Genomic DNA, 70,232 nt, shown 5'->3' with positions numbered 1-70,232 from the left:
TCCACGCCATTCTGGGGCGACCATGTTACGCGAAGTTCATGGCCATACCCAATTACACATACCTGAAGCTGAAGATGCCGGGCCCCCGTGGGGTCATCACCATCGGCACCTCCTTCCAGCGCGCTTACGAGTGCGAGGTCGAATGCTGCGGACACGCATCCGCGGTCATCGCGTCCGAAGAGCTCGCCACCCTCAGGGAGGAGGTCACTGAAGGGACACCCGACGCAAAGAAGTCGTCCGGATCGTTCGAATCAGCAGAGGGTTCCAGGGACGTCCTCTTGGATCCCAGTAGCTCCGAGGGCAAAAAAGTCCGAATCGGGACCGCGCTCTCCTCCGCATAGGAAAGCGCGCTCGTCGACTTCCTCCGCGCCAACAAGGACATCTTTGCGTGGAAACCCTCGGATATGCCGGGCATCCCGAGGGAGGTCGCCGAGCATACCCTCCAGATCCTCCCGGGCTCCAAGCCGGTGAAACAACGCCTGCGCCGCTTCGACGAGGAGAAACGCAGAGCCATCGGCGAGGAGATAGCCAAACTACTGACCGCAGGATTCATTAAGGAAGTATACCACCCAGAGTGGTTAGCAAATCCTGTTCTTGTCCGAAAAAAGAGTGGGAAATGGAGAATGTGTGTTGATTATACTGGTCTCAACAAAGCGTGTCCAAAGGATCCATTTCCTTTGCCCCGAATAGACCAAATAGTCGATTCCACCTCGGGGTGCGAAACCCTCTGTTTCCTCGACGCATACTCAGGCTACCATCAGATCGCGATGAAAGAGTCCGACCAACTCGCGACATCTTTTATCACGCCCTTCGGATCATTCTGCTACGTTTCAATGCCGTTTGGTTTGAAAAACGCTGGGGCAACATACCAGCGCTGTATGCTTAGTTGCTTCGGAGATCTCATCGGGCGAACCGTTGAGGCCTATGTCGACGACATCGTAGTCAAATCCAAGCGGGCTGACCACCTTGTCGCCGACCTTGAGCGTACCTTTGCGAAACTCCGGGCGAACGGCATCAAGCTCAATCCCGAAAAATGTGTTTTCGGGGTCCCGAGGGGCATGTTGCTTGGCTTTATCGTCTCCGAGCGTGGCATCGAAGCCAACCCAGAGAAGATATCAGCCATCACGAGGATGGGCCCGATCCAAAACATAAAGGGGGTTCAGAGGATCACCGGGTGCCTTGCCGCTCTCAGTCGATTCATTTCACGCCTCGGCGAACGAGGACTCCCCCTTTATCGACTCCTGAAGAAAACTGACCGCTTCGAGTGGACAGCCGAGGCTCAGGAAGCACTTGACATGGTTAAACAATTTTTAACCAAGCCGCCGGTCCTAATTCCTCCATGCGATGGAGAATCTCTCCTACTATATATATCGGCCACCACCCAAGTGGTTAGCTCCGCCTTGATAGTAGAGCGAGAAGAAGAGGGGCACGCCTTCAAGGTGCAGCACCCTGTATATTTCATCAGCGAGGTGTTATCCGACTCCAAAACCCGCTACTCCCAGATCCAGAAACTCCTCTACACCGTCCTCATCACCAAGAGGAAGCTACGCCACTACTTCGAATCACACCCCGTGACAGTAGTGACGTCGTTCCCCCTCGGCGAGGTCGTTCGTAGCCACGACGCTACGGGAAGAACCGCAAAGTGGGCACTCGAGCTGATGGATCAGGGCATTTCTTATGTGCCCCGAACGGCGATCAAATCTCAGGCACTGGCTGATTTCATCGCGGAGTGGACCGAGGTCCAGATGCCACCAGCAGCCGTCGATCAAGAGTACTGGATAATGTACTTCGACGGATCGCTGATGAAGAAGGGCGCCGGAGCAGGACTAGTCTTTGTATCCCCCCTCGGGGTCCACATGAGGTACATGGTTCGGCTTCATTTTCCCTCATCAAACAATACTGCAGAATACGAAGCACTCATCAACGGCCTACGAATCGCCATCGAGTTGGGCATCCGACGCCTTGACGTCAGGGGCGACTCTCAGCTGGTCGTCAACCAGGTCATGAAAGAGTCGGGCTGCCACGACACCAAGATGGAGGCATATTGTCAAGAGGTCCGACGTCTGGAGGACAAATTCGACGGCCTCGAACTCAATCATATCCCCAGGCGCCTCAACGAAGCGGCCGATACACTCGCAAAAGCAGCGTCCAGCCGAGAGCCAGTTCCAACAGGCGTCTTCGCCAGTGACCAACACAAACCCTCGGTACGCTACACGGGGTCGGAACAAGCCGACGATGGCCCTTCTGCTCCGACCCCCAAGGCCGATCCGCCAACTGATCCTCCCGGCCCCGAGGTCATGGAACTTGAAGAAGACCCAGCAATGGAGTCCAATCCTCCCGATGACTGGAGAACGCTTTACATCGACTATCTCCTTCACGACGCACTACCAACCGACAAGACAGAAGCCCGACGGCTCGCGCGACGCGCCAAATCCTTCGTTTTTGTAGAGGGCGAACTCTACAAACGAAGTCACATCGGAATTCTGCAACTTTGCATCCCTGGCGAACAGGGAAAACTCCTTCTGAGCGACATCCACGGTGGGGCATGCGGTCACCATGCCGCACCAAGAACCTTGGTGGGGAAGGCGTTCCGACAGGGTTTCTATTGGCCCACCGCAGTGGCCGATGCCGAGCAAATTGTACGCACCTGCGAAGGGTGCCAATACTACGCTCGGCAAACACACCTCCCGGCCCAAGCTCTCCAGATGATCCCCATCACATGGCCCTTCGCGGTCTGGGGGCTTGACCTGGTTGGGCCACTTAAAAAGGCGCCCGGGGGCTTTACCCACTTGCTTGTCACCATAGACAAGTTCACAAAATGGATTGAAGCTCGACCGATATCCACAATCAAATCCGAACAAGCTGTGCTGTTCTTTCTCGACATCATCCATCGCTTTGGAGTACCGAACTCCATCATCACAGACAACGGCACGCAGTTCACCGGTAGGAAATTCGTTCGTTTCTGTGATGAACAACACATCCGAATCGATTGGGCAGCCGTCGCGCACCCCCGAACGAACGGCCAGGTCGAGCGCGCGAACGGCATGCTTCTTCAAGGCCTCAAACCCAGAATTTTCAACCGGTTGAACAAGTTCGGCGGCACGTTGGCTCGCTGAGCTCCCGGCTGTGCTCTGGAGCCTAAGGACGACTCCCAGCCGGGCCACCGGCTACACACCCTTCTTCATGATCTACGGTTCCGAAGCCGTTCTCCCGACGGACCTTGACTATGGAGCACCAAGAATAAGAGCATATGACGAACAGGGAGCCGAGGCATCTCACCAAGACGCCATGGACCAGCTGGACGAAGCCCGCGACATCGCCCTCCTCCGTTCAGCTAACTACCAGCAAGCGTTACGGCGGTACCACAGCCGACAGGTGCGGGGTCGAGCCTTCAACGTCGGAGACCTCGTCCTCCGTCTTGTGCAGAGCAACAAGGATCGCCACAAACTCTCCCCGCCCTGGGAAGGGCCCTACATCGTCGCGGAAATACTTCGCCCAGGCGCCTACCGGTTGAAAACCATTAAAGGCGAGGTCTTCACCAACGCCTGGAACATTGAGCAGCTACGTCGTTTCTATCCTTAAAATAAGCTTACACTTTTCCTTATCAGTTTTTGTCTTAACAGAGCCCCATTCCTTAGTGACTACCGACCCCTGCAAATCGCGAGGGGTCAGGCCTCACTCGGGGGCTGGCATGTGATCGTAACATATGTCATGTGTAATACAAGTATTACGCTTGTAAAAAATCCCGTGTTATACTTGCAAACATTGTCTAAAGTTTTCCATTCGCCTCGTGAATAAGTCTCGAGGGCTAAGATCTTGGGAACCAATTCTGAATACAACTGGTAGGACTGCGAGACACCCACGCCCCAGCGGCTGCAACCTCTTTGCTCACCAGTTCAATCAGAATTAGTTTGCCCACGTTCCTAGCTTCCTATGACTTAGACCATGAAAAGAGCTGGAAAGCGCTAAAATGACTTGCCACATGCGAAGGGTGTAATCTTATTCATTTTTTGCACGAATTCACTACTTACAAAGCGATGTCAGTACCAAAAAGGAACAATAATACTCTGAAGACTGTTTACTCGGGGGCTTCCCCACAACGTTATTTCATTACAGTCTTGGCTCAGCTCTACCACAAGTGCCGCTGCGATCGCCGCGCCACGCTCTCCATCGGCGACGTCGAGGGCATGTACACGGGCCAGTTTGTCCACTGCGGCCGCCGTGCCACGCTCTCCATCGGCGACGTCGAGGGCATGTACACGGGCCAGCTCGTCTACCACGGGCGCCGCACCACGCTCTCCATCGGCGACATCTTCGCTGGATTCTCGAAGGCGCCACCATCTATGACGCCCCCGCCGGAGCGTCCGGGGTCTACGCCATCGTCGTCAGGCGCAACCCCGGCAGCAACACCTCCGCCGGAGCGTCCGGGGATTACGCCATCGTCGTCAGGCGCGACCCCGGCAGCAACGCCACCGTAATGGCATCTGGGGACTACGCCATCGTCCCCAGCCATAACCCTGACAACGGCGCATGGGCAGGAAACGCCTCCCGCCAAGGAAGGAGCGCAGCGAACGACGGCGCAGTCAACGACGTGCGACGCCCACCGACGCCTTTTCTCCTTCAGCAGCAGCGACTCCTCACCAAGGGCCGCGCGCACCATCTCATCTACGTTGGATAACCTCCGGCTCGACATCACGCACCAGAATCACGAGCAAGTTTGTAAGTCCTCTATTTCTCTCTCTGGCATTACTCTTCCACACTCAGGAACCACCGCGACGCACGGACGCGTTTGGCGAAAAGGAAGAAGAAGGAGAGATAGCGGCTCGGAGGCAGAAGGGGAGGTGGGATGAGAACTCCTCTCCCCCTCCCTATTTAAGGAGGAGGCGCAGTAACTCAGGAAAGGCGAAAGGTCGGACGAAAAACCCTCTCCCTTCCCCTTTTTTAATACGCAATCAATGCTGATTGATATCTGAGGGGACGCGCCGGAAGTAACGGGACGAGCCCCGGTCTACGAAGCGTCCCTCTTTGATCAGACTGAACACTGCCTGGGCATGGCCCGCCACTGACCCGCTTTGGACGCGGCGATTAAGGCGCCCACATAGGCAGACAATTTTTTTTCGCCTCCCCATGCAGGACCACGGACGACTCAATGACGGGACCATTCAGATCTTCTGGGTCGACCGTTCGGCCCGGAAGACACGACGAACGAACGACCAAAGAAAGATAAGCCTCTCAGCTTTCATATTTTATGCGTTAAAATTTGTTCGCAAGATTCCGACCCCGTCAAATAGCAGGGGCGCGAACATCACTCGGGGGCTGTCGAGGATGACTACCAATCCAGACATCCTCTTCATCCGACCCCTCCGTACGCTTGAAACTAAGGGCGCGACATTCAGGCACAAAGCTTTGAGTAAAACTGGGCGAACTAGCAAACCCTACGCCCCGATAGCTACGATGTTTCTGTTCACCAGAAAAATCATGCTCAAACACCTCTCGCGTCTCTAGTTCCGACGTCCGCCTTTCTCAAAGAAGGAATCGGAGGGGTCCGCCTACAGCTGTCAGATTGCCCAAGTTAATCGAACGGCTCGGATCGTCACCGAGACACAAAAAAATGGGCAATTCTTACGCAGGTTTTTCCAACCTCGTCACAAACGTCAGGACCCGAACCCATCTGGTAGGAGCTTTTCCGCCACTCATACCACCAAGGTAACGTCACCGCCTTTATTTTCAATTAAATCTTGCATTCAAAACATTTCATATGCAAAAAATTGCATCCCAATGATTCGTGTCGCACCACGAACCGGCTGTCGCCTTATCCGATATAGGCAACAACAGGCTGAGGTTCGAAGGTCGGCCCGCGAAGGGCTCGAGGCCGCCTCACGCCGAACAGAGCCAGGGAGAAATAACCGAGACGAGCCTCAGCGGCCCTGCCCGACCCCGCTCAGAAGCAAACCGGGACGTCTCGACCTTTTCTCGTTCGATTCTAACCTCGAGCCAAACCCACAGAATCTCCATCGAGGAGAGGCCATCGGGCCCCCTGAGCTTATCGAACGACTCAGGCATCTGCCGGGAGGCGGGTTAAGAAGTTGTGGAGTGCCACCAGAGGGCTCTGCCGACCCCATCAGCAAATGATGGACCCGGATTCCGCACGAACGTACCCGTTAGCGAGCTCGTTGAGCACGGTACTCAAGCCGTCGAGGCAAGTGTCGTTCACTCAGCCCCTCCGATTGCGAAAACCGAGGACGGGGTAACACGCAAATAACGGCCGACCCCTATCAGACCCTGACAAGGCTCGGGGGCTCGGGCCAAACAATGCAGGGACAAAGGCCCTACCTTGCCGAGCCCATAGAGTCCCCAGTTGGGATTTCTGTTGGAAGACAGGGCGGGGATTATTGCGATGACGTCCATTGTCACCAAAACCACGATTCCGGTCTCCAGTAACACCCGACCCCAGGCAGGTGCGGGGGTCGGACCTTACTCGGGGGCTGTTAAGGTACGGCTACCTCCTCAATCTCCTCACATTATAATCAGCGGCATAGTTCAGGGGAACATATTGGTAAGACCGTAAAAAATCAAATCGCAAAAAATCAAACAAAACGAAATTAAGACGCAAAAGCGCGAAAGGCGTCCAGACTCGAAAATACCGACACTTGTCCACATATTACATATAAGCTGTTCTCAAAATTGTTCGACTAATTACTCCCGCGAAGGGAGAACCATTTCTTTCAGACTGTCTGCCAGGTTCTTCGCAAGAGGAGCGACCATCTTCTCCATTTCCTCCAGCTCTTCATCCTCGTAGGTGGACGGAAAGCCTTCGCTCATCACCCTCAGGTTTATTTCCTTCTCATAATGGGCGTGGGCGACGGTGAAGGCCTGGGTAATCCCGGCGTGAAAGGCACTCTCCTCAAGTTGGCCCACCCGAGCCGTGATACCTCCGACACGAGCCGCGAGCGGGCTGGTCTCCACCGGCTCCGTCACACTCAGGGCGTTAAGGACCACCCCGACCGCAGTTTGTAGAAGATCATGCTCATCGCTCTCCGCCTGAAGGGCCCTGCGCGTATAGGCAGCCTCTTTCTCCAGCTTGGTGGCGGCGTTCTCGGCACTCAACTTTCCTTTCACCGCGTCATCAAGCTCCGCCCGGAGAGAGCGGATCACCTCGACGTCCTCGTCCACCCTCTGCTGGAGGGCTGTGGCCCTACTCTCGGCCTTCTGCCGGAGGTCCCGCTCCATCTCCAGCTCCTTCAGGATTTCGCCGGCCTTCTCATTGGCCGCGGCATTCCTCTGCAGCAGCTCGTCTCGCTCTTTTGTGAGTTTGGCAATCTCCTCTCCATCCAGTTTAGACCTCGCCGACAGGTCCTCGAACATCCCGTGCGCCTCCTCCGCATCTTGACGTGCCTGAGCCTCCCGCTCCTGGACGATGGCAAGCTGGGCGGCCATGTTTGCTCGCAGCCGGGCCTCCTCGGAGAGGCGATCCCGCTCCGCCTTCTGCTCGCGGAGGAATTGGGATTTTTTCCGGCTACGAGCAACAAGAATCTGAAGAAGAAGACTGATATCAGAAATGCGAGAACCCACAAACACACGAAGAAAGAAAAAAGAAAAGTCCAGAAAATACCTGAGAGGTAGGGATAACGATCTCACGGAGGGCTCCTCTGGCCTGGTCCAGGGCGTTCAGCATGGTCGAAATCCCGATGTCAAGACCTTCTCGCTCCATACTCTCGGAATGATCATCGAGCGAGAAAAGAGCCGACGTCGGGTCCTGAGCAGCCATCCACTGAAGCGGCGGCTCCCCCCGCGCAGGGGAGCGGCTTCCTCCCGACAAAGGGGCCGGTGGTGGCTCCCTCCTGACCCTGTGCGGCACCACCGCCGTACTCAAGGACCCTCCGGCCGGACCCTCCTCCGTCTGGACCACTTCGGGCGCCACGGGCGGATCCACATGGGCACCTGGCGGCGCGGATTGCACCACGCTCTCGGGTGCCACCCCGACCACGCCCAGCTGATCCTGGCTCGGCGCAGTCACGATCACCGGCGGCACACGGTCCTCGGCCGGCTCTTCCACGCCCGCCACGAAAGAAGCCGCTCGTTCAATAGCCTCCGCGGGCGTGGGAGCCGCCGTGGACGCCGTCGGTTCGGCCAACGCGGCCCCTACATCGGCACCATCCCTGCCCGAAACAGGGGTGACTCCAGGCGACGCCGTCTGTCCCGCTTGAAGGGCGAGACTCTTCTTGGGCGCCAGCCCCAGGGGGTGACCCGTCCGCAGGAACCTACACAAAGGTAATAACCGATTAAGTCAAAATAAAAATGGAAAAAAGGTGAACACAGAGGAGTCAGGAGCTTACGTTGATGTCCTCGGCCGGCGGAAGCGTTTTGGGGACGGATCCCCAGATCCCTGTCCTGACTCGTCCGGACGGGACCGTTTCTTGCCTGCCCCCTGCTCTGGGGCAGGAGGGTTCATCTCGTCGGGCGCAGCGCCGGAGTCACTCCCCTCTATCGTCTCGTCGGGCGCGGCGCCGGAGCCGTCCCCCTCCCTCATCTCGCGGGGTGTAGCACCAGAGCTGCTCCCCTCCATCACCTCGCAGGGCGCGGCATCAGAGCCGGGCGCGGCCCCGGTACTACCCTCTTCCACGATCGCCTCAGGGTCGGCGGCAGCAGGCCCAGCGCCCCCCGTCCACCGATCTTCGGCTGGCACGCCGTGCGAAGCGGCGGACTCGCCGGCCTCCACCGATCTCATTGATTCACTTCCCTCTGCGTGAAAAGCAAAGGGCCCCTGCACGGATGGGTGGCCACTTGTCAGCGTTTCCTCATCCTCCAGGACGCCCCAATCCACGTCGACGGCTACCTCGTCGTCGCCATCGTCATCATCATCATCATCGTCATCCTCACTACTCACGTCCTCTCCCCGATCCCGTGCCTCCTGCTTCAGTCGTTTCGCCTTCTTCATCTCCTCCTTTGCCTTCTTGTCCCGCTCGGCCGCGAGTCGATTCGCCGCCGCCACAGCCCTGTCCTTCGGCAGCGGAGCCGGACTATCCTTGAAGACTAGCCCCCTCGGCTAGCCCCAACATCACAAAAGCAAGTATTAAAAAGGGAGATTCAGGAGAAAGAAAAGAGCGCAGGGGAGGAGGGCTTACGAATTCGAAGAACCCAGGCTCCGGCCGCATTGGAGGATGCCCGGGCACCGGATACACGATGTCGAGGACCATGCCGGCAGAATCCTTCGTCGGCTCCGTCGCCTCCTTGACACGCTGCGCCACTTCCGAATAAGGGAGCGCCTCGTCAACGAGCACCGTTCCCTCGAACGACATCCCTGGCATCATCCGATGCAGGGGAAGCACGCGCGCCATCAGTGGCGCCACCCTCCTCGCGTGGTAAGCACCGATAATCCCCGACCCCTTTACACCCCGACCCTTCAGAGCATGGAGGGCGGAGAGAAGGTCGGAGATGTGCTTCTTGTCTTTAGTCTGGACGCCCCAGCCCCATGACGCCGGAGCATCCGCAATAAGACGTCCGGTGTACTTCGGCAGGGGGGCACTCGCATCATCCCTAACATAAAACCATTGCGAATGCCATCCCTTGTTGGATGTGGCCAGACGCATGTACGGGTAGCCCTTCGATCGGGTATGGCGCAGGTGAATGCTGGCACATCCCATCGGTGCGTCCACTTCTTTCCCCCCAATCTTCCTCTTCGACAGACTAACGCTAAAGAAATGCCGCCACAGATCAAAATGGGGATCGATCCCCAGGAAACCCTCGCACAGGGCAACAAACGCTGCCATATGCTGTATCCCATTGGGAGTTAGATGCTGCAGCTCTACCTCATAGTAATCTAATAGCCCCCGAAGGAATCTATGCGCGGGTACCCCGAAACCCCGCTCATGGAAGAGGGCAAAAGAGACGACATACCCTTCAGGCGGCACCGGCTCGCCCTCGTCGCCAGGAAGCAACCACTCCTGGACGGCGGATTGTGGGCGGAGAAGGCCACGGCGAACGAGGCCCTCCAGACACCGGGAAGAGATGCTTGATCTGCCCCACAACTCCATTGAGGCAGTAGGGGGGAAGGGCAGGCGCGAGCTTAACGGCGGCTGGAACACGAACGCAGGCCGGTCGACGGCGGCGATGCGGGCGTGAGGAGCTGGGAAGATTGGCGGCGGATGTCTCAGAACGCAAAGGAAGGGGAGCGAAATACGGAACCCTAGGGGCGAACCCCGCGGTTTTTATAGGGGGCGATGGACACGAGAAAGGCAACCGTCCGCCTCGATCTCCGGGCCTGCCACGCGCGCCCCCGCGTCGCGTCGCGGGACACGCGCCCGCAGTCCCTATCTCCTTATCCCAAAAATCTCGGCGGACGGTTCGCCTTCCCCAAACAAATCCGGACTCTCTACCACCAGGGAAACGCAGGCCACAAAGGCCTGTTCCTTTCTCTTTGGCCCACCTAGAGCCCAGAAACTCGCCGGCCGGCCCAACTAAGAAGGAATCCGCGAACAAACCGCCATCGAGGGCAGAAGCGCCAGTTGGGATAGCTCCGAATCAGTCCCTAGCGAACGGGACGCCATGACCCACTCGAAGAAACACCCAGTTGATGCAAAACTAAGTCCTTCAGCCTTACCCACGAAGGGGCCGATACAACCCCCCGGGCGACTCTACTCAAGTCACCCTGGGGGCTCGGGGGCTACACCCATCGGGTGCGCTCGCGCGCACCCTCCGGCAATTTAGCTTCGGCAAAATCAAAAAACACCCTCCAGGCGGTTCTGCCCGAATCACCTAGAGTCTCGGGGGCTACTGTCGGGGACCTAATACCGGGGTACCCCAGAAGGTGGAACCGATAACCACCGAACGTAAAAAGCTTCTGGACGATGGGTGCCATGTCATCCTTTGTTCGAATGACAGAAGTTCGATTCCGCCTCGCCCGACACCCTTGGGACGGGCTCGGTCTCGCCCGAGGACCGAGGGATAATCTCCGTCCCGCCCGACGCCTTGAGGACGGGCTCGGTCTCGCCCGAGGGCTGAGGGATGAGTTCTGTCTCGCCCGATCCCGAAGGGGTGGGGTCAGCCTCACCCGACGCCTTTATGCGATAACCCTGCCTCGCCCCAAAGGCTCAAGGCTAATCACCGTCTCGCCCGACGCCTATAGGGCGGGCTCGGTCTCACCCGAGGGCTAAGGGATAGATTCCGCCTCGCCCGATCCCGGAGGGATAGGGTTAGTCTCGCCCAAGAAATAGGGACTAGCCTCCGTCTCATCCGACGGCCCAGAACGAACCTCGCCCTGATCGATATCTGTCCCTCATAACGATGGGTACAGGACGAGACAAGACGTTTGGGTCAACCATGGCTCCAACGACCATACCCTGCACCCTGACAAGAAAAGAACTGCCAGGGAACGACAGGACTGACGCTTTAGACCCTTCCGGGCGCCGCAGAGCCCAAAAGGCATTACAGGCGCGTGCGCCTCACTCTGTAGAGTTGTAGGCGCCGCCTTCAGCTCTGGGACGCGGAACCCAACGAAGATATACGACAACCGCTACACTCCAAGAACGGATTTGCTATCTCCACGAACGACGGATACTCCATCACCGCGCTGTGGACCCGAGGAAGCGGGGGAGGCCCTCTTCCCGACCCCTCAGGTCCTCCAAGTCAGAGAGCCTTGGCCACGGCGCTACACCGGACCCCGACCCCGAATTCTCCCAACAGGAATCATGGAAACCAGAAGGCGTGTGGAGCAAGGCTGGGGGAGGCCCCCTAAGTCAAAACCACGGTACTACAGCCCATACCCTGGGGGCAGCATGCTGTGACTGATCTGACATCTTACAGAGATATTGACGACATCTTAAAACACTTATCTTCCTTCACACTCATGAGGAGGAAGGACCGGACCAGGTAGACATGAGCCACAAGGTAAGTAGAGTACGCATCCTAGAGCTCTCACCCTTGTAAAGCCAGCCCCTTCATCTATAAAAGGGGAGGCATATCCTCCATCAAACGGACGGCAAAAAATAGGACCGAACAATAGAACGCACTTACACACATTCAAGCAGCTACGAAGCTCTTGACCACCTCTCAGCCCTTCGATTAAGGGACTTGGGACAAGTCCCTCTCTCGGCAGTTTGTATCCCTTACTACAGATCGAACACGGTGCTAATAACACAAGCAGCAACAAACTGGACGTAGGGACGTTCCGCCCGAACCAGTATAAATTCTGTGTCCTTTAGCACACCATCCGAGCCTAACGCGCATTACTATAAATTTACTTGCCGGTGCTTGTACGAAACACCGACAATATCCTTTGGAGTCAGGAAATTATTCCCACTAGTTAGGTAAGTCCTGCGAGTACATTGTGTACTCAGGGTTTATTTACCCCTATTGCAGGTGTAGCTTGAGGAGTGACTGTTGTGTGGAGGATTCTTCTAATGGGCATAGATGGATCCTTGTATCTTATCGTTAGATGTTTATTTCAATTCCACTGTTTAAATTCCGCACTCCTGAACTTGGTATTGTAATAATGTATTTCCGAGAGCTCTTGTTGTATGAAATAGACTAAGTATTGTAAACTCATTCTCATTATTAGATTCTGTGTGTAAAACGTGGATTGTTCGAGTTCTCTCTTGGGGTGTGCTCGACGGAATTGTCCGATGTAGCCAACTTTCGGGGTGCTTAGAGTCTAGCGAAAGATGAGAGCCTCCAAAGGTGTGTTATTTCAGGCGGTTCTGCCACACCTGAACATGTCTAGGACTTCTAAGTTGATGTCCACCAGTCAGAGTCCTATGGCAGCATGGGCTAGTTTATCGCTTTCGTTTTATATTGTTGTTGAGCAAGACTATGTGACAATAATGTAATGTAATGAATTATCGATGTAATAAAGTATTTTACTTTGATATTATGCAATTTGTTATTATATGTGTGTTTGGACATCCTGGGCACACATATGTTTTGTTATTCAAAACTAGGTGCGGCATTGAGCACCTTGGGGATGTGTTGCGCTTGAGTTGTGCTTGACTTTGACCCTCTATCTCTCTTATGCGTGTTGAGTTTGCATTCGATAGTGGGAGAGCGATCACTAGTGCATTGTGGTGTGAGATTGCAAGTATTGGCACTAGGTGATCGAGTTGTAAGCTGGTGGTGCTTGTTACTCTTGAAGGTTACCACCTCCTAGACGGCTTGGTGGTGTGGTCTCCATCATGAAGCCCCATAAGAAGCTTGTGTGGTGCTTCCAGAGAAGTGTTTTTGAGGGGTGTTGTGCTCGTCTCGCGAGAGACGCGAAGAGCAACTCTAATTGAGCGAGACGTGAAGAGCGTCAAGTGGTCCTGCCGGGTCGAGTGCTAGAGCTCGTGGTGAGCACTCCACGTGGGAGAGTGTGACTTGAGGGTCACCACTAGCAAGAGGGCGGTGGCAACCTTGAGCTTGTCTCACGGGGATTAAGTGGTTGGCAAGCCACCGAACCTCGGGATATAAATCATTGTGTCATTATCTTCCCATTGGCTTGCGATCTCCATACACAACCTTGTATTTACTTGTTCATATATTGTGCTTGTGTTGCTGCTCTTCTGTAGCTAGTTTGCTTGTGTAGCATAGAAATAGCTCCCGTGAGTAACTAGTTGGCTTGTGTAGCCTTACTAGTTACATTGCTTAGTTTGTGTATCTCAGTAATTTGAGCTATCTAGTTTGGCTTGAGTAGCCTAGCTATTTGAGTAGTGCTAGTGAGCTTAGGCTTTGTGTGCTTTGCATACTAGCATATGTAGGAGCTCCCCGGTTACTTAATTAAATATTAGTTATATAGGTTTGTGTGACCTTGCAAACTAGAATTATTTAGGTGAGCTCTACCAAGCCTGATATCTTAGTTGCTCAATAAGGATCTCTTTGCAAGGTGCTTGTGAACTTAGATAGAGGGGTGTAGTCTTGATTAGACCAAATAAGTTTTAATTCCACATTATTTCGGTTAGCCGACGTAATTAGTTTTAGAAAGGACTATTCACCCCCTCTAGTCCTCCATCTCGACCTATCAACTGAGGCTAATGCTAATGACATGGCTTTATTGAACACCCTTAACGAGGAGCAGCAGGCTACCTATGATGAGGTTATGTCTGCTATTAATATTGGACATGGGGTTCATTCTTTGTGGATGGGCCTAGAGGCACCGGGAAGACTTAGCTGTACAGGGCCCTGCTCGCGACTATACATAGCAAGAACAAGATGTTCTAACATCATCTACATCTAGTTTCATAGCCTCAATAATGCCTGGTGGCAGAACTGTGCACTCATGCTTCAAGGTTCCCCTTGCCATCGGTGATGGCACTTTTTTTAGCTTAAAACAAGAGTGGTACTGTCAAACTACATTGATACATCTCTCAGTATTTGGGATGAGGCGACCGTGACAAAGAGGCAACTATGGTCTTTAGGACTGACCTTTGCTTCTGTATTGTGGGAAGACTATGGTCTTCCATGGAGGTTTTAGGCAAATTCTCTTTGTTGTTCAAAGGGGGTCGAGGGCATAGATAATCGGTGTCTCGCTACGGATGTCATACCTTTGGAATTCCATACAACACTTGAAACTGGTGCACAACATGAGGACAAAGAGCGACCCATGGTTTGCAGAATACCTGCTACGCACGGTGGAGGCTCCAAAGAGGCCAATGGTGATGTTGAAATATGTCTTCCTCGTGATATATGTGTATTGCACATAAAAAACGATAGTGATCTTGATGTGCTAATTGATTGTATATTCCCTAGGTTCAATGAAAATATGTCAGACAAAAACTACATCGCCTCGCAAGCGATATTATCTACGCTAAATGATTGTGTTGATGTCATTAACATGAAGATGATAGGTCATTTCCATGGAGAACAAAATGGTGTATCATAGCTTTAACTGTACGGTGGACAATCCGCATAACTACTATCCTCAAGAATTTCTTAACACTTTGACACCCCAATGCAAATGTATAAGAGATAAAGAAATTATAAAAGTGGTTGGAGTTATTTATAAATAGTTCGGGATGAAGGGATTCATTTTGCAAAATTGACTTCAATATTTTAGGAGCGAGATTTTGGAAACTGATAGAGGAACACAACAAATATGCTCCCAATATTTTTTAGCCACTTGAAAAATTCATTGATTTACCATTGTTATTCTTGAGAACGATCGGAGATGCTCTAACTAAGTTGCTGAAACCTGACTGGAGTTCCTTTTTTTCCTTAATTAATTGAAGCACTCTTTTCTCGTAAAATAAATTGGAGAGCTAATGTGCTCCTTGTATCCAAATCCAACCGATGCTGGCATCTACTCTAGAATTTGTCTTGAAATGCAGTAGTTTTGCGTAAGAATGTTTCGGTTCTTTTTAGGGCCTATTGGATATCCAGAGCTAATTGGTAGCTAACTAAAACTTAGCTAAAATTTGTCCTAACCTATCCAAACAACAGCGCTAATAAGTGTGCCAATTTTTTAAGCCTCCAGGGCTCTAATTTTTTAGCCAAGCCTCCAAGGCTCTAACTATTTGGTAGTCAATTAGCTGATCGACTTATGCTAATTTGAGCTAAGGGCCTGTTTGGTTCGTCTAGTAGCTACTAAATTTAGTAGCTTTCAGTTACTTTAGTAACTTTTTAATCAAACGCTATGATTAAAAGCTATTAAAAGGGCTTTAGTCCTCTTTAGTAACTTTGGAGTTACTAAAAGTGACTAAACCGTTTAGTAGCTACTAAAGTTTAGTAGCTCGAACCAAATACCCCCTAAGTTTTAGTCTCAACTAATAACTAACACTGTCTTACCAAACATGCCTTTAGGAGCAAATAATTGTCCAGCTTGAAATGAGCATGCAAGCTTCATGAAAGAAATATCGAGACCTGCACTCCTTGTCCTGTCTTTGGGGAACCTTCGATTTTTTTTTAAAGGCTGTGCGCTCTTCATGAATAATAAGAGCAAGAAGAACCTGAACCAACCATTTGTTCCCGCCTACAAAATATGTGGCTTAGAACATTTCATCGTAAGAAAAGAAAGAAGAAATCACAGCAATCGTGTGAGAAAGAAAGAAAAGGAAAATCAGAGAGAGGGAGAAAAGATACGGCGAAAACCGTGCGGCTAGATTGGGCTCCCTCACACATGGCGCACGGCGATTAGAAGCCCCGGATGACACCTCATCGCCACCTTATCTGTCACCGCTCGCAATCCCCACTGCCATGCCATGTCACCACGCGCCGGCCGCATGCCACAGGCCGCAGCATATACACCTCCTCCCTGAACGAGAGCTCGCTCCCGCCGGCCAGTCCTGGCCACCGCCCGTCCCGTCCGTCGCCACCAATGGCCTCCTCCGCCATGGAGCTCTCGCTCCTCAACCCCGCCGCGACGCACCGCCACAGCGGGGGCCTCGCCGCCGCCGGCCTGCCCCTCGCGCCGCGGCGCTCCGTGGTCCGCTTCCGCGGGTCCGCCTCCGCCGCGGCCGCCGCGCCACCCAAGTCCTCGGGCCCCAAGAAGCGGGGCAAGACGGAGATCCAGGAGACGCTGCTCACGCCCCGCTTCTACACCACCGACTTCGACGAGATGGAGCGCCTCTTCAACGCCGAGATCAACAAGCAGCTCAACCAGGCGGAGTTCGACGCGCTGCTGCAGGAGTTCAAGACGGACTACAACCAGACCCACTTCGTGCGCAACTCCGAGTTCAAGGCCGCCGCCGACAAGATGGAGGGCCCGCTCCGCCAGATCTTTGTCGAGTTCCTCGAGCGCTCCTGCACCGCTGAGTTCTCCGGATTCCTCCTCTACAAGGAGCTCGGTCGCAGGCTCAAGGTTCCTTCCTGCTTCTTTCTTTGCTTGCCTCGTCTCGTCTCGTGCATTTCCTCGACCACCTGGTGGGCGTGTGCTGATGCCCTGCTTTTCCTCTGCAGAAAACCAACCCGGTCGTGGCGGAGATCTTCTCGCTCATGTCCAGGGACGAGGCGCGCCATGCTGGGTACGCACCTTATCTCTTTTCATTCATCCTACACAACAATGCGTGCAATTAGTAGCCAAAAAATGCATTCTTATCTTATAAAGATTAGGAAATGTAATTGTCTGTCCGTCTCATGAAAACTTATGCCGGTGCTTCTACCTCATGAAAAATGCATTCTAAGTTTGCAGACATAATTGAAACGAGCCTGGTTAGTGGTTACATGAGCAAACAAAATACTCATTTTCAATGAGGTACTAGTCAGTAGTAGTAGTTAGGTCAATTGATGAGGGCATGGAGAAATTCAGCTGAAAGTTTCTTGTGATTTGCGCTGTCTAGGTTCTTGAACAAAGGGCTGTCTGACTTCAACTTGGCACTGGACCTGGGGTTCTTGACCAAGGCTAGGAAGTACACCTTCTTCAAGCCCAAGTTCATCTTCTATGCCACCTACCTGTCTGAGAAGATTGGGTACTGGAGGTACATCACCATCTTCAGGCACCTCAAGGCGAACCCAGAGTACCAGGTGTACCCCATCTTCAAGTACTTCGAGAACTGGTGCCAGGATGAGAACAGGCACGGTGACTTCTTCTCTGCCCTGCTCAAGGCTCAGCCGCAGTTCCTCAATGACTGGAAGGCAAAGCTCTGGTCACGGTTCTTCTGCCTCTCGGTAATTTCGAGCTACTCTTTTGTTATATAGATCGATTAATTCCAAACTTCGTTTTGTCCCACTCCTGATAGTTGTGTTACGTGACCTTTTGCAGGTGTATGTGACCATGTACCTGAATGACTGCCAACGCACTGCATTCTATGAGGGAATTGGTCTGAACACCAAAGAATTTGACATGCATGTGATCATTGAGGTATAAATGAGTTTATCATTTCATTTCCACCTGTTTACTATATTTCATACTTTTTCTGAACAATGCTGAATATCACAATAATGTCCTTACAAAAGATTAGGAATACACATGAAGTTTGTTATAGTTCATCGATGTTTAGGAGAATCTATGAATTGCTTCTAGAAATGTTGGTGTGAATTAAGTCTGCTGCTTTTTTTCCGAACAGAATTAAGGCTGCTACTGGGTACGCCTGTGACCGGAAGGTCCCGGGTTCGAGTCGCGGTCTCCTCGCATTGCACAGGCGAGGGTAATGCTTGCCACTGACACCCTTCCCCAGACCCCGCACAGAGCGGGAGCTCTCTGCACTGGGTATGCCCTTTAATTAAGGCTGCTACTGACAATGTAAAAACATGCATACCTGTGCAGACCAACCGCACGACAGCGAGGATCTTCCCTGCTGTTCTGGATGTTGAGAACCCTGAATTCAAGAGGAAGCTTGACAGGATGGTTGTGATCAACCAGAAGATCATTGCTATCGGAGAATCTGACGACATTCCCCTAGTGAAGAACCTGAAGAGGATTCCTTTCATTGCCGCTCTGGTGTCTGAGATCATTGCCGCATACCTCATGCCCCCCATCGAGTCTGGCTCAGTTGATTTTGCTGAATTTGAGCCCCAGCTTGTTTACTGATTCTGTAGAAAGATTTGTCTTCGAATTATTCACCCCGAAAGACAAGTTGGTGCTTTCTCCCTAAGGCTTGAATGGTGAAAGCGCTGGATGGTTAGAGGATCTGCATCTTCTTGTGTTCGCCTGTAAAATACTGATACTTCGGCAACATAAAACTTGGCAAGTTTTTGTTGTGTGGTATCTCCATGTAAGTGACAGTGAACTGCATCAGAAGCAAGCGTTTCAGTTTTCCAACAGAAGGGAGCGTCCGAAGTTGTTGTACTGCTAATGAAGCAAAAGCATACAGATCTTTATTTGATCAACCGTATCACATATGGCCTCGGTGCAGTTACTTATCAACCATGGAACGTCGAACTAGCATGATGAATGTATCCAGCACATTTGGTTGATTGTGTAACACTAGAAAACCATTTAACAGCGTTTGGAGGCTGTAGCATGTGAATTTACATATCTCCTTTTGTTTTAGCAATGTCATGCATCATAAGTGACAATTATCTATAAGCATTTGTAAGAAAATCGTGGTAGAAGTTTGTCGATACTAACACGGTCTACCGTCTTATCTCCTTTCATCATAATCATACTCTGAGATTTATGCGGAAACTCTACCATTTGCATTGTTAAACCACACATATTTAAAAAAAACTGGTTAAAATGCATATGTTTAATGTAACAAAATTGAATTGATATACATGATATAAGAGTGTCCGTCCAATGGCACTTGTATATTGCTTTTGAGGCTAGTCACCGTTTCTTGCAACTTTTTGGGTATATATAAGAGAGATATATGGCCCTATTAGACAATGCTCTAGCCTTGAAATCTATGCCTGATTGATGTTTGTAAAATAACAATAAAACGATTAAGGCTTATGTGTGTTAGTCTAAAATAATGCAAAAATTGCTCAATGAAATACCTTTTAATATTGCGTGCATGGAACCAGTTCCAAAAGTTTGTAGAAATTACTAAACTAGGATGAGTAATTCTAGGAAAACCCTGAGATTGAGTATGCCAAGCATCCCCATCAAGCTCGTTCGGTTGTATGGGATTGATTCCTGGTCGAACCATTTCTTCACTAATTTCTATAACGCTGGAAGCCTGGAATTGTTCCCCGCGCAGAACGACCCGTTTCGGGGTAACCGAACGGAGCCTAAGGTCACGTTCGTTTCACCAGGAATAAGCTCTGAGAAGAAATCCTGACCGGATTGTTACTTTAATTTATATAAGCTTTCACTAGCGGATCCATTCCTGGCCTCCTAGAGCCGTAACCAAACGAGCCTTAGGCCTCGTTCGGCAGCTGGGGATCCAATCCAGGAGATGAATCAATCCAGGTCTGGAATTAGTTGATTCCCTTGTTGTCACTCATTCCAGGTCTGGGTTTCATTCCCTAGCAGAACCAATCCAGGAGGCTCCTATTTGTTGTTCGGTTTGGCTAGGGATGAATCCAGGACTGCTGATAGCATGTTCACATATCCAGGCATTTAACTAACACAACAGAATATGATCAAGCTTAAAACAATTCAAATTGGCATGCCAAGCAAAACCCAACAGAAATTTCACGACCTGACAAACAGATGTAAGTGCTTGTCATAAAAAAAAATTGAGATAATGTGCAGTACCAAAGCTACAGTAGGGATCGAAGACCCGAATCCAAAATAAACATGAAGGCTGTTGAACTTGAACATAAATAATAAGTTGCAAGTCCCTTTTAACCATGGTATATTGGTGCCCATGGCATAAGATGAGCTCCCACTTTAACCATGGTATATTGGTGCCCAACTACCGAACTACTACTAATCTACGAGAAACAGGAAGCAACTTCACAACGGTCACTCTTCTAGTGATAGACTTTTGTAACTCCCACTTGCTCCAGTAATTCAGTTCCAAATGGTGCTGGAGGGATCTACAAGTAATAAGAAAAGGTATTTGTTAAGAAAAAGTATTGCTAGACAAATAACAAGTGGAATAGTTCATTGCATTGCACAGCTAGATTTGGACCTGCAACTTTATTAATGATACTGACAAAGTCCTACAAGAGCAAGAGTGGACAGCTAAACTACGCCTACTTGCAAGGTCCAACTTCAGTCATCATTTACACATACTTACCCCCTGAGATAGTGGACATAAGCATGCTCATGGGATAACTTGTGGCATGCACAGCATGATAATGTATTGAAGTACTGAACTGCTCCAGAATTCAGAAACTCACTTTGTGATCAATGACATCGCAGAATTCATAAAAAAACTGAAGTACTGAACTGCTCCAGAATCAAAATAGAGAGATAAAGAACTACAAATATAGTATATCAAAATAACATGAATAACTGACGGGAACTAGCCTTGCTCTGAACTACCTTAGCTGAGAGTGAGATACTGGACCATTCACCTCACCAGTGTGATTTGTAAAAGCTCTACTGGTCGGCCTACTAGTTTGGTTGACAGTTCAAGTCCTTCCCTTAAATAATTCTAGCACTAGTAGGCACACAACTGCATATAACTCCGGCTCCTGTTATATTCATGCAACCGGCTATAGAGGTGATAATTGAGTATTTCAAATAACTTTACAATTGTAGTCACTACTACTTCTCGGTAACTGGCTTGCATAACAACAATGTTACCGGTTTGTTAGTAACCAAATAATAACAGAACTGAGAAGAGACAAGCATATAGCATAAACCAAGTCCACGCCTAAAATTCAAACACACATGTTAGAAAAAATAGAATATTCAGATGTTGCAAGCAGCAGCATAAGCTTATGCCCACCCCATTATCCTGATAAAAAGACAATAGGCAGGATTTCAGAGTTTTAGACTGATTTGAGCATTTTAGAGTTATTCACTCCATTATCACAAAGAAAACTCTACCGCTTGCACCAGGCCTGCCCTTCATTCCTTGCATTTCTATTGATCTAAATAATTGATCTAAAGAACTTCCCTAGATAGGAGGCAAAAAATTAAAGACAAAAGTGTATTTGTTGCTGGCTATCATGTGCAGTTTGAGAATAAATATGCGAGTTAGACTATCATGTGCAGATTGAGACAATAGCTGCATCACAGCAATGTATCCATTCTACCAAGCTATTAAAAAGACAAATTTATGCAGAACCCCTTCAGCCCCACGCAATATACACACACACGCATGCACACACAACCAAGTGAGATCAGTCTTTTGTTTAAGTATACACTTCATCAAGGGACTGAATGAACAGTACTGCACCTATCTACTAAAAAAATAGCCAAGTAGGCCTTGCCTACTATACATATGAGTTGTGCTCTTCTAAATAGTATAGTTCTTGTTGACAAGTGATCAATGATTTACAATGAGTTGAGGATCCAAATATGCTTCAAACTGTTGTTTGACTTTAATAATTATAAATAGTACAGTCATATATTAATAATAATTTAAACTAAACAATTAGAGCTGGACTGAAAATACTGAAACTCTGAACCCTGAACCTGAAACTCTGAAAGACAGTTTTGACATCAATCTTGGGAGCTTAAGTTAGAACAGTTTTGACATCAATTTTGGTTTGGTAACATTCAATTCAAGTTGAGGACAAGGCATCCAATTCCAGTTACAAATTGCAACTAGCTGATAGAAGGAAAATAAAAATATTAAGCAAGAGAAAATTAAAAATTTAGTACTCAGAACTTGCAGTGTGAATTTCTCCAGAAAGCATTTTGTGGCAAGAGGATTATGCTCCACATGGTGCTATCGCTAGCTGATGAAATCCAGCGACTGTTGGCAGACAAGGATGTAGCACACATGAGCCGTCCTACACACTTGAACCTGTTCTGAAAGTGACGAGATGCTGCTATCCAGTACTGTACCCAAGTTACTAGGAGTAGTATTCAGTTTGGAGTATTAGTTTGGCAGTCATCAATTGATGGTTTACATCATCCGTGCCTATAACCTTTACAAGTACAGTACTCCACTATCAATCTTATCAATATTATACTATTATGTATGTATCCAAATTAAAACAGTATTGCCGCACAAATGAAAAAGAAAACATCCAGGCTGGTGCTCAAAGAATAATAATGTCAGCGTGGCCTCATAGGGATTCCTCTTTAAATTCATCTCCTGAGATCTACTAAGAACACACACAAAGCGGCAACTAGCTAGCATGGACCACTAGCTGTTCGACGACTCCTTCGGGAGAAGCATCTCATCGCTGCAGGCGAACATCTTCAACACGAGCTCTACTCCTCACGTCCTAGCCTCCCCGTGTACCTCGAACAGCACCCAAATAACCCAAATACTCCGGATCCAAGAAGAGACGCGCAAGAACCAAATCAAGAACCCTAAAATACATGTCCGGACGAAGGGGAGAGAAGGGGAGAGCGAGGGGATCACCGGCGAGAAGGACGAGGAAGGGGAAGGATGTACGCCTGGAGTCGATGGCGTCGTCGTCGCCGTCACCGTCGCCTCACGCCGCCCCGCCCCGCCGTCGCCTCCACTGCGGGAGCTCATGGTCGCCTCACCTCTGGTTCTCGCGTCGCGTCGTACCTCACGCCGCCTCCCTCCAGGATCCGATCCGGAGGGTAGGAGGTGTGGCTTTGTTCCGGGCCGTGGAGGGAGCGGAATGGCCAAACCTGGCCCGTTTCTTTTCCGGGCCATATCTAACCGAACGATCAATCCTAGCCCGACCTGACTTCGGACCGGGCCATGTCAATCCGGGCGGATCAGGCCACGTTCCGGGCCATTCCGGGCCAAAACGAACGAGGCCTTAAAGGGGAAAGGAAGTCAGCACTTCTTTTGTTAGCTAGTGAGTTCATATTGTAATTCTATGATATGTACCTTCTAATAAAAAAATGATACGGTACCAATTGAGAGAGCGGAAAAAGGGGAAGGGATATACAACTAACGAGAGATTTCTAGATTTGGAGTGAAAAAGGGGGAAGGTAGACAATGTGTGAAAAAAAAATCAAGACGCACCAAATTTAATGACCTCTTCGTCTCCAACTGAAACTTCAACTTTGACGAGCTCTACACAGTGTTCTGATTAAAATTTGAAGTTACGACATGGAATGAAGGTTTTGTGCCTGCTAAGTCTAATGAGGCCCTCCACAACGGAGATGGTTGAACTAGGATAAATGGATCCCACGCGTGAATCACTTCATGTTGCAATGGAAGGCATCACTAGTGTGTCCAGCATGTTCAGCCTTTTCTCTCCGGGGCTCAGCACTACGTGTCTCTCTTTTCTCTCTCTACCTCATGCAAACATATATTTTTTATTAAGTGCTTGAACTTGCTTCGCTCCCCATCTGCTAGCATTGGGCATAAAGGCCCTCCACAGCGTGGGAGTGGAGCTAGCAAAAATTTCAGGTCCTACATGTACAACCAGGAGTGCTTCTCAATTGCTGCAACGTGGAGAGAGTTGGTGCCATTGCTCATGGGACCCACGTTGTAAGAAAAAGTAGTCAAAAGTTGCAAAGATGAAGGCTCACGGAGTAGCTTTGGTGTGGGTAGTAGGCCAATGAAATGGTTTTTTATCGATTTGGACACCGGCGCAACTACTTGCTCCGCTCCTTGTTTTCTCAGCATCGCTTGCAATTGGAACCGCCTGCTGCAGTGGAGAGGAGCTGTGCTAAAATCATCTCTCTCTTCTTTTGGGCATCACTTGGGCATATATTGTGGAGGGCCTAAGGGGAAGGTTAGGCCTTCCACAGCGTGTCATTTGAGTGATACTAAAAGATGGAGGAGGAAGTTTGGGCATCGCTCAATACAGTGCAGGAGGAGATGCCAACTTCGGCCTTGTTTGGATCGAAGGAATTTCAAAGAAAATTTATAGGAATCCATTCATTTGAAAAGGTTTCTAGAAATGTTGTTGGGAATGAAGAAAACTTCAACAGTAAAACAAAGGAAAGTTTCCTACCTACGTTCATTTCACGGGAAACAAAACATCCAGTCCAAACCAATGGATTCACGAAGACCGAGATAGCAAGAGAAGAGAAACAAAAAATAATGTTACTTCCTGCGTTTTTCCTGTGTTATGGATTCCTGCATTCCAAACACCCATTCTAATCATTTCCCGCGTTTTTCCTTTCCTCTGTTTTACCACTACACACTCACTTTATTCCTGTGTTTTTTCTTATTCCCGTGTTTTTGATTCCTGCATTCCAAACAGCCCTTCTGGGGGTGCCAGAAAATGTGGGAACAGGGCAAGCAGTTGCCTCGGTGCTTGATTGATTAAAAACTATTGATCTTTGTACATGCATGACAGAACCTGAGCACGTCCGTCCTATTTGAGCTAGCACAGATACTAATTTTTTATTTGAACATGTATTGTTTGAGGCAGCACATAAGAGATAGCTTCGGTTCCTTTTACTCTGTACACTGCAGCCTAATATTGTGGAGGGCCTTAGGGCACCTGTATAGAAGCATGCTTATTTTGTTCAAAATATCACAGTGTATAGGAACGGCCTCCATCATTGAGGTGTGGGTCCACAACAAGAAATTAGAATGCTACATTCCCCATTACAGCTGCAATGCCTGAGGGGAGCAGAAAGATTGGGAGAGAGAATAATATATTTTATTTGATGGGAGCAGGTTCCATCTATCAGCTTGTTCGCTTGTTGGTTTCAGCCAGCCCAAACCAGCCAGCCTACAGTGTTTTCCTCTCACAATAAACCAGCACCAGCCAGCCCAAACCAGCCCAGAAACCAACCAGCGAACAGGCCGTATATATAGAAGCTGGTCCTTTGTTTTGGAGTATAGGAGCGACGTGCGCAATGTATGGCACCAGATCCTTTTGTTATAGAACCTAGGGCAAATGAGCACACTGCGGATGCTCTTAGGGAGGCTACAACCACGTGGTGGTGACAGGTGACATGTGAGACGACGAGAGAGCAACAACGTGCTGGTGAAGGATGCAGGATGTTGTTTGCTCGGGGCTAGCGGTGGTGTAGAAGGAGGTGATGAGGGAGGTACTTGCTAGCAAAGGTAAGGGTGGCGATGCAGAGCGCATAGTGGTGCAAGATGGGTGGAGGAAGTCGAAGAAAGCAAGATGCTATTTTTGTAATGTATAAGATAAACAAGTTAGCATAAAAGATATAGGCTACTAGGGTGCCCAAAGTGGGTGTCTCCTCTTTCTCTACGCCTAAAAAACTGTAACATTATCGTTTACTTGGTGATATCAAGTCTTGTTTCTTGCTCACGCATCCGTGCCCCGATACAAATGATCCTCAACTCACCGCTTACACATCCGTGTCCTACCTGCATTCTGATATGAAAGACCGGATCCACGTGTCCCTCGTCCAATACGAAGTCCTTAGAGGCTCAGACGTCCTCGTCCGATTACTGAGGTACAATTAAAAAAATAGTGACCTCGGTATAATGCACGGGCATATATCTATAACAAAATATTATTTTTTAAATTAAACATTAAAAATAACTGTAAATAGTGCTAAATTAAAAATATATAAAAAGATAGTAAAAGGGAAGAAAGAAAAGGGGGAAAAAGGAGAACACTTCCAAGTTCCAACCTCGGACACCGGAGTGGCGTGGGCCGTGGAACCTGATATTTTACAGGGGCCTAAACGTAAAATTGTTCTGGCTTCCCGTCCCCTCTCGTGTGTCGTTCCATCTGTTCTTCGCGAGGCGCAAGTGCGCAACAAAGGCACAAACCCCTCACCTCCCACAAACCCTAGCCCTCGCGCCCCCTGCTTGCCCCCGTCGCCGCCACCATGGGCTCAGGTAATTGCGTTCCCTGCAATTCGTGCGCTTAGGTTTTCTTATATTCTCTATCCCTTGTTGTATTGCGAATAGTTTTTCCTGATCGTGGATGTTATGGTGATTAGATGCGGACATGGAGGATTACGGGTTCGAGTACTCGGACGAAGAGCCTGAGGAGCAGGACGTCGACATCGAGAACCAGTATTACAACTCCAAAGGTTGGAACTTCTTCTCCTTCGACTTGCGAGTCAGGTGATTTCTCAGAAAGTCAGAAACGAGCGCGACGGAACTATGCTAGTCACTTTTTTTTTTTGTTGCACATCCGCATTCCCCGATGGATGGATACCACTTTTTTCGCTCTTGCCAATTTAGCTATGCCTCATTCCTTTGGTGGGGGAAAATTATTTTCTTTGGTGAGAAAAGATTAAGATGAGGAGGTTGAAGACATGCTTATAGCCTTATTATAGGGTCACAATTGTCGTTGGTGATATAAAGGCAAATTAATTAAGGGCGGATGCTGGGGTGTCGTATTCGCCCGATTGTTGTTCGTTCGAGTTTTCTTTGTATGGTGGTACACAACTGCGACAAGGAGGCACTACCATTGTGTGCTAACTAGGCAAGCAGCCCGTGTGCTCTTTTAATGTTGATGTCTCCTCTGTAGCTAACAATTGAAAATTGGCTCATGCAGAATTTTACTTTATATATACAACTAAAAAAAGCTACTGCACAGCAACACCAAATACATGACATGTGTTTTTGTTCGTTACCAAAAAAGCATTCTCTCCATGGGCATTTAGTCGGGCAGCTGGACTAGCACCTATGTGGGAAAAATTGGCTAGCCAGGCTCGGCGGCTGCCTAGGAGACCACTTCTAACGCGCTGTTTGGTTCCTTCCACAGTAACGCAAATGTAAATGGAATTAGTTCAAATCTATCTCCCACTGGTAACGTCAGTAGCTTTGTTTCATTTACATTTGCATTACCACAGATACAACCAAACAACTTGTAAGTTCTAAGAGTCAGACCACATTTTAGACAATAGTAATAGCATGGCTTCATGCATATTTTGAAGCATGAAAAGGTAAGGAAGTCACCAACATAAATTTTCAGTGCTTTAGATAGTTCAGTCTGTGTCAGACTCTGTCACATGCTTCATGCCTCTCATTGTTTTGGCATCTGATTTGAAACAGTATTCTTAATTTACGGGATGATTCTTGGACCTTTGACCCTTTCTGCTTCAAGGATTAATCTGTGACTGTCTGGCCTTCAATGTGAATGGCATGCCACTAATCTCACGAATTGCTTCTGTATGCAAGATTTACTTGACAATTTATCTCTGTTGTTACTTAGAGATATCTTTTTTCACGTAAATTGTTATATAGCTCTTCATGTCATATAGAGGTTTGTTAGTCATAACTTATATATTATATGAAGATTGTGGGAGTCAGAGCCCTAAATTCATATTTTCTGCAATCTGCAGTTTCTTGTAACTAATGAATTTAATCTACATGAGCATTTCCTCAAAACATCTAACAGACTTGTTTTCTTTAGAAGTAAAATGTTAGTTATTACAGCTAGTGCTTCCTCTTTTAGTTCATGGAACAGTAGCTATTCTTTGATATGTGTGATTAGACTGAAGTATGCATAAATTGTGAGGTTAAAGGAATACAAAATGGTAAATGTTATTACTATATTTCGGCAGGTTTGGTCGAGACAGACCCGGAGGGTGCACTTGCTGGTTTTGATCAAGTAGTCAGTATGGAGCCTGAAAAGGCTGAATGGTAAGTGTATCAGAATTCAATCTATTTAACATTCTAATCTGTCTCATTTGCTTTTGCTGTTCCTGGGACAGTATAAATGGTAAAGTGTATTGATCATCTTGGTGAACATTGAGTAAACCAAAACCCAATCTAATATAGGTGGTAAACTATTCTTATCATACTGAGATGGTTTGGATACTTATGTATGCAAACTGTCTATCACTAGCCTTTTTTTTTTTTTTTGCTTTTGCTTTGGGCCTTTTCATGAAGTACAGGATCTAAGATGAGCCTTACAAAAGTACATGTTCTCAAATTCAGTTGACCAGGACATCTCTAATATAAATAATCTTGTGGGACAAATTAATATTTATTGGTACAGAATGCTTTCGTGCTTCATGATTTGAGTGTCAGCAATTTTTCATGATGTAAATCTCAAGGACATATGTACTTCAATGATGTGAGCTGCTGTACTTAGCTGTGCAAATGTTACTGTTAGTATGTAAAATTTATTTACAACTGTGGTACTGGAATTGGGCTGGATCGGCTGATAGGACAGGATTGCATTAAGCCTGCTTTTAACTCGTGTTTATAAATTGACTTGGAGCAGACTTGGTTCAATTGGAGAAAAAATGTGGAAAAGGAAAGTAAGTCTAAAACATAGAAACCAACTTGAAGTTGCGTAGGCTCCAGTGAAACCCTGAGGAAGTGAAGGATTTTTAGATTTGCTTGGTTGGCCAAATATCTGCTTAATTGTTTATTGATTAACTGCTTGATTGTGGTTCCCCTGTTTCAACATGTTCCATACTGGTTATGAACAAATCTTTGTCGAAACGTGTTTCATGAACATTACTGCATGTTGCACTGTGCTCTAAGTTTCTATTGGAAGTTAAAAGATTCAATTCCTCTAACCTGGGTACTTTATACTTATATATTATGATTCGACATTGTTTTTTCAGCCACTTTTTTTGTGTGAAGGCAAATGTCTTATTTATTATTCTACCATATTTTTTTTTTATCTTTGCACTTCTGACGCGTTACTCTGTAATTTTATCTTTATAGGGGATTTAAAGCTCTTAAACAAACTGTCAAGCTTTACTATAAGCTGGGGAAATACAAAGAAATGATGGATGCCTATAGAGAGATGTTAACATACATAAAATCTGCTGTCACTCGGAACTACAGCGAGAAATGTATAAACAACATAATGGATTTTGTTTCTGGATCAGCTAGTCAGAACTTTTCTCTTCTGCAAGAGTTCTACCAGACAACACTGAAAGTACTTGAAGAAGCGAAAAATGAGGTCATATTTGTTGCATTACATGAGAAAACAAATTTATGTGCTGAACGGTTCTTATACCTTTTTTATTTGCTGTACAGAGATTATGGTTCAAGACAAACTTGAAGCTTTGCAAAATTTGGTTTGATATGGGCGAATACGGTCGCATGAGCAAGGTCGTTGGATCACTTTTTTAGTCATAGTCTTTGATGCAATAAGTTTGCCTGTAATATTAAACTGTATTATTAAATTACATTCTTACTGGCAGATATTGAAGGAGCTGCATAAATCTTGCCAAAGGGAAGATGGTTCTGATGATCAAAAGAAAGGCACACAGCTTTTGGAAGTATATGCTATTGAAATCCAAATGTACACTGAAACAAAGAATAACAAAAAGCTTAAGGTAAGGCATCCTTGTTTGCCTATTTGCAAGTGACTCTTTGTTGGGTAATATCTTAAGTTAAATTATCGTTGTGAATTGTGATGCCGTATGTTTCGGAAAAATCATTATTCTATTATTCTCCACTTTATTGTGGCTTTCAATTACTCCACCTGGTGTTTTCTTCCTGTGTATGTAAAGCCCTAGATGCAATTGCATACTAACTTCATATTTGTTGTCTTGTTTCATAAAAGGATATCTTCACTCTTAGCTTAAAAAGGGGCGTGATATATCTAGTACATTACTGTTGTAACTTGTAAGAATAATTGCCACATACTAATTGTATGCTTATGCTACCTGAAATTGAATGGAATTCTAAGTTCTATGTTAAATCTGGTAGAATATTTAGCTATCCACAGCTGAAATTGGATAGAGTACTGAGTTTACCTCAATTTATGGGAGAATGTTTCACTTCTTTATGATAGTAATATGTTCTGTACACCAGCATTCGTAGGATAAAAAGGACAATCTCTTCTTTTCTGCTTTTTATAGCCTTGGACCCTGAGGAGTGATAATTCTAGTTTCTACCCTATTGCTTTTTTCTGTCCTAGTATGTCATTTATTTATTTAGTGTTGTGTATTCAGTGCAAAAATCCTGCTTTACATTGTTGTTTGCTTGAAGTGCTTAATTTGAATCTGAAGTGAATTGCTGCTGCAGGAATTGTATCAAAGGGCTCTTTCCATCAAATCAGCGATACCTCACCCAAGAATCATGGGTATAATTCGTGAGTGTGGTGGGAAGATGCATATGGCTGAGAGGCAGTGGGCTGAGGCTGCGACTGATTTCTTTGAAGCTTTCAAGAACTACGATGAAGCAGGCAATCCACGGAGAATCCAATGCCTAAAGTACTTATACTTATTTAAACTTAAATAGTTATTTCTGACCTTAGTTCATAGGTACATAAGTTTTAAAACACTGATATACATATCAACAAATATATTTTTCGTTTTTTTGCTGTGCATTAGGTATCTTGTCCTTGCCAATATGTTGATGGAATCTGAAGTGAATCCTTTTGATGGACAAGAGGCCAAGCCGTAAGACAATTGATGATCCCCGCATAAATCTTGTAGCTTGATTTCCCTCGCACCCTGAAAATTTGAATGCTTGCAGGTACAAGAATGATCCTGAAATCCTTGCAATGACAAACCTGATTGCAGCATACCAGAAGAATGACATCATGGAATTTGAAAAGATCCTGAAGGTCAGCATCTATGCTTATATGCTCTTTTTGTTATTTCTTCAGAATTGTTTTAGCTCTTCATTTTCTATGTACTAATGAAGGGCGGGCCTGGTGCAAGCGGTAGAGTCTTACCGCCTGTGACCGGAAGGTCCCGGGTTCGAGTCATGGTCTCCTCGCATTGCACAAGCGAGGGTAAGGCTTGCCACTAACACCCTTCCCCAGACCTCGCACAGAGTGGGAGCTCTTTGCACTGGGTACGCCCTTTTATTTTCTATGTACTAATGCAAGTGTTATCAACTTTTTTTTTTGCAGAGTAATAGAAGAACAATAATGGATGATCATTTTATCCGTAACTATATTGAGGACTTATTGAAGAACATCAGAACCCAAGTGCTGCTCAAGCTTATTAAACCATATACTCGAATCAGGATACCATTCATTTCACAGGTAGATATTTACTCTTGCATGTCCACAACATTCAGAAAAATAACAACTGAGAATATTTAGTTGGACGGTTCTTACTGACCCTCCCGTATAAGTGTAAAAAATTCTCTGTTCTACCAGAAGTCATACAGATGATTAGATCATGTGGGCTTGGTATTATATTCCTTCACTGCAGCTAAATTGAAAACATGCTTGTTTGCTTCACTCATGTGGCACGATATGTTCGTCAGTCTTCACTATCCTGCAAGGCGCTTCAATCTTTCCTAAGCATGTCTTTTTACAGTGTCCAGTGGCAGGAATTATTCAATTACCATCTGCATTTAAGAACTAAGTTTACAGTGATCGATGGTACTAATTATCTGATCATTATCTGCATTTAGGAACTCAATTTCCCAGAGAAGGATGTCGAGCAGTTGTTGGTATCGCTCATCCTGGACAACCGTATCCAAGGCCACATAGATCAGGTCAACAAGCTACTAGAGCGTGGAGAAAGGTGTGTAGCCCCCAACTTATTTTTCCCGTTACTTTAGTATACAATATTTTGTGCTCAGATTCAGATATTGATTTGTTTGGCTTCTTGCAGGTCCAAGGGGATGAGGAAGTACAATGCCATCGACAAGTGGAATACTCAGCTGAAGTCCATTTACCAAACATTGTCCAACAGAGTTGGATGAGACTGGATCATGGCTGCTGTATGCTTTGCACACCTAGAATTGTTGATAGCCTGTTTTGGGGATTTGAGGGCAACTGCAAAAGAACTGTCTGGCAACGCTTGCAGTAGAATCCTGGATCTGGGTAAAGTGAAATGTCCATGTAAGCGCTTGATCTGGTGGATTATATTCGCTTTCTTCAGTTATATTGACTAGGAGGTTGTCTCTGAACTGAATTTGGTGTTTTGAGAGCGCAAGACATGACAGTGGTCGAAAGCCAGATGTCAAGAGGGGGAAACATATAACGATGCCCTTCTGCTTGTTTTTTGATTGCAGTTGCAGCGATGACGTCTTTACCTTTCAAACTTGCCTGCACACGCTGAACCTGAATTGAACAAGTTTGGTTTAGGGCGTGTTTGGTTGGTGTCTGCACCACACCGCAGTTTTGGCGTGCGTTTGGTTCGTGTCCGCACTTGTGGCGCGACCACAGCTCTTGTTGCGCCACAACCTGCCAAAAGTCGGACGAGCGAATTGAGCGCCACGCTTCTGGCATCGCCTCTGTTGTGGTGAGGACGCCAGCCAAACGCAAGTTTCAGGTTGAGAGTAGATGCGTTGGTGAAGTGGCGGGGCCTAAGTGTTAACGCACTAGTACCTGGGAGCGGGAAACAAAATCCATAATCCCCATTTGATGCAAATGGTAATCAACCACATGTAAGGAAACAACAATGATAATAAAGAAACTAAAAACAGCTAGCAAGATGATTACCTGGTACCGAAACAGCCTCCCATGGACGGGGTCCGTGCCCGGGTCGGGGACGGGGACAGCGGCTTGGCACCTGGCGATCAGCTCTCGGTCCTCCTTCTCCGGGTAGCAGCGTTCTTGGACCTCCTCGTTGGTGAGGTCGCCGAATTGGTTGAGGCCGTACACGTTTTGCCCGGCGGCGTTGAGCCGGACGACGACGCGGCGGTTGCCCTTGAACAGCCTGTACCGGCATTCCTCCTCACCGACGTCTCTGTAGGTATTGCCGTACTTGGCCTTCCACCCCACGAACATCCGGCGGGTCTCCTGCTCGTACGATTCCTCCCCCATCCGGACCCCGCGCCCGCGGTATATCTCCTCAATGGCGCTGGCGCTGAGACTGTTAAGGCCAGTTGTGGTCACCCCAGCGGCCCTGGACCGGGCGACGCGGCGGCGGCTGTCCTTGAACACCGCATACCGGCACTCCTCTTCGCCGGCGTATCTATAGGTCTTTCTGTACTTGGCCTTCCACTCCACGAACATCCGGCGGGTCTCCTGCTCGTACGTGTCCGCGGCTGGCAGCGACACCAGCAACATTGGCAGCGACACCAGCAGCGCCGCCGCCGCCGCCGCCGCCGCCGCAAGAGCAACCGTGGAGACCCGCGCCATCCTGTCGCCGCCAACGACGACGACGAGGGTGGGTAGATCACTGGTGGGTGGGCTGCGGGCCTCAGACACTAAACCGGCCGGGCAAAAATCAAGAATCGTATTTTTTTATCAGAAAGGAAGAAGAAGCAAGATGAAGAGGCTTTTACACGTATGTCATTAAAAATGTCTGTAATTACACATAGGTTATTAAAAAAGATGACATCACATATATGCCATTATTCTATATTTCTTTGCTCTCCAAACTATTTCATCCGCATTCTATTCATTTTTCACCATTTGAGAGTCCTGATAAGTGGGTCAGGTCTGTCAAAAAGTTCATAATACACCTCTCATCCCTATCCTCTCTTTCTCTCTCTCAAACTCGACCTCATCTCTCTTCTCCGCGCGTGCCCCCGGCGGAGCTCGCCCGCGCGCGCCTGCGGCGGTCGGGGCGGAGCTCCCCCGCGCCCGTGGCGGCTGGCCGGGCCGGAGCTCGCCCGCGCGCGCCCGCAGCGGCCGGGGCGGAGCTCCCCCGCGCCCGCGGTGGCCGGAGCTCACCTCCTCACGTCACCTCTACGCGCGCTGCGGCAGATCCACAGCGAGGACCGGCTGTGGCAGCTCCACGCGCGCCTCCTCCTGGCTCTCGCCGCCGTCGTTGGGGACGAGGCCGCCTCCCTGCACACCGGGGCCCTTGTCGTCGCCTTCGGGGCTCGTGTCGGTGTGCGGGGGGAGCTCCACCCTCGACTGCTACAACTCCCCTTTGCTCACCCTGCCCATCCCCGCCATATCCTTCTTCTTGGCCGCGGCGGCGCGGGAGGCGCGCCTGCACCTCGCCCGGGCACGGAGCGCGCGGCGGCACAGCGTGGGGGGCACGCCCACGGCCGCGAGCACGACGAGCTCCACCACCGCGAAGGGGAAGCAGCAGCACACCGCCTGCGCCGCGACGACGAGCAGGAGCACGGGGAGCGCGGAACAGAGGCGTAAGAGAAAAGAGAGAAAAAGAGAGTTTGGGTGGCTGACAAACGGACTCCCACCGTGGGTAAAATGGTCATTTCACCTATCGGTTTGACACCGTTAAATAGCAAAAAACGGACGAAATGGCTTGGAGGGCAAAGAAGTTCAGAACGGTGGTATATGTGTGCGGTCAACTTTTTTAATGATCTATGTGTAATTACAAACTTTTTTTAATGACACATATAAAAGCCTCGGAAAAGAAAGAGCGACCGTTTACAAAGGAAAGCTAAAAAACGGAAAAAGGAAAAAAACTACCGCAAACTATCTTATATTTTTTATTTGGATTAAGATTTCTAATCAGGGAGATTTAATTGGATTAGGATTCCTAGTTATATAAAGAGAAAGGCTATAGGCGGTTTTCCACACTCACAAAGTTAGTTAAGAGATGACCGGATAAAAAAACAGATGGAGAGAAATTTTGCGTCTTTATTATTAGAAGATATAGATTAAAGGTGCGGAGAAGTTGTATTGTCGGGATTGTTGTTTTTCTACACCATTATATGTATTTATCACTGGAGTAATTGGTGAGTGGAGGGGCACGACGTTTTTTTTCTTCAGATTTTTCGTTGATGTAGGGTTGCACATCACTTACTTTTTTTTAGGTTTGTGTTATTTTGTTGAGTAATTCTGTGAAGTCTGTTGAGCCGGACGTTCAGCGTCAGTGACCAATTCATTGGGTTCCACTCTTTCAAAACTTTTGCGCATTAATTAAAATGCACCTTTTCTAATTTCCGGTTGTTTCCATTTATAATTATCGTTAGCTGTTAAATACTACTCCTATGTGATTAGAGAATTTCGTTCTTACGGTCAGCTAGGCTTCAGTGTATACTCGGGTCTGGCCTGTTGCGGTATTAGGCCCACTCAGGACTCCAAGGATCGGTGGTGATGGCGTTGCGCTGGATCCTCCCGGGCAAAACCTGGTGGTGATGACTTGGCACAAAAATCTTTGGCAGGCTTTCTCTGATGCAGAAAAAAAAATCCCCTTGATCAAAAAAAAAAAAGAAGAAGAAAAACCTCCCCTTCAATTTATTGAATAGAAAATCATGCTGTCGCCGGGGCTAAATTTCTTTGAACATACGCTCTCCCCTTCGAATTGCAGGTCATTATGAATTTTTACATACATAGCTTTGCTCAGCAGCACTTGCCACAGCTCAAATGGCATGAAGTACAACCGAGCATATTTATTATATATAGTTTAGGTCTAGTTTGGTTTCTCATGACTAAAATTTATCTAATAAAATCAATGACTAAACTTTAGTCATTCATATTTGGTTCTATTAATTAAAAGTGACTAAAGGTCAAACAATCCCTAATTAATGCACAAATCAGAGTGGGAGGCAGCAATAACGAGGGACAGCCCTTGTCCACTGGCACTTTAGTCCACTTTAGCACATTCTTGAAGTACTAATATAACTAAACTACTTTAATCCTTTTGAGTCAGTTTGTTTAATAATTTAGTAGCTAAAGTGAGAAAAAACAAAAAGGCCCTTTCAACTTTTTGGAGGTCTTAAAGTCTTAGATCCTTCCATCATTCATGACATTTAAAAAAAAACAGAACCCTACATCCACGCAAGTTCCCTTTCCTTCCTTCCAACAGTGAAACGACGAGAGAGATGCTGCTGGCCTAATTTCTTACAATTTAACTTTTTTTTGAAAAAAAAATTAAGTTTGATCTCTTGGAAGACTTAAACTTATCTTTGGACCTTGGGGTCGACGCTAGGACTCATGGCGCCGAGGTAACATGTCTCGGCGCCATAGATTTTGACACCGAGGTCGAAGACCAGATGATAACATGGCGCTGATGTGGCTCCGACATGACATAACTCGGTGCTGTGAAGCAGGTAACTCGGCGCCAGAATATATGACATGGAGGTCGGTGTCTAGTCTTGGCGCCGACCACCGCGCGATGGGATGCGCGCGGGAGACACGGGCGCGATGCCAACTGCGGCGTACGGCTGCTGCATGCGCCCCCCTCCCTCGGGACGCGTGCTCGTTTTCGCCACTTTATTGTTTTTTTTTTCGCCGCATCTCACTCGATCTCTCGTGGCCGTCTGATGTCGCTGTGAACGGAGGGGATCGATCATATACCTTGTTGAAAGGTGGCGGTGCGGGTGCATGCGGTGCAGGTGCTGCTGCGCGCCTGCGACCATGCAGCTTTGCTTAATGACCATGACGCGCGATGCTAAAGCGGTGGAGGGCAAGTGCATGCAGCTTTGCTGCTGATGCAGTGCTTTGTTGCAGGTGCAGTGGCTGCTGCATGCGCCCCCTCCCTCGGGACGCGGAGCCATGAATGTGTTCATGGCCGCAGGCAGCTGGCTGGCTTCCCAGCAGGTAGGCTAGATATCCTTGCTACTGCCTGTACTACTGGTAGGCCGGACTACCTCACCCACCCTCATCTCAGTCATTACTCATTAGTGATGCAGCCAGGTTTTCTTCTCCATGGCACAAAAAGATGAGGATGAGGATGAGTTGATGCAAATGCACACAGCACACACACTCCTGACATGGTACAGGCTCTGCCTCTACTGTCTCATGTGCATAAAACTACACATTGGTTAGAGTCTTCTTCACTGCGCATTTTTAGAAAGGTATTTTAGCCGGAGTATTATGTTCTACTAAATAAATCATCATTATATACAACGATTTGTTTACTGCTAGTGAGAGTAGTAAAAGGTGTCGCCTGGAGTTTGGAGTTTACTTGGTGGACGGACACGACAAGAGACGACGGACACGACCGACCATGCCGGGGACCAGGCGACGTCCTGGCGCCCCGCCCTGCCCCTCCTCTGCCAAGACATGGACGCTCACCAGCCACTAGCGCCTGCCGCCCTGCCTGCCCGCGTCCCGAGGGAGGGGGCGCATGCACAGCACAGTTTTGCCCTTGTTTAGTTGGACCCTAAATTCTAAAAAAAAAAATGCTACATTACCTGTCACATTGAATATTTACGGCCCATGCACAAAGCATTAAATGTAGATGAAAAAAAAACTAATTACACAGTTTGGTGGGAAATTACGAGACGAACGTTTTGAGCCTAATTGGTCCATGTTTGAACACTAATTGCCAAATAAAAACGAAGGTGCTACAATACCCCCAATTCCAAATTCCTAAAACTAAGGGCTTGTTTGGCACGGCTCCTCCCAAGGGGCTCCTCTGTTTTTTACTGAAAAACGGCTCCTCCAAAAAAAAAACGTTTGGCAGGGCTCCTCTGGAGGAGCCGGAGCCGAAGCCGAAGAGGAGCCCTGCCAAACAAGCCCTAAACAATGCTGCGGCGCTACTGTTGCCACGTTGCTGTACGCGAGCTGGTGTGGTGAGCGCAGGAACCGACGCGTTCAAAAAAACGAACGAGTCTACTTACGAATCAAAATAAGTGCTTGTTTAGTTTGGGAAATTTAAGAATTTAGTTACTGTAGCATTTTGTTTTTATCTAGCAATTAGTATTCAATCTAGACTAATTAGATTTAAAACGTTCGTCTCGCGATTTCTAACCAAACTGAGTAAGTAGTTTTTTTCATCTATATGAAAGAAAGTTCACATCAACACGCACGCGGAAACAAGACCGAAGATGCTTTGAACCAGGACACAAGAAATCATAAAGATTTATTTATTTATATTCTTGACTTTTTGATTGATGCTCCAAGTTGGTACCCATACGTGGTTGGAGAATTGAGAGCTCGGAGTCAAAACACAATCCATTGGTCAGGAGGATGGCCGCGTTCGGCTGGCTGGTGGCTGCCTGGCCAGCTCACATATTTACTGTTCACGTGAAGCACTCACAACAGTATTTTTCTCGTAACAATAAGTTAGAATAGTATTTTTGTTTATTTTTCAATGCTGTCGCTCAATAGATCCCAGATCCCACCCGCAAAAAAAAAAAAAAAAGTCTAGCCGTCTAGACTGTACGCGCATGCGGCGCGCGCTGCACGCGTTTGGTCTCACGCCCGAGAACGTTGCTTTTGTCCTGGGCCCACCTCTCTCTGTTGGCTGCACTTTTGAAGCCCGCTACCTCGCGCTAAGATCTGTGGCGCTGAGCTCGACGCCATGTGTTATGACGCCGAGGTACTGGCCACATAGGATTTTTTTTTCTATGCATGACCAGATACCTCGACGCTAAGATCTGTGACGCCGAGACATGTTACCTCGACGCCAGGACTCATGGCGCCGATCCCTATGGTCTAAAGATAAGTTTAAGTCTCACGGGGCCAAACGTAAATTTTATTCAAATAAAGGGTAAAAAATTAGGTGCTGATGTCTGCTGTTGCTAGATGATTAAAGATTCTTTGCTTTGCTTACGTACTAGTCCATCACGCGTGCCTTTGCGCGTGCCGGCAATTAAACGGAAATCAAACCGAGCAGGTAACGGCGTTTATACCTTGAAATTGTTGGGATGCTAAAATCTAGATTTTTCCATCTTCCACAAATAAGGTAGGCTACAACTATACTTATCATCCCGAGACAAACTTTCTCAAGGTGCCCTCAATGAAGCGGCACTAAGAGGGAAAACCAAAGCTATATTAGATTAAAATATTATTTTCCTAGACCATAAATATCTTGCAAACATACCTTCAATCACATTTAGGATAGTCAAAGGTATTGCCTACTGACCAGACTATGTTTTAGTTTGATGCTATCTAATTGGGGGGGGGGGGGGGGGGGTTCTAATGGAAAAATAGCTCAGTGCAACAGAACTAATTCTATATGCAAGAAATGTATAAAATTCACAGGAATTTCTGTATAACGTATAGGTAAACTAAACTGGAAATGGGGGGAAAATGAAGAAGCATTTCAGAGTTAAGCTGTTCACCTGTCCATCCTTTTTGACCTTTTGCTTGCTATCTGATTGAATGCACCTAAACACAATAGAGGGGCAGTCGATAGGGTTTATGATATGTACGCACAACAATAATAACAGAGAAGCATCGAAAGAGAAAATGCGTTAATGGGATACCTGGCATATACAGAGTAGTTGGCCTTAAGGCAAAAAAAAGATCGAGATGAGTAAACGGATGTTACACTCTGAGATAACTTGAACAAACTATGTCATTTTTTTTAACCTAATAGCAGTACTTGTATTTCTGGTTAGAAAACGATAAACCTAATTTTGATAGCTAATGAGCGGACCCTGGCAAATTTGCAATATTATTTTAAAAAATTTCACAAAGTAGAGCTTCTACGCGAGAAGCCATCACAATTTGTAGTGTTAAACAGTGGAAAGCGCCGTGGGAAAACGCAATTGCAAAACCGTAATGGAACGGCCAAAACTTTCCGCACTAACGTTGCCACGCTGAGCTCACGACAACTGCAGCCGAAGTGTAGAAAGCAATATCCATGAAAACATATGAAGATGCCCAAGAATAAAAAGATCATAAAACACAAACAGTGATAATCATGACTGCATATTCTCAAATGGTATAGCTGAGAAGAAGATATTTGGTGTCAGGCAACATTGGCATTGACATGTGTGGGAAAAAATTGCAAAATATCAATGGCATGTAAATATTTTCAGGTTTGACATATATGAATACCTCACTCGCAATGACAAAGCAAAAAATCATAAAAGAGTGATAATCATGACCGCTTCTTGCAGGCCATCCATGTTAGCAAAAATCACATCGTATATTTCCGATAAAGATATTTGTTTGCAACATCATTGGCAATGACATATGGTCAACCAAAAAAATGCAAAATAGCAAAGGCACAAAAATATGTTCAGGTATATTAAAAGCACCTCACAGTCATCATCACATCATCAGCAATGGCATATGCTCAGACTTAAATAAATAAAACAGCACCATAGTCACACACTTATATTCTAGAAGAGGCACATAGAGGAGATTGCAATGGGATCAATACAAAGGAGAGGGATGGTCTTGCTTCACCTGGGAGACGCCAAGAAACGAATGCAACAGAGGGGGCACCACGGTCACAACCGTCGGAGGCATTTGTGAGTAGAAGATGAAATTAGAGAGGTAAATAAAATTAATTTCTACTGCCAAAACATATATCCAATATTAGTCTGAACTGACTGCTATAGCAGAAATACCATTTCTGAGTTGTCATTCCTTCATGAGACGAGGCACCATTATCTTAAAAAATGAGGGAAGAGCCATGTTCACGTAAGTACATAGATTTATGAAAGTAACAGGGAGGTAAGAGGGTACTGGAAAATCCATTTGACATACATGTAATGATGGCAAGGTAAACGCTTTGCATTTGGCTACGTATCTTGAGTTGCTGCATAAGTGTAGGGATTTAAATTACCTTGGAAAACATACTTTACTGATTTTGAGGACCGAACTGTTTCTAAATTCTGCTAATACATGGAGATGGTTGTCCTAAAGTTGACTATGTACTGTGGGCAATGTTTAGTCATCTTGTGAAAAGTACTGAAGTAGATGTTCAAGTGGAACACGGAGGCATATGTAAACTGAGAGTCTGAGACAATGGATGAGATGGACCAAAGAAAAACTTCTAGAGTTACATAATTCACCGTCATATGATTGGATAAAACCAAATAATTGACCTGTTGCACACTGGAACAGGAGTCCAGTGACATTTATATGAGAGTATGAGTCTTGCACGGCATCACAAAATTATGGGGGGCACAGCAATGGCATACGCTTAATCAAGCATGGGTACAATGATAATTTCCTTAGAAATTGACATATGAAAGATGCACTATAATTCTATTTCCATCACATAACCTAGTTTCAGTAAAGCACCAAGGGGGGAGCATCACCAAGATAGCAGATAACTGAAGTAGAAGGGGTGTGAGGTGTTTTAGATGAGAGCACTTACGTATAAGCTATGGACTCTGAATTAGCCTCACCAGTTTACATCGCGAGCTTGGGATACTAAAAGTAGGGAATTAACAAAGAAAGTCAGTAAAGCCTAAGATGCAGAACTGTAGACACATTAGAGAAGAAACAAATACATGCATTTGGTCTATTGTTCTGCAGCACAATAACACAGCCATAAGGTGATGGGCATAGTGATGCCTATCTATTATGTCTGCATTGTGTTAGAAGACTGAATCATTTTCATAGAGAGAGGTGGCTAAAAAGATATGCACATAAGTACTTAGTGTGGAGGGTGCTACTGTGCACATCCTGGAGAACTGGGGAGGTTGCTCTGGTTGTCATCTTGATACTGCACACTGCACTGTAGGGTTTGGAATATGGAGGCTCTGTCATTTTTTATATCACAATGAAAAATCCATTATTTAATTGTTGAGTTTGCACATAGCTTCCATCCAGCACATTCTAAACATAAATAAGCAGGCTGTAAATATATTATTTCTCTAAATCAGCTCAATCTGACATAAATAAACTAACTGAAGTACAAGAACGCATAAAAATCACTATTGCATATACACTGTAAAATTAGAATTCTGAACCATAGTGAAGTAATGAAAGTTTATCCTAGGACAAAACAGAATACAATCTGTGGATGCTTTGCTATTGAGCTAATATATCTGTAGTCAACGGTAGATGAATCACGCATATGGGAAATGAGGAAGGCCCATGGATCTCAACCAAAATATCATACCTGCAATGCAACAGTGCCACAAACTATGACTGAGCTGCAAATGTTCAAATGTGCAATGTAGGCTTGCAACTGGATTGATCCATGGAAGAAGTATATCAAGAATCGAAGACTCAGAAAAAATATATTGGATCCTTTACTCATGCATGACTATATAGGCACAACAAATCACCAGCTGATGTAGCATCAACTGTTGCTGACTATATAGCCGGTGTAAATCAGAAGCATATGTAGGAAGGAACGTCACCATGGAGGTAAATTGATTAATGCATCTCTTTTTTGTTGCATCTAATGCTTTGAAGCCCAAGAGGGCCTACGCAGGACCATTTTTTTTTCATGATTAGGCCTACAAAGAAACTTTTTTTTTCTACAAATACAGGCAGCAAGGCGCAGGCCTAAATCGTTAAGATCATCGCTGCTGAAAAGTTACAATAAAAACAGGAGCCCTCAAAACACATTAGAACAATTCTTCACGGACCCATCCGCGCACACATGCAGGCAATTTCTTTGAATTAAACTTGAAGTTACTGATATCATGATGAACATAGATATGAAGAAGCGGTGAACCATACCTAAGAAATGAACTGCCTAACATTTTTTTAGAAAACAACCATATACCAATAAAACATTAAAAATAACTTGGAATTGTATGGTTTTGTTGACTGAACCCAGTCCTCCGTAGGGCAAAAGTATTTTAAATTGATTTGTGGATCAGTCCCAAGGACAAAAAAAAGGAATTGTACTAAGTTAAGAATGTAGATTGAACAAATCACCTTCTGGCCACCTACGGGAGCCCAGGACTGGTTAAGGGCCACCTGGTGCAACATGTAAGGTGAGGTCAACTTTAAAATTGGGTTTTGGTCGACCATATGATGGGACCTATGATGACTAAAAACGCTCACATAGAACATACAGCTCTGTAATATTGACGGGAACCATTAATAAAAAAGGACAACGTGAACCATCTCCAAAAATTTCGCAGCACCATTCACCAGGTAGAATTTAAGGAAGGAAAGTGTGAACCATTAATCTAGATACAGAATAAAAATTACATGGTATTATGTTAGAGCATTACCCCTCTTGGTGGTGCAACCAACTGTGCATTCAACACATGGTGCAAAATCTCTGTCAAGAAACCACAATGATCTAGGATAGTGAAAAGCCCCCATAAAAAACCTGCATGGTAAACATCATCAACATAAAGCATGAGGTGCAAAGCACTTTGAAGTTACATTTTCAACAGAAAACACTTTCAAGTTACGTCTTCCTGTATTTTCATAAACTAAGGCAACTAAGTTTATTCCAATAACTCAGTCAACAGGTGTACTCGCATACATTGGGCGGAAATGGATTAGGTGATTACCTAATGAAATGTTTTGCACTCCTGATGGAAAATTCTAATTTTGTAGCTAGATGATAAAAAAAGGTAGCATAGCCGTTTAAGTAATCGCTGAAATATTTAGTTTCTATATTAGAAGAAAGGTTTTTCCATGCTTCTTCTCAGCTATAGGAGGAAAAGATATCCGCTGCATTCGTTGAACCAACATTGCAAACAAATCTAAGTGAACATTATACATGCATCGAAGAACTGCAAGGAGCATATTACTATAATAACAAATTTACACATGTATGGATACAGGCAATACATCGAGCACCTTCCATGCGCTGAGGTAGTCCTTCCCAGCAACCGCTCAGTTGTTTGCGAAAAAAGGAACGGATCTCGTGGCCAACATCTTGTTCGTGTGGAACTCCAACCTTCATAGGCAACAGATTAGCCAATAAGAAATCAAACATAGCCCAAATTTCTAATTGCTCTAAAAGACCCATATATAAAGACAAACTGAATACTCTGTGATAACATGTTAGCTTCAAAAACAACCGACATGTACTAATTAAGTTATGTGGCCACAGATTAGGAGAAACTAAAACAAACTCAGCAAGACTACTTGAGGAGTAATCAGTTATAAAGTAAACAGCTCTATTTACCTATGCTACACATAATGAGTAACAGGTAGGGAAAAACGCGGAGTATGCACAAAAAGAATTTTAATTCGATGCTGGCTCTGAATCTTTTTGCTAGTCATAACAAAGATATATAATGCTAACACTAACATGTCTTGCCTTTGACACCAGCGTGTAAATAAAACTTTTTCTCAAAAGCAATACATCCTTGTCAATGAACTTGCAAAAAACAATGAGTATGCACGTCCACCATAATCCACAATGCACCGTGGTGTCTCTGGACATAATCAGGAAAGGGGAAAAATGAATAAATGGATAAAGCAGCAATTACCAATACGACAATTTGTAGAGAAGGAAGGGGGAGCCAGCATCATCACGAAGGGACCTTGGCACATTAGTTGGCACACCAAAAATAAATAGACAACACATCTCCACTAGATCCCTAGAAACAAAACTCAATAGTGAAAACCAAAGCTGAATCAATACGAAAGGAAAAGATCCTGGACATCTAGAATCGTTAATCAGGAGCAGGCACGCACATGGCACAGTTTGCTCGGAGACGACGACATGTGCCGATGACTCGTCGGGATCGTCGTGGTGGTGGCGCAGGTGAGGGCGGCCAACCCTAGGGCATGTGACGGCGACGCAGGCAAGGGCGGCCAACCCTACACGACGTCACGGCGGCCGGGGTGACGGCAGGCAGCCCTAGGGCACGGCGACGAGGCAGCGCGGATCAGCGCCGCTACGACCGCCGGCTGGTGCGCCACCACATGGGGAGAGGAGAGAGAGGACGCACGCATGGCGCGGGGGAGGGGACGCGGGCTGCGGCAACGGCCGGGCCCTGGCCGCGCCGGTGCGCCGCCGAGCTGAGCCGCCGGCAGCTAGGGTTTCGCGAACCACACGCGGAACGACTGGAGGAGGCAGCGCCGGGGAAGCTGCGACGGCGGCCACCGGCGGCGCCCAGCTGCGCTGATCCGTGCCCGAGGACTGCCACCGGCGGGGGCACGCACGGCGCTATGGCGCGTGCCGAGGGCGTCGCCGCCCCGCCCGCGTCCTTTTTTGTGTGTGTCAGGAGAGGGAGGGAGAGAGAGGAAAGAGGAGAGAGAGAAGAGGGGGGAGAAGAGAAGTGTCTGGAAGCTGAAGCAGAAACTACGTATATATTCGTTTCTCTGGATTCGAATGAGAAGCCGGCTAAGCCGAAGAGAAGCAGACGAGAAGCTACGAAAGGTAAATAGAAGCAGGAGAAGCTGCTCCCGGTAAAATCCGATCCATCCAAACGATCTGACCCATTGAATGGCAGATCGAACGGCATGGGATTTCAGGGCGACGTGGATAGCGTGTTTGACGACCAAAGTTCCCTGCTTTGATAGTAAGAGATAGGACAATCTTATTAGGCAGAGAGGGATGCATTCGTGTTTTACATCTGAACTAGTCGTCCTCAAGCAGGATTACCTTTTCACATCAAATTTCAAAAATACAGGCCTTACTAGCACCCAGACATCCGGACGGACATCTGCGTCTGGATGCTGGTACTTGCTGCTCCATTCATCCGCGTCCGTGTGCACGTAGGATCCCATGCCCCCCCTCTGCGCCTGTAACAACCAAAAAATCCACACACCAAAAATCACAACTATAAAATTTTTCTTAAAAACCCCCATGTGATGATGAGTGACATTGTAGGAGCCAACCCTAAGTGTTGCATTAGAAGTAACCCAACTAGACAATTTCATGAGCCTGGCATGCCATTTGTTATCATGATTATTTAAATACTGACTAATGAAACCTAGCATACATTGTCAACTTAAATAGAGATTTGGATTTTCATTTGTTTTATGTAATGTCTAACAACACCTCTAAAGGAATAAACCTTAAAGTAATTATTAGTCAAGACCAAGAATAATTGTATACAAAATAGTAAATAAAGTTCCTAATATATATAAATAAAAGTGTTGTGGACCACACATCTGATAATCCAATGGATGAGATACACCAGCCTTGAACTCAAAAATTTCAAAAACCAAATTTGAATTCAAATGAATAAGAAGGAAAATAAAAAGAAAACAGAAAAAGAAAAGGAAGAAGAAGGCCTCGCAGGCTGGCTCAGGCCTGCTCGGCCCAGCTTACGCGCGCGGCAGCCGCCCAGCCCAGCTCACGCGGCCAGCCCAGCAAACCGGCCCAGGATGCCACTCACGCCCGCGCGCCCGTCAGCCCCGCCAGCTGCCGCTACCACTTGGCCCCGCACGTCAGCCGCGCGCTGCTCACCCGTGCGCCCTATCTCTTCGCCGCAGTCGCTGCCAACGGACCCCACCTGTCAGCCTTCCCCTATTCATCTTCTCCACACGATGCTCAACCGCCAGCCAACCGGAGGCCGACAGCGATGGCAGAGCGGGCCAGGGGGTCACGCCCGGGCCATGGCCTTGCCCCCCCTTGGCGCCGCGCCCACGCAAACTCCACGCCAACCACCCACGCCCCGCAATGCCGCTCGATGCGCTCGGCGCAATCCCCAGCCGTCCGCCTTTGGAGCCCAGAGCTCCGGCTATAAAGCCACGGCCTCGGTTGCCCTAGCGTTCATCCCATCGCCCGTCGCCACTTGGTGGCCATCCACTGCGCGCCCAAACCAAGAGAGAAGAGGGAGAAAGGGAAGAAGGGGGGGGGGGAGAAAAACGCCGAAGTCGCTGCGGGGGAGGAGGTCGTCGGAGCCGAAGACGACGCCGGCGTTGTCGTCACGGACGCAGGTCGGCACGGCACGGCTTCCGGAGCTACACGGTTGCAACTCTTCACTGCACCGCTATCCCCTCTTCCACAACACCCACGGTGAGCCCCCTTCTGGTCTTTCTTTGCCCGCCGCCGCCGAACCTCATCTCGTTGGCCATGGCGCTCCACCCCGGGAGCGCGAAGGCTAGGGCCGTCTCCAGTCCGTGGGAACACTTGCACCCACGCGCACACCCGTGACCACACCATGACCACCCCACCGGAGCCCCGTAGCGCACCCGCGTGCCTCACCGTCGTCTTCATGATCGCCATGGCCACCGGGGAGCCCCTAACGGCCACCTTGAAGCCGAAGCCCCACCTTGAGCCCTAGACGCGTTCGCCATGCACCCACAAATCCACTGAAGCCCCTGTCTGCCCAGTCGAGCCATCGGAGAGCCTGCAAATGCGACCTCGCCACCGGCGAGCACTGCTGAGCCGCCGTTCGCCGTGGCCAGTGCCATGGTGAGCCCCGGCTGCCACCTAGACCCCACCATCGCAGTTGCCGTAGCCTGGGGAAGCCTTTCCCCTCCCTAATTGGACACCAACACCGCCATGGGGGCTCACCTACGAGCTCGCCGCCGGTAGGAGCACCACCGCGGGAGAAACATGGGAACACCCCCCTCGTTGGCCACTCGTGCATGAACCCGGTGCACGTGAACCACAGACAGAGAAGAGAGGAGTGGACGCGGCTCACCGGAAGAAGACACGGTCCACCGTAGACCGGCGCATCTGTCCACCGTGGACCGTGAGCCGTGGACCATGGCCTAGTGGAGGCCCATGGCCGTGACGTGGCTGCATCACAGCATGCCACGTGTTCGGCCCGGCCCGGCTGAAGGGTCGAGATGGCGACTAGAGGGAGGGGGGGTGAATAGTCTTTTCTAAAACTTAAATGCGTCGGCTAACCGATACAAATGCGGAATTAAAACTATCGGTCTAGCCAAGACTATACCCCACTATATATGTTCACTAGCACCTTGCAAAGATAACAATTATGCAACAAAGGTGCTGAGCTAGTTAGAGCTCTCCTAAACAATTCTAGGAGCACGGTTACACAAACATATGCCACTAGTTCTTTAAGCAACAAGGGAGCTCCTACACATGCTAGTAAGCAAAAGCACAAAGCCAACTAAGCTCACTGGCAATGCTCAATAACAAGGCAACCAATGCCAAATTAGAGAGCACAAATACTTAGCTACACAAACTAAGTAATATGACTAACAAGGTTACACAAACCAAATTAGCCACGCAAGGGAGCTACTTCTATGCTACCCAAGCAAGAAGGTAATTAGCAAGCTACACAAGCTATCTAATTACAAGAGCAACTACACAAGCTTAATATGTATAAAAGTAATTGCAAGCTTGTGTAATGGGGATACAAACCAACGGGAAGAACAAGGTTGACACGATGATTTTTCTCCCGAGGTTCACGTGTTTGCCAACACGCTAGTCCCCGTTGTGTCGACCGCTCACTTGGTGGTTCGGCGGCTAATTAGCATCACCCGCTAAGCTCGCACGTCGGGCGCCGCAAGGACCTACCCCTTGAGTGAGGGTAGCTCAATGACACGCTTTACTAAAGTTGCTCTTCGCGACTCCCGCGGGGCGAGCACAAGTGCCCCTCACAAGCACTTCTCCGGAGCGCCGCATAAGCTTCTTGCGCGCTTCAACGGAGACCACCACCAAGCCGTCTAGGAGGTGGCAACCTCCAAGAGTAACAAGCACCACTGACTTACAACTCGATCACCTAGTGCCACTCGATGCAACCTCACGATGCAATCGCACTAGAATCGCTCACTCACACAATCGAATGATCACTATCAAGTATGTGTGAGATGGAGGGCTCCTAAGCACTCTCAAGCATGGACACAAAGTCCCCCAAGGTGCTCCGCACCAGCCATGGCCAAAGGCCACTTCTATTTATAGCCCCAAGGGCTAAACTAGCCGTTACCCCTTCACTGGGCAACGGTCAGGCCGACCGGATGCTCCGGTCGTGTTGACCGGACGTTGGACCTCAGCGTCCGATCGCCCGCAGACGGCCACGTGTCCCGGTTCCAATGGTCACTTGACTTGACCGAACGCAGCAGCTTTCAACTGACCGGACGCTGAACCCCCAGCGTCCGGTCATTTCCAGTAAGGTATCGACCTCGACCGAACGCGTTCGGTCACACTTGATCGGACGCAGCCAGCGTTCGGTGACACTCCAGCTTCTGCGTCATCGTACGTTAGCCTGACCGGATGCAGCCTACCAGCGTCCGGTGCATTCAGATCCAGCGTCTGGTCAGTTGACCGACGCCAGCATCTTCACGATCAACTCGTTTTTACTTCTAACTTCTTCACCCTTGCTCCAATATGCTAACCACCAAGAATTTACATCCGGCGCAATAGAAAATAGGCATTCCATTTTTCTGAAAGGGACCCCAAACCCATCTCAACCCTACAAACACCACCTCCTTTGTAAATGTGCCAACACCACCAAGTGTACACCACCATGTGTATGTGTGTTAGCTTTTCACAATCATTTCCCAAAGGATGTTAGCCACTCAACTTGCCACACCACTCGATCCTAGCGACGATGCAAAGTTAGATCACTCGAGTGGCACTAGATGACCGATATGCAAACAAGTTTGCCCCTCTTGATAGTACGGCCATCTATCCTAAACCCGGTCATAAACTTCTCTACACACCTATGACCGATGAAATGAAATGCCCTAGGTTATACCTTTGTCTTGCGCATTCCATTCCATCTCCTCCAACGTCAATGCAACACATGCACCAACACGATCAACAATGATATGATCCACTTCATATCATCACGTGATCATATTGGTTCATCGATCTTGACTTTACTTGCTCTTCACCGTTGCCATCATCCATCGGCACCAAGTCTTGCTCAAGCTTCACCGCCACGCGGTCCATCACTCCAAAGCCTTCGACTTGCCCTTCACGCTTGCAATCGGTCCATCAAGCCAAGTCTTGTCTTGATCTTCTCCACCTTGATCACATGACTCAATATCATGTCTCATGTGCATTTAAGCTCCTTCATCATTACATGTGTGAGCCTTGCAACATTTCCAAGCCATTTTCACCTTCATGGCATATGTTGCTCACACACATGTACCTGTGGACTAATCACCTGTGTATCTCACATAAACACAATTAGTCCACCTAAGTTGTCACTCAATTACCAAAACCAAACAAGGACCTTTCACCGGCCCAACCCGAAGCCCGTTTGAGACCCGACCGTATTGACCGTTGATTGGTCAACGTTGACCATTGACCTGGCCCCACATGTCAGTGACATGGGCACCCTAGACCCACACGTCAGGCGCTGACGTCACACAGGACCCACATGTCAGAAGCCCACACAACTAGGGTGATGTCATGCTGATGTCATGATGACATCAGCAGCCCAGGCCCACATGTCAGAGACCCTGACCGATGACCATTGACCATTGACCGTTGACCCACCATTGACTGACGTTGACTTTGACCGGACCCACCTGTCAGTGACCCAATAGCCTCTGGCCCCACCAGTCAGAAATGACGACGTTGATGACGTCATGCTGGACCCCACTTGTCAACTCGGAACCGAGATGAGCATGCCACGTGGACCAGTCGCTGCGTGACACGTGACAGCCCATGATTAATTCAGCCTTTTTCCATTTTCAGAAATAGATTTAAACTTCGGAAATTCATAACTAATTCATATGACCTCAGAAAAATATGAAACTAGGACCAAAATTCATCTAAAATCGAGCTCTACGCAATAAACCCATGTTTGAGTGCATTTGGATCTTTTAAATTTTCATTGCTCCTTTGTGCTATTCTATAGACGTCGCTAAAGCGACTATAATACGATCGTTTGCAGACTCAGAGGAGCACCTGACGGACGAGGATCGTGAGTACCGTGAGGAATACGGAGACAACTACACTGAAGGTGCCACATCCCACCCAATTTCGTAGCACCTATTACGCATGGCTAATACAAAACTGCTATTGCTTTACTTTACTGCTACAATAGGACTTGCATGGTAGTATGCTTTCTGGATGGCCTTTACCTTGACGCAACCTTACCTCTGCTCACCCTGCTATTAGGCTAGACACACGCTTGCTGCTATCTTACTTATTACTTCTACTACGCTTGTACTACGTTGATGCATGGTGGAAACTGGTGTTATCTGAACGATGGGGAGAGTGCTACGTGTGTGACTTGGGTGTATGGAGGGTGAGGGTTGTGTCGACCAAGTTGGAGTATACGATGAGCCTGGGGCAAGTCTTGCCATGGGATGCTACCTGGGCACCCTGGGAAATGGATACCTGTGGTGGGTAAATGGGATACAAGGTGGTCCTAGATGTGAACCTGTGATGGGAGGAGCCCGGGATGGAGGTGCTGTGGTGGCACGGTAAACGGAAACCCTAATGGAGACATTCTAGCTTGGTCAACCCTAAGGACTTACTAGTACTTAGATTCACTGGAAAGCCTTACGTACCACTCGCCCTATATGGTGCGGGACGACCGGACTACTTGGTAGGATATTGCCACTACTGCTAGGTTGATAGCGGACAGTGTAAGGAGGTACGGGGCGCGGAGGATTTCCCCCACACCCTTCTGAGACTTCATGGAGACCTTGTGGACCCGGCTCATGACTCACAGTTTCAGCCACCCTAGACTAGACTTGGGGTGTACCAGGGCTGAATGGTAGAGTGTCATTATCCTAGGCTAGCAAGTGACCGGAATCAGCCCAGTTGACGACGGTCAGCGAGGAAGGTGGATCTTGTGGTTATGTAAAACCTCTGCAGAGTGTATGGTTGATCGATCGATACATGTGCCGACTTGTCGGCTATGGACCTTTCCTGTGTTTCGCTTAAACTAGATAGAGAGATGAGTCCTTTTCTTCCCCCTGAAAGTGAGTGTTCGGTCGTAGTCAGGGGCTACGGGCCTTGAGACAGTGCTGAGAGGGAGTTGGCCTGTCGACTGAGCGATGGTATGGTATGGTATGGTGATGGTGATGGTGTGGAGATGATGGTATGTCGATCCCCGGGATCGAAACCTAGCTCTAGAATGGGAATGGGTGGAATATGTGTGGGAATGGTGTTAAAACTTGACTATATTGTTATATACTTGATATGCTAAAATACATAGGAAACCCCAGCCTTATAGGTTCCTTTTGACTATATCCAACTTGCATCCAATTTCCACAAAGCAATGCTCATAGGGTTGGGAGTGGCCAGTACAAATCGTACTGATAAATTTTGGCATACAGGTTCTGCTGAGGAGTATAGCTCCGATGAGTTTGACGGTTGAGGGGTTCGTGCCTACGCTCGAGTTTGGCGATCTTATCTTCAAGCTGTTCTGAATGAATGCTACTTTTGATTCCGCCAATGCGGCGATGTAATAATTTATATAATTCCGCACTATTTGTACTCTGATATTATCGTGGTATGGATGTGATATTCGACTGGAATTTGGGTAATATGATCTACCACGGTCTTATTACACTTCAACTCTGTGGATTTTCCTTCGCGGAAATTGGGGTTGTTTCAGCGCCTACTCGTTCGGACACCTGAGCCCCATCCTGCTTCTCGCCTGCGCCCCTTCACTTTCGACACGCTCATGCCGCACGGGGACCACTCGTCCCCTCCCCATCTGCTTCTGGCATAAGTTTCCCACGCTGCTCCAAACGTCACAAGCATCGGGAAGAGGAGTATGGGCTCGGAGGATGCCTAGCCGGTGCCTGAAGGAGAAGACACCGAGGTGAGGCAGCAGAATATTGACGAGGGAGATACAACACTCGATTTACTTTTGAAACATCGAGATGCAACACTTGCAACATACGCCTGAAGGTAGATGAAACACTTGAAACATATTTCTGAAACACTTGCAAAAAATACCTGAAAAACACTTAAAAACCATTGCAAAACATATGCAATATCCAAATAAAACACTTGCAACATATATGTGAAATGTATGCAACATCCAGATAAAACATACTTGCAACATACATCCGAAAACACAGGTGAAACAATGAAAACAGACCTTTGCAACATATGTGTACAACCATTGCAACATATGTAACATCTCAATCTACTTTTGCAACATTCGCATGAAACAATTGCAACATACCTATGAAACATCTGAAACACATGAAATATACACCTGCAATATGCATTTTCAGCACATCGCAATATCTCCTTGTTGCTTAGGAGAATGTTGGCTCGTCAGCGTGTGGAGTTTGCCGGAGATAGCGGGCCGATGGTAGGAAGGCAGAGGGCAACTGGGGCTCGGAGGCGGCCATGCACCGCTCTTGGCAGGCAGGGCCGCCAATCCAGTGGCCAAGCGTTGCTCCTCGGAAGCGGCAGGCGAGCAGCTAGAAGCGACGAGCGGATAAGTGAACGAGCGGATAAGAGCGACGAGCTGTTTTTTGAAATTAGAAACAGACGAGGCGATTTGAGGAGGTCCTTGGGTGGGTCCACTGTGCATCCGAGGGCGGCGCCCGGACGGCGCAGGGACGGACGGACGTCCCCATCCCAGCATTATCCCAGCATTATCGAAAAAGGTTCTCCGTAACAAACACCGGCAGCTAACTAGCTAGCAGGCGGGGTAATTACTGCAACCCGCCAAGCCCTGCAGAATCACCTTTGTGATTTATTGGATAAGCTGCAATCGTTTCACGGGCCAGACTCCTAGGTCCATAATAGCTCACTTTCGTCTGCAAGATACCGCCGCAAGCCAACGGTCCTTCGAACTCCACAGTAACCGAGGACTTCTACGCAATGACAGTCAGGATGAAAAAAGTTCTCCTGAGCTCTCTCAACTATTGCGGTAGTCTAATTTACTTTCTTCAACTAAAAAAACAGATGTTTGTGCTACTCGAACTATTGAAACCGGCCAATTTTACCTCCTGTGCGGTTTCAAAGTAGTTTTGGCCGATGTGATGCCACGTTAGCCATAAGGGAGGTAAGTTAGACTTTTGCGGTAGTCCGTGAAGATTAATTTTATAAAAAAAGTTGTAGGAATATATTTTTTTTCAAAAAAATATCCAAATATTTTAGCCTAAAGATTTTAGTGATAGGCGCCTCCAATACTGACAAGTCAATACCTTCCTTGTGAAAGAAGGCAAAGTGGAGAGGAAAGAGCCGGGTAAAGCCGTACCCAATAACCCATCAAAATAATCAAACATGACCTCCTGTTTATCTTCTTGTGTGGTGAGCACCTGATCATCCTGTAGTAATTTAGGCACAAAATTCTTCTGCTTACGAAACCCGGCCCGTCGATGAAAGAGTGTTGTGTTTGCATCTCCTTTCAAATATCTGATGCGTGAACGAAGTTGGGCTGTTACTCTCTCCAACGAGGCCAACATAAGGCAGTGCTTCTTTAGTTCACCTTTTCAGCCAACATTCCTCCCTAGTCAAGTTCCTATTATCCTGTACGTGCATTCACCAGCCAGTGAAGGATCTCATTTTTTTAATAATGGAACAAGGTTCCAGTTTCTACCATCTGGAGATGGTACACAGCTGAAAACATCTTAAACTCTAGATATGTCTTCAATTGATGAAAACAGCTGTCAATATAGGACTTGGGTACAATATATCTGAGACATGCCTTCTCTGCCCAACTGCATGATTGATGATGACGATATCATGATAAAGATATCTAACGAATTTATGAGCACAAAAACTAAAGTCATAATTCGATTTAGTGAAGCCGTAAAACAAATTCGACATAGGCATCAACCGGGAGAAAATTAGTGTGCTTTAAATTTCATTCAATCAGCAAAAAGCGCATACTACTCTGAACTCTCCGCATAGGATGCAAACAAAAACGAAAAGGAATATTGTGTCCTAAAATCGGTGAATGCCAGCTTAATTACACTGGTCTTCTTCCTTCACCGATCGACCTGACGACAATGTATATATGGTAAGCAACCCAATCCCGATCTCATGCACGGCAACTGGCCGAAACGAGGAGTCCGTTAGGGTTCGGCCGTTGTCTGGCACAACGGTTTCGGCAGTTTCTTGTTGCCGTAACCAAAACGACGTGGGCGTCGCCACGCCCGCGAGTGAGTGACCCAGCCAGAATTTTTCAGGTACGCCTGCCTGCCTACCTGCGTCACTCTCGTGCAGCTCCCCGCAACCATTTCTTGTTGCCTTTGGATGCTGAATCTCATCGAGAGGTATAAAAGCCCAAAACTGACAAACACTACTGGAATCGCGGGATTTATCTAGTGCCGCAGGCACTAGGCAAAGGTCCAGAAATACTAGGCAAACAGTTTGCTTAGTGTCACACTAGGCAAACAAGGGTTGGCAGAGGCGGACTAGGCAAAGAGCACTTTGCCGAGTGTCAAATCTCGGACACTCGGCAAAAGTATTCCACTGGCGGTGGAAATCGTAACGGACGTTTTGCCTAGTGTCGTAGGTCTGACACTCGGCAAAGTATGCAAGGTTTGCCTAGTGCCAGGCGTCCGACACTAGGCAAATATATCAAGCTTTGCCTAGTGTCAGGCCGCCTACACTAGGCAAATATGTCAAGCTTTGCCTAGTGTCAGGCCTCCGACACTAGGCAAACTGCCTACTTTGCCTAGTGTCAGGCAAAGCCTGTTCCCAGGTGTGCCACGTGTGGCCCCTTTGTCTAGTGTCAGACCCCTGACACTAGGCAAAGTAACCAGAAGCTGATTTTTTTTTGATTATTTCATTTGCGACACAAATATAAATCATATTCAAACACCACAAATATATCACATGAATCATAAATAAGAACCACATGTTCACATATATCACATGTTCATACCAAAAGTCCAAATGTGCCACAAGTTCACAAGTTCATAAGTGCACAACCAAATTTCTTAACAAAGTTCACAACAAGCTGATCACGACGATTGTCAAGGGTGAAGAGGCCCGTGGTTTGATGCTCTAGGCGACCCTTCCACTTGATTCGGCTCAAGCTGTGGTGCCGGCGACGCTCCAATCTGTGAAGCCGGCGACCCTTCCACTTGATTCGGCTCAAGCTGTGGTGCCGGCGACGCTCCAATCTGTGAAGCCGGCGACCCTCCAATTTGATTCGATGCCACGCCCGATTGATGCTGAAAAAAATGAAAAGGATACCGTCAATAAAAAATTTCGGCAGAACCTCCCCTGCACGGAGAGGTTTCCAAACCCTGCAAGAAAACAAACGGCACGATGACCGTCAAGAACATACATATCAATACACCGCCACCAACACCACCACCACCCGAACACCACAACTGCCACCACCACATCACAACAACAACCGCCGTCACCACCAACACCATATTGTATGTTTGAGATTGCATATTTTTTCTAGTGTGCCCTATGTCAGGTTGGAACATAATAAGTAATATATTGGTACTCACAGGAGTAGCTGCTTGAGGAAGTGGCAAGACTAGGCTAGCTGGCATGGTCCGCCCCATAGCGGCGCCAAGAGTGGACACAAACCCCACCAGCTCCTCTATCCTCTGTCGTTGGGCCTCCCGCTCTTCCACCGCCCTCGCTTCCATCTCCTCGCGAAGCCTCCTTTCTTCTAGCAGTTGGGCCTACAACATTTGACCCCTAATGTTAAAGTACTAGCACAGGGCGCGCACCCTTACGCGCGTGGGTAAGTACAACGTAGTGATATATATAATGGGATGAAGTAATCTAAGTACGTTTTTTTATCTGAAGGCTCGTATCATTCAGAAGATATGGTACTATTGGCAATAATCGATGAAGCAACACGATTTACAGCGAAGGCTTGTATGGCGTGCTGTGATACATAGGATCAATACGTGTATAGCAGATGTAGCACAAATCGTAGAGGAATTTGTAAACATATTGGAAATGTAGTGGGCCAAATATATTAGAAATAGATTAAAACGATTCTTCGAAGGCATGCACTTAGTGACCGCACGGAACAAAAAAAAGAAGTATCTAAGTAGAAAGGCATGGTTTTAGTGGCATAGTACAGACCAAAGATAAGTAGCATTTAAGCAGGTGTATTTATAGTTCTGGAGATGAACGACATACTAATACATAGCTGTTGACCAGGTAGGAGTCGTTTCCTGAGGAGCCCTTGTCATATACAAACTGGACATAGTGTGTTGGGCATCAAAGTCTTTGAGCCAACAGGAGTCACTTCCATGTTGCAAAATGATGTAGTAGTGCTAAGCTTCTGCATTTTATAGCATTTAAAAAACGAATAGGAGTGTAGTCAGTACAGTATGTAGCTGTAAGTATGTTGACAAAAGAAGTCTCAGGGACAATAAAAGGTTTTGGATAAACCAAAGAATGATTAGCTAGTTCCTTTGTCGATCATAGAAATAACAGTGATAAAGTCTTTGTTTTTGTCTGTACAGGTTGTGGAAAATACGTTAGGAGAGAAAAAAAAGAAATTGATAACAACTATCGTAGCCGATATAGAATGGAAATAGTCGAATGTCAACTGCTGTTGTTACGATCTTATTTATTCGTTGGAATATCAAGCATGGATATTCGCCTGTCGTGCGAATATGGAAAAGCCAGTAATGGTCACTACAATAGAATGGCATGATACACATTGTACTTGTTATTGCAGTATCCATAAAAATAAGAAGCATTTTAGAGCTTTGCTGCTCACCTGTGGATTCAGGGCACTGGGCACGCTACCAATTCCCCCTTCAATTTGGAAAGAAAACACCAAACCTAACCACCAGGGATGAAACAAGGAGCACACTGGATCAGAAAAAAACAGATGTAGATATGTGTCGAGTAAGGAGAAGGTAAAAATACGGAACATACTGCACTCACTCTAAAGACTGCATGAGAAAGCAAACAGAACAGGCACTTCGGTACCAAAAAAAATCAATAATTCAAATGTGAAAAAACAAAACGCCTCAGATGGCAGCTTCAATCAGTTTGTGGACTGAGAGGTTGATCCTTAATCAGTCTGTGGATTGAGAGGCTGATCCTTTTTTTCCCTTATCACAGAGACTTACAATGGGTATGCAGATCACACTTAGATTGATAGCAACAAAACTCTAAAAACACAAGCAGCTAGTGCATTCAATCTCGTAGGTAATCCAAATACAAAATCAAATGAAATGGTATTATCTTGTCAATTTAGGTATTTATTGGAAATTATATGATGTTGATCATTTTGTAATAGTCCTGAAAAGGACTTTTGTGATATAATATTGGAAGGACTATTATTTTGGGGAAAAAATGTTGGTTTAACATAGAAACACTTTTATGGTTAAAAGGAGGACTCAATTTCAAAGCGCAATCTGAAACATGTCTTAAAAAATTGTGTAGCCATTATTATTTTTATCCATAGAACCATAAATGAAAACTGAGTAAGGATCTTGACCAGTAAACATAGTTGTTGCACCTGATTGTATTAAGCTGCAGGCATTGCTTCGACTGATGAGCCGAATGGCAGAACACTACTAAGCCTGTGAAGGTAACTGTATTAGACTATTAGTGAATCTATCTCACAAATCTAATCTGAACTCAAAATATTAGGGTACTATGAAAATGTTACCAAGTTGAAAGCAATAGGCTGGAATCATGTACCATCATGAAGGGAGAAATCTAAGTGAACTAAACTTGAGCAGTTAACAGAAAACGGAATTACCCATCCAAATGGAAATTGGCTGCAGAGTTGATACTAAGGAAAAGCAATGTCATATTTTAGATAGCAAAGTGCATAGCTATAGTTCAGACGAAGCTAATACATAGCCTTAGCTCAGAAATGCATTAAAAATTGAAGTACCCTGATATTTGCAGTTTCAGCAAGTAATAATTGCCTTGCTAGGAAGCCCAACTGCCTTTACCATTGTGAGGACCACTGCAGGCAGCAGCGGCACTCGGCCCTTGCCCCGGTGGCGTTGATCCTTGAGTTTGCTGCAATCGAACACGTATATCGCAGCAGGGAAATAGAGGCTGTGATAACGGATTGAGGAGAAAATAAAATACTGACAAATAGGTCATGAATATGCAAGGGTGTGGTTTATTACCTGAAGGGTTGGATATGTAGTAGGCATACTCTCTTGGGTCTGGAAGATGTGCACCACTGAGCAGGCATGGGCACCGTTCCTTCCATTAAGGGGCAAATAATATCACCCTGCACATATGACATATTAGACAAAAATAGGAATAGAAGAGTTTCAATAGTTCAAGTTTACCTTTCTAAAACGATGCATAGAGGAAGGTAAAAGAGAGTTATTTCAAGGTTACAGTGGCTTGAACTAATGCTTGTAAGACGTATGGCATATGCACACGTAGAAGATGATCTGCACTCTGCAAATCGATCGCACAAAAAAGCTGATATGCGGACTATGTCTTTGAGCATTTAGAGCTTGGATTTGTAAAACTATAGTGGCGGGCCGCGCCCCCGTGCAAGAACGATCTTGAATATACTTAAGAAAATAGCATGTCAGTAGGTTCAAACATGGCTATGCATATATTACAGATGATATGTACCGATGAGGATAGGCCAAAAGAACATATTTATGATCAATACATAGCCTTAGCTCAGAAATGCATTAAAAATTGAAGTACCCTGATATTTGCAGTGTCAGCAAGTAATAATTACCTTGCTAGGAAGCCCAACTGCCTTTACCATTGTGAGGACCACTGCAGGCAATAGCGGCACTCGGCCCTTGCCCCGGTGGCGTTGATCCTTGAGTTTGCTGCAATCGAACACGTCTATCGCAGCAGGGAAATAGAGGCTGTGATAACGGATTGAGGAAAAAATAAAATACTGACAAATAAGTCCTGAATATACAAGGGTGTGGTTTATTACCTGAAGGGTTGGATATGTAGTAGCCATACTCTCTTGGGTCAGGAAGATGTGCACCACTGAGCAGGCATGGGCACCGTTCCTTCCATTAAGGGGCAAATAATATCACCCTGCACATATGACATATTAGACAAAAATAGGAATCGAAGAGTTTCAATCGTTCAAGTTTACCTTTCTAAAACGATGCATAGAGGAAGGTAAAAGAGAGTTATTTCAAGGTTACAGTGGCTTGAACTAATGATTGTAAGATGTATGGCATATGCACACGTAGAAGATGATCTGCACTCTGCAAATCGATCGCACAAAAAAGCTGATATGCGGACTATGTCTTTGAGCATTTAGAGCTTGGATTTGTAAAACTATAGTGGCGGGCCGCACCCCCGTGCAAGAACGATCTTGAATATACTTAAGAAAATAGCATGTCAGTAGGTTCAAGCATGGCTATGCATATATTACAGATGATATGTACCGATGAGGATAGGCCAAAAGAACATATTTATGATCAAGAGACAGAAAATAAAGACCAAGCAATATGAGATTGTTTTGCGACCAACAGACTGGACCGATCTCATTTGGAGTATGTACAATGGTTTCCTGCAAAAAAGAGGTAAATTAATTTGGTGGGTTTCAATATGGTGGGATAAGTGGGGAGCAAAAAACAGAAGTTGTATGGAGTTACATTTTTGTTGACTGCGTTGTCACCAAAGAGTTGTCTGCGAAATTTTCCTGGTCCTGCTGGTGAGCTGGTCATCCAACTGGGGAAAAACAATCATAATGGGAAACAACTAATGAGGATGCAAAACTCATTTCCACTACAGGAATGTGTAACCTCTTTTTTCTGCAATGTAACAGCAGGAAGAGAACTGAAGAGGGTTTTTTTGTCTGACATGGCAATTTCCATTACTTGGTAACTATCATCATGTACCATGCTGAAAAAAATCAATTCCTAAGTAGGGCCATGGCCCTTTATGGCGTACATGTAGCTCCGCCACTAAACAATACAAATCTACTTTAGTGTGAAATGTACTTCGATTCAGATATTTTTGAACTATATGCGGTGGCATGGATAGAAGGAACCATTATATATACACGTAGTCTGTTGACACCAACAATACAAAATCTGATTTAGAGGAAGTCAACACAAAAAAACCCAAGAGGAAAAAGTACACCTATTTGAGCAGCGTAGCTAAAATGCGAAGGAAAACCTATAGTATGCAATGTAAGAATACAAAACCTGTTCATACCAACAATACAATTTGGAAAATACACCTCTTTGAGGAACCTATCAGAAATCCGAAGGAAATCTAAAGGAAGATTTGTATTGCGCAATAGATGAATGCATCTAAAATGTATGGCTTCAAAATTTCTAAGTACAAGATGAGGATTCACGGATACAAAGTACATAGGAAATAATTCTTAATAATTGTTTATGGCAGCTATTCCTAGCGCATGGCTCAGTTGTCATATGGTAAACTAAACTAATCGAAAGCCTAACGTTGAGCATTTGGTAAACACGTTTAACTGATTGTAAGATGCACTAAACTTATTGTAAGATGGAAAGGAAAGGAAAAGGAGGCCAACTGATTGTGCAACTAAGACAAGAGCATGCCCTTTTTTTGTGGTAATTGCTGTGCAAATTAATCTACCAGATACCAATGGCTTTTAGGTCTGTCCAAAACACCTCAAAGCTAATTAGTGTTCATGGTCAACCAAGATGCTGTAACAACCTTATCGAAACTGCTTACCAAATCGAAATCACAGTAATTAACAAATCTGTACATGTTGTCTTGAAGACGCTGGACTCCCTCCCTTTGTACCTGTACAATCATAGACGAACCCTAAGAACGACAACAAGGAAGGCAGCTGAAATCAATCCCGAAAACAAAGACAGAAGCAGATCAGAAGAAGTAATAAGCATGTGACCAATCTGCAGCACGCATAGAGGTAGCTAGGGTTTCGGCAACCAGACGAGCACAGGTTCGTCGGCGGGAGAAGGCGTTGAGGAGCCCGCGCAGAGGATGAGGGAGAGGGAAGGGGCCGCCGGGCACCACCCGCGCCGGCCGAGAACCCATAGGGGACGCCGCCGCGCCGCGGCCGCCACCGCGCTCGCGCCTGCCGCCGTCTCGACCGGGAAGGGGAGAGAGAGAGGGGAAGGGGAGGGAGAAACAGAGGTAAGAGGCAGACGAGGGAATGCTGAGGAGGAGGGGGTGGGGGTGGGGGAGGACGCCGCCGACGCCTCCCGCTCGCGCCGCGCGCCCTGTCCGCGCCCGCGTCGGAGAGAGTCGGGGAGAGCAAGAGAGCGTGAAGAGGAGAGAGAGGAGGGGGCGAGAAGCTGTATGGGGAAGCAGAAGCTAGGGTATATATTTGGTTCTATGGATTCAGATGAGAAGCGGGAAAGTAGAGGAGAAGCGGGAGAAGCCAAGGAGAAGCGCGAGAAGACGCTCCCCGTGAAATCAGCTCCAAGCGATCTGGGCCGTTGGATGGAAGAGCTGACGGAGGAGAACAAATTGGGTGACGTGGCTGGTTGTTTCGTGCAGAAGCTCCACGGGTACGATTGAGAAGATCTGGTCCATCGAAACCGAGATCCAACGGTAGGGAAAAATCTAGGTGACGTGGACGGTGGTTCCTTCGGGAAACCTTTTCCGGCTTGTCTAGGTAAAAGGCAAAGGTATGTAAAAATCAATAAGCAACGAATAAAACAGAAATTACCTGGAGTTCGTTGCCGAGTGTCGATAACCCAACACTAGGCAAACACTATAAAAAATAAGTTTGCCTAGTGTCTTCCATGAGACACTTGGCAAAGAGGCCAATTTGCCTAGTGTCTAGCTGGCACACTAGGCAAACTTATTTTTTTTTTCAATTTTGGTCTTCAAACTTTTTATCGAGCCTCCCTACATAAAATGAGACTACATGTTGAAAGTTGGCACAATTTTATGAAATTTTGCTATATTTCTTTAGTTTATTTAATTTCTTTGAATTTTTTCGACAAATGCAAATTTGAACTGCAAGTGTGTCGAATAATGGCAATTCATGAATGCAAAAATGATATTCATGTTAGTAAGTGTTAGTTGAGGCCGTATATAGAAACAGACAAAAAATTTCACACATCTTCATGTCGAGACATGACCACGAACTTGCGAGCAAATGGTTTTTAAATTCTATTAAATGAAAACGGAGTCTGAAATTCATGAAACTTGTCGACAAGTCAAGATATCGCATGCGGGTGCCATGATAAAAATTTAAAAAGATTTCGAGCACATCGTCACGTATGATGCTTAGTTTTAAAAAGTTTAAAAAGTTTCTAAGCATCATACGTGACGATGTGCTCGAAATCTTTTTAAATTTTTATCATGGCACCCGCATGCGATATCTTGACTTGTCGACAAGTTTCATGAATTTCAGACTCCGTTTTCATTTAATAGAATTTAAAAACTATTTGCTCGCAAGTTCGTGGTCATGTCTCGACGTGAAGATGTGTGAAATTTTTGGTCTATTTCTGGATACGGCCTCAACTAACACTTACTAACATGAATATCATTTTTGCATTCATGAATTGCCATTATTCGTCACACTTGCAGTTCAAATTTGCATTTGTCGAAAAAATTCAAAGAAATTAAATAAACTAAAGAAATATAACAAATATCATAAAATTGTGCCAACTTTCAACATGTTGGTCAAGGTATAGTAGGAAAGCTACAGAAAAAAATTGGAAGCTAAAATAAAAAAAAAGAAAAAATATTTTGCCTAGTGTCTCTGTAAGACACTAGGCAAACTGGCCAGTTTGCCTAGTGTCGTCCGGAGACACTAGGCAAAGTTCTAATTTTGCCGAGTGTTAACGGAAGACACTCGGCAAAATGGTAACGGCGGTTGCCCTCCGACAGCCTTTGCCGAGTGTGATGGTATGCCTAGTATTGACACTAGGTAAAATGGTCATTTACCGAGTGGATTTCTTTGCCTAGTGTCGACACTCGACAAATCGTTATTTTGCCTAGTGCCTTTATTTTGCCGAGTGCTCCGAGGTCTAACACTCGGCAAACAAGCTCTTTGCCTAGTGTCCAACGATTGAAACTAAGCAAACCATTAAACACTAGCCAAATCTCGGTTTTCCGGTAGTGAAAGCCAGGAGCAGGCAGCCTCCACCGATATCGGCCATCAGCTAATCAGCTATATATAGCTCGCTGATCGATCGATGCCATGGATTCCAACAGTGTGCACATCCAGATGCCTACAGCAAGCCAAGAAGAACCCTCCTCTACTCAGGATGCTACGAAGAAGCCGCCACAGCAGACCGACGCCGCCGCCACGCGTGAAGCGCCGCCTGTGCGGCCGGCCCTGTCATGCGCTTCTTCGGACCTCCTGAGGCTCCTGCCGACGGGCACCGTGCTGGCATTCCAGGCGCTGGCGCCATCCTTCAGCAACCACGGCGTGTGCCACGAGGCGAACCGGTACCTGGTGCTGTTGCTCATCGGCGCCTGCACCGCCTCGTGCGTGCTCCTCTCCTTCACCGACAGCCTCGTCGGCCGCGACGGCAGGCTCTAACACGGCGCCGCCACCTTCCGGGGCTTCTACCCGTTCAACTACACGGGGACCCGCGAGGAGCGGGAGGCCACGTTCAAGGACCTCTCCCGGTTCCGGATCACGGCGCTGGACTTCGTGCACGCCTTCTTCTCGGCGCTCGTGTTCGTCGCCGTGGCCCTCGCCGACGCCAGCATCCAGGGGTGCCTGTTCCCGGACGCCGGCTCGGATGTGAGGGAGCTGCTGGTGAACCTGCCACTGGGGGCAGGCTTCCTGTCGAGCATGGTGTTCATGATCTTCCCCACCACCAGGAAGAGCATCGGGTACACGGACATGACGCCCCACACGCGCAGTGAAACGTCGTCGTCTCTCCACGCTACCTTAATTAATTTGGAAGCAATATTAGTTGTACGTGCATTACTTGTAATTATTTATCGGCAGAATAGCTAAATTGATCCCTCATCTTTCGTCTCAAGTCCAATTTAGCCCTTCAACTCTCAAAATGGCTAAATTATTTCCTCAACTTTCGATTTTGGTTCAATTTTGTCCTGTCGGTGTTTCGAACAAACACCAGCTAGTGAATTTATGATTATTGCGCGTTAGGCCCAAATAGTGTACTAAAGGACACAAGGTTTATACTGGTTCGGGCAGAATGTCCCTACGTCCAGTCTGCTGCTGCTCGTGTTATTAGTACCGAAAAAGGTTCGTAGTAGAGGGTATAAACGGTCGAGAGAGGGACATGTCCCAAGTCTCTGATGGAAAGATCGAAAGGATGCCAAGAGCTCGGTTGCCGCTTGGTTGTGTGTTATGTGTCGAAAACGATTGATCAAAAGTCGGTCCCCTTAGTGGGGTGCCCTGCCCTCCCTTTTATAGACCAAAGGGGGAACATGGGTTACAGACGGGAGAACGAGGAAAAAACCAAAGGTGGAGAAGGTCCTTCGAGGGAACCGGGTCTTCCTTTTCCCATGTGCCTGGCCTGCTAACATGGCAGACCGTGTCCGGAATGGCGTGTTCGTTGATCCTTATAGGGCCATGCCCTGGCCTCTTGCAGCAAGTGGGCGCATCCCATCCTACACCGGCAGGCGGTGCGGCGTGCCAGAGAGCCGAGCCGTGACCCTTCGGAGAGTAGGCGAGGAAATGACCATACGTTGGTCACTGTAGATGATGTGAGTTGTGTCTTGGATCGTAGTGGTTATCGTATGCTCGTGTTAGCATCCGCGTCCGAGGGCTGATGACGGCACCTACAACACTGTGGGACAAAAGTCGGTGCCTACAACATTATTCGGGCTCTGTCAGGTCGGAAAGGGCCGAAAAGTGTCCGTTCCGTCGTATCCTGACAGCACCTTCCTGCAGGCATGCAGGGCATGGCCCTCGGTACTGCGGTTGATCCGAATGTCTTGTCATACCCTGTGCTCGTCTTTATGAAGGAACAGGGTGTAGTCGTCGGGCGAGATGGAGCCAGCCCTCAGACGTCAAGCAAGGCGAAGCCTGGCCACGGCCGTCGGGCGCGGTGGAGCCAGCCCTCAGTCGTCGGGCGAGGCGAAGCCAGCCCTCAGCCATCAGGCGAGGCAGAGCCAGCCCTCAGACGTCGGGTGAGGCGGAGCCTGCCCTCAGCCGTTGGGCAACGTGGAGCCTGCCCTCAGGCGTCGGGCAAGGCAGAGCCAGACCTCAGGCATCGGGCGAGGCGGAGTCTTAGCCCTCGGGGGTCGGGCGAGGCGGAACCACTCTTTCGTTGTTCGGACAAGTAGTGTAGTAGCGTTATTGTCTAACCGGAAGCGTCAACGTTTGATGGTTATTAATTCCACCTCATTGGGTAACCCGGTATTAGGTCCCCGACAGTAGCCCCCGAGCCCTCGGGTGATTCAGGCAGAATCGCCCGGGAGGGTATCTTGATTCGCCAGAGGGTGCGCACGAGCGCACCCGATGGGTGTAGCCCCCGAGCCCCTGGGTGATTCGGGCAGAATCGCCCAGGGGGTATCTCGATTCGCCAGAAGGTGCGCGCGAGCGCACCCGTCGGGTGTAGCCCTCGAGCCCCCGGGTGATTCGGATAGAATTGCCCAGGGGTAACTTTGTACCCTTCGTGGGTATGGCTGTGATATTCGGTTTTTTGTCAATCCAGATAGTTTGAGGGAAATCCTGGTATTCCGTTCACGGGGATTTGTCCAAGGTTTACCCGGTTGGGACTTGATTGCGCTTCGAGGCTTCCTTGAGGCTTATGTGCCTGAGTCCTGGTCGCTTGTGGGCCCATCCCTCGATGGGACGACCGTCGAGATTGTTGGTCTGGCCCTCGGACTCTTGGGCCCAGGCGGGCCAGAGAAGAAGCTTTTTTGACCCGCATCCCCCCTCTAGGAAACGAGTCCTGGTCTGCTTGGGAAGGCGAAACGCCCAATGCGATTTTGGTGGGAAAGGATAGGTATCATGGGCGGATATCCCGCGACGTGGCGGGGTGGTGTATCGTGGCGGGCTCGGAGACCGAGGCGGACGGTTGCCCTTCTCGCATCCGTCGCCCCTATAAAACCACAGGCTTCGCCCCTAGGGTTCCGTACTTCGCCTCCTCGTCTTCGCATCTGCAACCCCCGCCGCCAATCGCCTGAGCTTCCCGCACCCGCATCGTAGCCGTCATCAAGCTCGCATCCGCACCATAGCCACCGTCAAGCTCGCATCCACCCCCTTCTCCATCGTTTTAATGGAGCCATGGTGCAGATCCAACATCACCCCTCAGCGCCTAGAGGGCCTTGTCCATCGTGGCCTCCTTTGCCCATTGACCGCCATCGAGGAGTGGCGGCTGCCCGGTGATGAGGACATGCCATCGCCGCTCGAAGGATATGTTGTGTCCTTTGCTCTCTTCCATGAGCGGGGATTCACCATACCTGCTCATAAGTTCCTTCAGGGGCTATTGGACTACTACTAGGTGGAGTTGCAGCACCTTAATCCCAATGGGGTCTAGCATATTGCGGCGTTCGTTGCCCTTTGTGAGGGGTTCCTGGGGATTAGTCCCCACTTCGATCTGTGGTGGTATCTCTTCGCCGTCAACCTATCGAAGAAGCGGGTTGGGAAGTAGGAGTTGAGCATGTCGATGGGATGTGCCAGCATTCATCTGTGCAACAACCGGGCGAACGACTACCCATTGATGTGTCTATCAACCTCCAACAAGGGGTGGCATTCGCAGTGGTTTTACGTCAAGGACGACGTGGCCGCCCCCTTGTTGGTGTTCTCCGGGCGCCTCATCGAAGAGGTCCCAGGGTCGTGGAAGTGGGGTGTCTCGAACAAAGATAAGAAGAGGATCAAGGACCATCTCGCCGCCCTCCAAATTCTGAAGGAGATGGGCGTGAAGGGATCGGGGATCACTAGCGCCTACCACACACGGAGGGTGGTGCCACTGATGAGCCGCGCGCTCCCCCTATACCTGATGGCGCTTGAGGTGTCGCCTAAAGGGACAACGCTTGTTGATGAAGCGCTCCCCCCATCGAAGTGGCGCAGCGGATCAAGGAGGCGATGGAGCCTTCGAAGGACACCACCAGCATTGGCCTTGATTTCATATATCCAGTGCCGAGACATCCTCTAATGCGGCCCGAACTGGGGTTCATTGATTTCATAAGTTCCCCTTTCCCATGCCTTCTCTTTACTTGAATTTCTGACCCCTTGATGCTGATGTCGGGATGGTGGGACTAGCCAAAGAGACTCATCCTCGGGGATAGCCCGGCTTTGGTGCCGAAGGACCGAATCTTGGCGGCAGCGAATCATACCGTGGCCGAGTGGGATAAGAGGATGAGGGAGCTCAAGAAGAAGAAGATGCTATAGAAGCAGCAAGCACGGGATCGAGGAGAGGAGACAGGTAGTGATGATGACGATGACAACGAAGAGGAGGAGCTTGTTGAGGTAGTTGCTGATGTGGATTGGGATGTCCTAGAGGGCGAGGATCCACTGACAGGCACCCAATTGTCCATGCAGGGACCCTTCCCGTTCCACGTGGGGGGAAGTGAGTCCGTGAGGCCGGCGAAGGCGGGCCAAACCATCGGCCCGTCCCCGGGGCCTGTGGGAGCCGGTGGATCCACCGCTACACCCAGGGTGCCGGCGGAGGATCAGTGGATGGGGGGAGGTGGATCTACCACTGCCCTAAGGTGCTGATGGAGGGGGGTGGCTCCACTGCCGCGCCCCACGAGCCGATGGGGGCGAGTGGATCCACCGCCATGCCCGAGGTATCAACAGAGAGGGGTGGCTCCACCGTCGTGCCCTCAGAAACAAGGGAGGCGAGCCCTCTGCCTGGGAGTAGGGGGTAGGCTCGAAGCGGCCCGCCCTGATGAGGTGGAGCAGGGAGCTAGGGGTTCATCCCCCAAACATCGCCTAATAGCACCAACGTAAGTTGTTGACTCCTCTGTTATCTCTATTTTTCTCTGTTTTCATGGTGACTCATGCCCTTTGTTTTTTCTGCCACGCCGGGGGCTAGTCAGATGGGGCACTCCTATAGCGCTGGCGCCCAAGAAAACCCTCGCCCTTTAGGCAAGGTGGGGGCCGCCGTCTGACGTTGCTCCCGTTCCAAGCGAGAGCGGAGCCGGCGCCATAGCCTCATCAGCTGGTCTGGCGCCGCCCGTGATGGTGTCCATGCCCTCGGTGGGTCACACAATTAGCATGGCCGAGGGATCGCCTTCGGAGGTTGCCGCGCAACCGGTGACTGAAGTGATTCCGCCTTTGGCGTCGGAGCAGGCGGAGCCATTGGCCGCAGCCATTGTGTTGACCATAGCGGTCGTGGCACGGCTAGATGAGGTCCCACCGATAGAGGCGGAGGTGATGGTGGCTGCGATGGATGGGTTGCAGCCAGAAGCTATGGTGACGGTGCTTGAGGTAGCGGTGCGTTCTGCGCCACCGGCAGCCCTTGAGGCGATGCCTGTCCTGGGCAGGACGGAGGGGGTCGCTGCCGAGGGACTCTCAGACACCACAGTGGTCACTGAGGAGACCGGCAGTTAGTTGTCTCTGGCTCTAACATCAGGGGGCAGCCGCCTGCCTGTGTGGGACGAGCCCCTTCTCCAGTGGGGGAGTCCACAGGATCCGTCGTCGGCGATCTTCACCCTCGACGATGGCGCCAAGGGCATGGACCAGGAGAGTCTTGACAATGGGATCACAGTCGTGTTGGATGCTCTAAACCATGCCCAGGGCGCCCTTCGAGATGTCATCATTCCCACTAGCCAGGTATTTACTTGGTCTTGCCTCTCAGTTTCTTCTCTCTTCATCTACTTTCATTTTCTGACCACCTATCTTTTTCAGTCTCTTGCCGCTCGTAGCCAGGAGAAATCTCGGTTCCTTCGTGAACACAAGGAGGAGTGGGACCATCTCATCGATGAGGCACAGTTGCATTGGGACTTGACCACCCAGCTCTGCCAGAGGGTGGCGGAGCTGACTCCCCTTGCGGTGGAGGCGGACGATCTTCGACGGTAGGAAGCCAAATCCTACCGACATGCGGAGGATGCCGTGGCAATGCTCCAGGATCTAGCGGCGAGGGCACAGTAGGGTGAAGAAGCAGCAGGACAAGCTACTCCGGTGGGACGCCGAGACCCATCAGCAGATCGTCGACCTCCTGGATGAGGTGGAGAAGGAGCAGGAGCTCAAGCTGCTAGCCGAGCAGAGGTCCATGGCCCTGGAGCAGAGGGTGAAGCTAGACACCAAGATGGTCACCCGGCTACATGAGGAGCATGACGAGCAATGCCAGACCTCGGAGAGGCTTCACTTAGAGCATGGTACGGTCCGCGGGGAGCGTGACCAGGCCGTCCAAGAGCATGACGAGGCATAGCAGAGGATTAGCTCCCTCTAGGCTGAGCTTGACACTACGAAGGCTCAGAAGCTGGAGGCCGAGGGCGCCGCTACCAGACTTGCCAAGGATCTCGCCGAGGCGAGGAGTGTTCTTTAGGCGGAGAGCAACAAGCTCGAACTCCTGAAGGTTGGCCTTAGCGTCGTCTACAATGACCTGCAGGTGGTGCAGGCAGAGGGGACCAGCTCACTCGCGGCCCACGCCATAGACATCACAGTGTTGGTGCGCCAGCTAGAGAAGGAAGCTTTTCGCTTGGGGATTATCCAAGCCTTCGCCATTGCTCGCTCGTATTATGATGTTAACATCAACCTAGGGGCGATGAGCCTAGGTTTCACGCCTGGCTATGAGCTCTCCGAGCTGGAGGAAATAGAAGCGGCGGTGACTCCTCTCGTGGAAAGCCTGGTGAGCAAAATTGAAGACATGGTTCTCCCCCGGAGGGGTTGTTAGTCAGTGGACGAGTGTCGGTACTTTTGTGGACGAGTGTTGGTACTTTTGTGCCCGAAAATAGTTTCATAATTCCATTTCATAATTTAACTTTGTTTGTTTGAACTTGATTTCTTCCCTTTTGCATTCAAAAAAAGGTTTATGCGATCTGATCCTTCCGTTTGTTAAGACCATAGGGTCCGAGGTGTTCAAGGGGG

At 47.9% G+C, this 70,232-nt stretch overlaps 3 protein-coding genes, 4 long non-coding RNA genes and 1 pseudogene across 13 annotated transcripts; 3 read left to right on the top strand and 5 right to left on the bottom strand.

Moving 5' to 3' along the window:
* The first annotated feature begins 16,188 nt into the window (after positions 1 to 16,188).
* Positions 16,189 to 18,877, top strand: LOC136455943 (magnesium-protoporphyrin IX monomethyl ester [oxidative] cyclase, chloroplastic-like). Its single transcript, XM_066455672.1, has 5 exons — positions 16,189 to 16,762; positions 16,861 to 16,925; positions 17,241 to 17,568; positions 17,663 to 17,761; positions 18,167 to 18,877. The coding sequence occupies exons 1-5, from the start codon at positions 16,280 to 16,282 to the stop codon at positions 18,428 to 18,430; spliced, it is 1,239 nt and encodes a 412-aa protein (XP_066311769.1). The 5' UTR covers positions 16,189 to 16,279; the 3' UTR covers positions 18,431 to 18,877.
* Positions 18,878 to 20,259: 1,382 nt separating this feature from the next.
* On the bottom strand, positions 20,260 to 33,255 carry LOC136460500 (uncharacterized). Its single transcript, XM_066460165.1, has 2 exons — positions 32,614 to 33,255; positions 20,260 to 20,325 (listed from the first exon to the last, which is right to left on the bottom strand). The coding sequence occupies exons 1-2, from the start codon at positions 33,253 to 33,255 to the stop codon at positions 20,260 to 20,262; spliced, it is 708 nt and encodes a 235-aa protein (XP_066316262.1).
* LOC136458095 (COP9 signalosome complex subunit 2-like) lies at positions 25,965 to 32,212 on the top strand. Of its 2 annotated transcripts, none has more exons than XM_066458090.1 (12): positions 25,965 to 26,120; positions 26,225 to 26,351; positions 27,800 to 27,878; positions 28,917 to 29,157; positions 29,235 to 29,309; positions 29,402 to 29,536; positions 30,231 to 30,418; positions 30,539 to 30,607; positions 30,684 to 30,774; positions 31,066 to 31,200; positions 31,578 to 31,690; positions 31,781 to 32,212. In XM_066458090.1, the coding sequence occupies exons 2-12, from the start codon at positions 26,225 to 26,227 to the stop codon at positions 31,869 to 31,871; spliced, it is 1,344 nt and encodes a 447-aa protein (XP_066314187.1). In that variant the 5' UTR covers positions 25,965 to 26,120; the 3' UTR covers positions 31,872 to 32,212. The 2 variants fall into 2 exon arrangements, with proteins under 2 accessions (XP_066314187.1, XP_066314188.1); XM_066458091.1 differs by having other exon boundaries at positions 25,967 to 26,120; positions 26,225 to 26,317.
* Positions 33,256 to 41,117: 7,862 nt separating the features above from the next.
* On the bottom strand, positions 41,118 to 44,678 carry LOC136458094 (uncharacterized). Of its 4 annotated transcripts, none has more exons than XR_010759882.1 (6): positions 44,293 to 44,678; positions 44,085 to 44,195; positions 43,438 to 43,546; positions 42,867 to 42,916; positions 42,565 to 42,606; positions 41,118 to 41,432 (listed from the first exon to the last, which is right to left on the bottom strand). It is a non-coding gene; the product is annotated as an uncharacterized lncRNA (long non-coding RNA). The 4 variants fall into 4 exon arrangements; XR_010759881.1 differs by having other exon boundaries at positions 43,447 to 43,546; XR_010759883.1 differs by lacking the exon at positions 42,565 to 42,606.
* Positions 44,679 to 55,250: 10,572 nt separating this feature from the next.
* LOC136458092 (uncharacterized) lies at positions 55,251 to 56,049 on the bottom strand. Its single transcript, XR_010759879.1, has 2 exons — positions 55,873 to 56,049; positions 55,251 to 55,581 (listed from the first exon to the last, which is right to left on the bottom strand). It is a non-coding gene; the product is annotated as an uncharacterized lncRNA (long non-coding RNA).
* Positions 56,050 to 56,448: 399 nt separating this feature from the next.
* Positions 56,449 to 58,689, bottom strand: LOC136458091 (uncharacterized). Of its 3 annotated transcripts, none has more exons than XR_010759876.1 (5): positions 58,489 to 58,689; positions 58,306 to 58,414; positions 57,861 to 57,924; positions 57,111 to 57,175; positions 56,449 to 56,666 (listed from the first exon to the last, which is right to left on the bottom strand). It is a non-coding gene; the product is annotated as an uncharacterized lncRNA (long non-coding RNA). The 3 variants fall into 3 exon arrangements; XR_010759878.1 differs by having other exon boundaries at positions 58,306 to 58,375; XR_010759877.1 differs by lacking the exons at positions 58,306 to 58,414; positions 58,489 to 58,689 and adding an exon at positions 58,014 to 58,068.
* Positions 58,690 to 59,296: 607 nt separating this feature from the next.
* On the bottom strand, positions 59,297 to 61,456 carry LOC136458090 (uncharacterized). Its single transcript, XR_010759875.1, has 3 exons — positions 61,019 to 61,456; positions 59,953 to 60,016; positions 59,297 to 59,867 (listed from the first exon to the last, which is right to left on the bottom strand). It is a non-coding gene; the product is annotated as an uncharacterized lncRNA (long non-coding RNA).
* Positions 61,457 to 63,467: 2,011 nt separating this feature from the next.
* On the top strand, positions 63,468 to 64,243 carry LOC136458089 (protein DMP2-like; annotated as a pseudogene).
* The last annotated feature ends 5,989 nt before the right edge of the window (positions 64,244 to 70,232 follow it).

Source organism: Miscanthus floridulus, chromosome 6 (genome assembly GCF_019320115.1).
Source record: "Miscanthus floridulus cultivar M001 chromosome 6, ASM1932011v1, whole genome shotgun sequence".
NCBI lineage: Eukaryota > Viridiplantae > Streptophyta > Magnoliopsida > Poales > Poaceae > Miscanthus > Miscanthus floridulus.
This window is presented reverse-complemented; position numbering and strand designations above follow the sequence as displayed.

What these genes read in the sequence shown, in the direction of transcription:
- LOC136455943 (XM_066455672.1), top strand. Translation starts at nt 16,280, where the DNA reads ATGGCCTCCTCCGCCATGGAGCTCTCGCTCCTCAACCCCGCCGCGACG. An exon ending in AGCTCGGTCGCAGGCTCAAG is followed by an intron (nt 16,763 to 16,860) that starts GTTCCTTCCTGC and finishes TTTCCTCTGCAG; the next exon opens with AAAACCAACCCGGTCGTGGC. An exon ending in GACGAGGCGCGCCATGCTGG is followed by an intron (nt 16,926 to 17,240) that starts GTACGCACCTTA and finishes TGCGCTGTCTAG; the next exon opens with GTTCTTGAACAAAGGGCTGT.
- LOC136458095 (XM_066458090.1), top strand. Translation starts at nt 26,225, where the DNA reads ATGCGGACATGGAGGATTACGGGTTCGAGTACTCGGACGAAGAGCCTG. An exon ending in CGGAGAATCCAATGCCTAAA is followed by an intron (nt 30,419 to 30,538) that starts GTACTTATACTT and finishes GCTGTGCATTAG; the next exon opens with GTATCTTGTCCTTGCCAATA. An exon ending in GGATACCATTCATTTCACAG is followed by an intron (nt 31,201 to 31,577) that starts GTAGATATTTAC and finishes ATCTGCATTTAG; the next exon opens with GAACTCAATTTCCCAGAGAA.
- LOC136460500 (XM_066460165.1), bottom strand. Translation starts at nt 33,255, where the DNA reads ATGGCGCGGGTCTCCACGGTTGCTCTTGCGGCGGCGGCGGCGGCGGCG. An exon ending in GGAGGCTGTTTCGGTACCAG is followed by an intron (nt 20,326 to 32,613) that starts GTAATCATCTTG and finishes TATTACTTGTAG; the next exon opens with ATCCCTCCAGCACCATTTGG.